The sequence below is a fragment of the Neopelma chrysocephalum genome, unplaced genomic scaffold (assembly GCF_003984885.1).
Source record: "Neopelma chrysocephalum unplaced genomic scaffold, ASM398488v2 Primary Assembly neopelma1_24, whole genome shotgun sequence".
Lineage (NCBI taxonomy): Eukaryota > Metazoa > Chordata > Aves > Passeriformes > Pipridae > Neopelma > Neopelma chrysocephalum.
Window position 1 is genome coordinate 40,990,003 of NW_020897693.1, and position 72,089 is coordinate 41,062,091.

General features: G+C 38.0%; 1 protein-coding gene across 2 annotated transcripts; it reads right to left on the bottom strand.

Annotated features, from left to right (window-relative positions):
* Positions 1 to 7,373: 7,373 nt before the first annotated feature.
* Positions 7,374 to 52,509, bottom strand: PPP4R3A (protein phosphatase 4 regulatory subunit 3A). Of its 2 annotated transcripts, XM_027673536.1 has the most exons (15): positions 51,693 to 52,509; positions 43,234 to 43,289; positions 33,817 to 33,915; positions 30,122 to 30,739; positions 21,203 to 21,280; positions 21,003 to 21,119; positions 20,428 to 20,544; positions 18,967 to 19,098; positions 18,758 to 18,860; positions 17,738 to 17,896; positions 16,316 to 16,485; positions 13,493 to 13,635; positions 11,243 to 11,433; positions 10,519 to 10,745; positions 7,393 to 8,251 (listed from the first exon to the last, which is right to left on the bottom strand). In XM_027673536.1, exons 1-15 carry the CDS (start codon positions 51,832 to 51,834, stop codon positions 8,138 to 8,140), a joined length of 2,466 nt encoding a protein of 821 aa, XP_027529337.1. In that variant the 5' UTR covers positions 51,835 to 52,509; the 3' UTR covers positions 7,393 to 8,137. The 2 variants fall into 2 exon arrangements, with proteins under 2 accessions (XP_027529342.1, XP_027529337.1); XM_027673541.1 differs by lacking the exons at positions 43,234 to 43,289; positions 51,693 to 52,509 and adding an exon at positions 35,392 to 35,452 and having other exon boundaries at positions 7,374 to 8,251.
* Positions 52,510 to 72,089: the final 19,580 nt, after the last annotated feature.

Here is a 72,089-nt window from a genome sequence, read left to right on the forward strand (position 1 = left end):
TTCTCTAATTGCCAGATATGGCTCTGGAAAAGGACAAGCAAGCTGACACTCACTTTGATTTTTGGAACAGTTAACTGTAAGGACTCCCCAGAGATGGCAGTGAACTACAAATTCAGGTATTATGGAGATGCTTTGCTGTTCTGCTGAGCAGTTTTATGCTTTCAGTTATAATATGCTGAATGTGGCATCTCTTATCTTGGGTGTCTTTTGATATTCTGGGTTTTAATAGGCTGCCATCACAGCGTCTGTAGCTGGCTGTTTTCAGACAAGAGACTTTCCAAGGGCACTTTGGCAACCACCTGGCTTTCTTTGGCTAGTTTTAATACATCACCAGTAGCAAGCATATCCTCTCCATACAGAAAAAGGAGTTTATTTTCCAAAGTCTATAGAAATTTGTCACTACACTCGCAGTACTCTAATTATAGACCACCTTTATTCCTGAAATAATTGATCCCTTAAAGAGGATCCATATATTTAGGCATGTATTTAATTTGTTTTTCTTTAAAACAATGTAATTAGCAGCAATGCTGAGTTTAAGTAATGCTTCACTGTGACGGTAATTTGCAAGATGAATGAGATTTGTAAAAGTCCATTGAGGCTTGTGGCACACTGAAAATTGGAGTAATTCTAGTAATCTCATTAAGGATGATATAATCCAAATAAACACACAGAGAAATCACTGTAGAATTTCTGCTGTTGTTCTGATGTTTATGAGAAGGATCAAGAGATCTCGCAGTCTTTTACAGTATTGCCAGCACATAATTGCCCAGTGATATAAAGGTGGTTTGTCTTTTGATGGAGATGCTGGAACTTGCCTGCTGTTCTCAGGTCTAGTGTGCAAACTTGATGGTTATTCCGAACTTTGTTAGTGACACTGCAAAAAGGTGTATCCTGTTCTTGGCTATCAAAAGAAGATATGGCTGCAGGTATCAAAATGACCCAGCTCTTGCAGCTGTATAGCCAAAGACTGGTACCTTGCATGTCCCTTACGTTACTGCCATGCAAGTGTTCTCCCCCCCACCTGGACCTCTTTGAGTCTGTCTCAAAAGGCAGCAGAGCAATACATTTATTAGGTGTCAAAAATAAGGATACATGGTCAGTGACAGACAGAATTTGGCCCAAGCTGCACTCGGGGATGAGGGACTGAAGTGTGTACCCCATAAAGCCATCAAGCATCTTATCCAGCACCTAGTGCTGCCAGGTAATGAGGCAGGAATGTGTTTTTCCCTGGGGTTACAATCAAACATCCTTACATTAGCAATAGGCTGCAAAAGACATCTCATGGCTCCAAACAAGCTGTATGACTACCACAGCCATTGCCTTCGGGTATCACATCACACACACAATGGAGCCACAATCACATATCTCTCCGTTAAAGAGTTGTCAATGTCATGCAAATGTAGCCTTCCTTAGTACAAAATTAACATGAATTAGATACCATTTAATCAGGAGAATTAAACGTACTAAGTGTGTGGAGTTCAGATCCTAGAGACTTGAGTCTAGCTTAGGCCACTGGTGTCAGGCACCTCAGGGACCTCTACAGGGAGGTCTTCTTTTGGATGTCCAAATATAGAGAACTCGTCTTATTCACCAAACTGGGCATGAGGAAAGTTCACAGGTCAGTGGTAGTTGGGTACTCACAAGGTTCCACCAGTTGTCCTGTTCATCACAGTGAACACTGAGGACTGTGCTTATTCTTACTCTGCTGTGTAGAACATCTGTATGGCACACATGGACAACTGCATCAAAAAATAAAATCCCACAGCACAACCGGTCTAACAAAACATGCATCTCCCCACATGCTCTAAAGATGAAATACTGCCTATATATTCAGACAAGATATAGCTTGCTATGTAAATACTAAGAAGAACTGAAAGATGCTTCATAAATGTAGTGGGTTGGCTTTTGGATTTTTTAGGCCTTCTTAGCAACAGGGGTCAGAAATCTAAGGAAGTATTCCATATCATCCTTTAGCATAACACAACATATAAAAAGGCGCAGATAAGAGAGCTCACTCTCTTCTCTCTTCTGGTGGCTGAAGGTAACAGGTCTCTCCACAAATGGTCTTTGCTTGTATAGGCCAAGGCCTGCCTGCTCTGACCTGCTGTTATCTCCGTTCTCTTCAGAAGGCGTGGGGAGTTGGCTGGTGCCTCGCACAGTTCTGCTGTCTCATTCAGGGAAGTATTTAATCCGTTTTTTTTTTTATTTATTCACTAGCTCTCTATTGAAGGGGTATATTTAGAAGATATTTGTTTTTAGGGTTTTTTTTATCCCTGTTTCCCCCTCCCTTTTCCCTTTTTCCCCCCCTTGGGAGCTCACTATCGTGTGTACAATATATTCAAATTATATATATAACTGTAAATATATGTAAATGTATATTTTTGATACAATTCCGTTGGTTTCGATTTCTCTCAGTTTCTATAGTTTTTTTTCCCTTTGCCTAAAGGGGGAGGGAGGGAAAAGGTTTTTGCTGTGTTTTGCAGACTTGGTGGGAAGCCATCTCTAACTTGCTCAATAAAGAGCACACACATATATATAAACTTTCAAGACAGACAAACACTTGTATTGCTCTATTATTAGCTTTGGTATCTAGTTCTTCTGCCCATGAAAAACAATTCCATGTTCCTTGTTTCTTACTGCAGGTAATCTAGACCTTGAAGGGGTAGAAGATTTTTTTCCATTTTGAGGCTAAACTCAAACCTGCTAAAAGCTGTGCTCTGTAGTTGGGTTTAATCAGCAGTTATTTTTTCAATAAAAATTACAGGTTCCAGCTCTCTCAGCTAATCTACAAAATCCAGACTGATGGCAGCAGAGGAAGCCATTTCTGTTTTGAGAGAATTGTGGAGGTGGGGGAAGCCATGTGGAAGAAAACAGCTTTTTTCAGGATAAGATGATCTAACTTAACACCATCTTCAGATGTGTAAAAGTAGAAGCAGATTGGAAATGTAGGGGTTTTTTAAGGTTTCTCCCAAATGTTCATTATTGTTAGTATACACTTCTGTTGTTACTATAGACTCCTGTGAATCAGTTCATCAAGGAGCTGCTTCCAGTTACCTCCACATCCTGAGTGACAATATGGATCAAATCCTTCAGAATGCACATCCCCAAATGAAGCTTCCTTTGGGGATCCTTGACCATTCAACACCAGTTGAGTGACAGATGAAGCTGTCACTGCTGTACTGTTTCTGGCCTCAGCAGGAGGATGGAAGACTGAACGGTCCAACCCAACAGTATCAACCTCCCACCTGAACACCACAGCTGTCAAAAGGCCACTCGGCATCAGCGAGTTTAAAATAAGCCTTAGCGAGGTAAGCACAATTTAAAATCAAAATTCCAAGATTTCAAGCACTGAAGTGGATATCTGAAACATGAGAGAAAAGACTAGCCTTGTCTAAATACTCAGGAGCATAGTGTGTGGGCTCCAGGATGCATGTACCTCCAGAAGGAATGCTAACCAACAGTGGTACATGCGGCCACAAACGCTTCTGAAGCCTTTCAGGTGGGCAGCCCACCTACAGTATCTTTACGCATGTAATTTAAAGTTGCTTAGAAGTGGAGTATCAAAATTAACACTATTCAGCCCAAATCATCCCATGTCTGTATTACAGATGTACATCTTGTGGGCATAATTCCACCCTGTACTGGATAATTTCCAGGTCTCCTGAACCATTAATGGTGTTCACATGGAGCCAGAGTCCTGAAACAGATACATCTCTGGGAGATTCAACAGTGACAGCAAGGTCACAGGTACAGATCTGAAATCACTGTAAATCAGTAGCTATTTCAGTCATTTGCCAGTAGCACTCTACCATTTTTGGGGTTTTTAAAAATATTATCCACTGGCTTATATATTATTTTTACACTGTTCATAAATACCATTGGCATACAGAAGACTGCATCTCCCACTTCCTTTTTTTAGATTGCCTTTTAATAATTTATATAAAAACCCCACAAGATTTACCTACTCCAATGAATGTGATTGCAACTAGAGCAGTATTAAATCAAGCTACAAGCTCACCAGGTAGCCAGCCCCCTATGAAAATCACAGAATAGTCACAGAATCATAAAGCCACCGAATATCCTGAGTTGGAAAGGATCCACAAGGACCAACTCCAGTTCCTGGCTCTGTACAGGACAACCCCAAAATATACTAAGTTATGCCTCCCTCACATGAATTAAGACTTTAAATTGTGGCTCTGATTGAAGGCAGGCATTACAGATCCTCCCACAGGAGGATTCGCCATATCTGCAGCATGCCCACGTGCCCTGCCTCCTTTCTGGACTGAACTGTTAGCTGTATATACTTTCATTTCTTCTGGACTCCAAAAAGAGAAAGTGGTGGAGAACATGCACATAGACAACTTATCGGAAGAACTTCAGTTGTGGCAAATTCTTGTGTTTGAATGTTCACCTGGTTTAACATGCAGGCTGCAGGTGAGCCCAAAGCAATAACCCATCTCATCTCCCACTTTCACAACTTACCTGGATCTCGATATCCTCGAGGCAGGGGAACTGCAGTACTACTGTAGCATCGACAGCACTGCTCCAGGATGTCTCTGCAGCTGTAAAATGGTTGATAGAGGTAAGGGTGAACTTCTGCAGCCACTCTACAGATGCCAGGAAATAACTTAGCAAGGCAACCAGGGCCTTTGTGCTGGGTTGAAAAGGTAGCTACTTGCCTTCAGCAGTATGAAAGCACAGCCTTATTAGTTCTCTAATTAAACAGTTTTGGAAATTTTCAGATGTAAAAACACAGCCAAACCCCATCTGAACAGTTCCATCCCTGGTACGTTAAAAAGGATTGGGTCTACTTGACACTTAATTCCGTGAGAACACGATGTCTCACCCGGGTGGGCTAAGAGAGATGGGTGAATAGCCTGATCTGTACAGAGAGTATGTTGTAGAGACAACTTACTGTTTAGATCCTCTTGCCCTCGAGACACGGGAGATCTGTTTTTCTGGTGATGTGCACTGTTAACCTGAATGCAGCCACACTCTGTATACAGTAGAAAAAAATCTGGAAATATTCCAGATCACCTGGAATTACTTCCATTAGTGTATGGCTTCCTCGGGGGACCAGGTACTCCGCATACATTTTGCCTGGTATTCCCAGTAAAGCTAGGCTCAAAGGCGGGAAGCGTACATCAGAGTAACCAGCATCAAGTCTTTCAGCCACTTAAGGAATACAGAGGCCGATGATTCAAGGACCTTGGACCTTGCCTGTACAACACTGAAGGGTTTACCCATACTTCAGGACACAATTAAAATGCAATTAAGACGACTGAGCCACGTGTAGTACAATATACATGCAGCTCTCTTGGGGTGCAGACAAATAATTTTAAAAAATCAGCCCAGAGAAAGATCTAGAATGAAACACTGTTTCCTAATGTAATTTTTTGCACCTCTTAACTCAAGCCCACTTTTGTAATTATCCATCACTTCTCACAATCTTAGTATTTCCCCCATCACCACCCCAAAATACATTTCAAGATTTTCAGGAATACAAAAGTGAACATTACTGGGCAAGAGCATACTCACCACTCACCTATTTTCTGACTACTCCCAACTTCCATGAATACAGTGTCAAAGTGTAGACATGTCCGATCAGGCCACAAGCATTAGATAACTGGGAAGACAACTAACCAACTAAATACAAGTCAGACAGCATTAAAAGACGTGCAGCTTAATGTTTTACCAGTCCTATAGAGCTTCATAAAAATATAAAAAGTTCAAAAATATTCCTACTTTCATTATAATTTTGACCAACTCAGTTACTTCAGGATAGTATTTCTTCTGTTAAATGCAATACTTCAAGTACTAAGAGTCCGAAATCCAAGATTCCTAAAAATATTATGAACATATTTGAATGTTTGGAAGACTGCAGGCATCAAACATCACAAGATCCAAGCTCTCCATTTCCGAAGGAACAGAAAAACATTAACAAAAAATGTCCTTTGACCACCTCAGAAGAAAGACTTCCTGAGATACAGTGTGGAGGACATGAAGATGACTATGGATAAATTTGGAGAGCTTTATGCTCAAGGAAAGTTTGGCAGCTTGGGATGGATTTAGGTTCTGGCTAATTAAGAAAACCTGCAAAATTACAGATTTCCTTGTTATGATGTCTGCTCTGATACTCAAGTTGCAAAAATCAGGTTTCAGACAGGTTGTTGAGACAGCCCAGGGACTCTCCCGCTGCAGCAGCAGGTTGTATCTAATCCTGCAGTGACCATGTGCACAACTCCTGGCCTCTGTGTAAAATCTACTGCTGAGAACTGCCCTGTCACAGACATTTCAAACACATCGCAAAAACTCAGCCTTAGAAAGTGATTACAAATAAACTTTTTGAGAAGACAGCTAATCATTTTTCCCCAAGGCACACTCTTATTTAAATCTGAGATGGCTGGGATGTATTCACAAAGTCTGAGCACAAAAGCTTTGGCTTTTGTAGTTGGCACAGAATCTCCCACACAATGTACAACGTTCAGAAACAAAGCGCTAATCTACTCTTGGGTATGATCGCCTGTGGTCCCACCTCAGATCTTCATTTCTCTTATTTCTATTTGTATATGATACGTTAATATATAATATTGTGATTGTTGCAACATTGGTGCTTTGAATGTCTGAAAGGAAACCAGCTCCTGAAAATATATGTAAGAAAGGGTCTCTTGTTTGCAAAGGAACTGAATAAACTCCCCTTCATGGGAAGCACTGCTGTGCAAAGCTATCTTCTGTAAAAGGAGTAAGGAAGCAGGATATAATGCCTAGTTTCAAATTAATAACTAATATTATTTAGATTTTCTGGAAGAGGGGAAAGAACATAGTCATTGAGTTAGACCCAAAGTTTAATTGCTGTTTTTCAACTGACTATTAGAAAAAATTTCAAAAGATGGTATCCTTGTAAAAAGTTTATTCTACAACCACCTTTCATTCACTAAAACTGGTATTCCAAAGGGAATCAGATATTTTTAAAAAATACCACTAATACCATTTTCCTTCAGCTTAAATTATTTCTTTTTTATTTTTCTAAGTCAAATGAGTCAATATATTGGTATTCCTAAATCATCCATCTTGCATTTTGATGAGTTAGTTACCATCATTGTTCTGAGTTATGAAATTTCAGAATCTCTTTGGAATACTAATTTCCTATTTATAGGTTTCAATTTTTTTATTTCATCCTATTTCCCTGATTCTTCTCTCAACAGTTGCTGATGTAAAATTTAATATAAAATATTTAGTCACAAAATAGTTATTGCTTTTATGCACATTGTGGTAAGATTTTTTTTCTCCAATAAAAACTATACCATCTTCCATTAAATCCTAAACATATTAAGAACTGTGATGCAGAACAAAATTACACAGTGTGAAACAGGTACCAGCACAACAGTGAGATTATATTACATCAAAAAATTTTAATGGTCCCAAATATATACTCAACAACTAAGCATACACTCAGGGGGGCAAAAAAAATTATGACACAAAAGTGACCACATCTAGAATTCCACTCAATCTTTAATCAAGAAGGGACAAACAAATCCCCCACCTCAAAAAAAATTTCTGCAGTTTAAAGGGCAAAGGGAACAGATTTAAAAAAAAAGAGGAAACTTTATATTCGGCCCTCCCCCGTAGAGGTTTTTAAAACCTGTTGTAGCTTGAGTAAAATGTTCAGAATGTACGATTTCAAAGGCAGGTCTCTTTTTTACAAAGAAACTGCTGGCATTCTTAACTAGTGAAGAATTATGGCAAAACCCGCCTTTTCTTCAGAAGTCTCATACATGGTCCAAGAAAGCATATTCTGATTGTAGCAACTGACCAGCCAATCCAGAGTTCCACTAACAAAACTCCTGCCCTGTTGGCTTTTTTTTTTGTTTTGTTTTGTTTTCCATTTCCTTCCCTGAGAAAAGGGCAACATGTGGTCCAAGCTGGAGAGCTCAAAGGCATAAGTCTTTCCCCTAAACGAAGTATTTCTCCTTCTTCTGCTCCTTTGAATTGGCACTTGATTGGCAGAAATCCATTTGTATAGGTTTATCTGTGTCACAGACAGTAATTCACAAAAGATTGCTGCTTTGCTGTGGGTTTGTTTTGTTTTTGGAAAAAATATCCTTCCCCAACTGGTAATGTTCTTCAGCAGTTGCCATTATGATGACTCAAGCTTTGCTTTCTTTGACAAAGGTAAAGTTTCCTCTTTATCTTCATCTTCATCATCCTCTTCATCATCATCAGGATAATCTACAAGCCCAACGAGGCCTCCCTACGAAGACAAACACAATTACTATAATTAAGAAAATGTTTGCACATCGATACTTCACATCTGTATTGGAACATGATGTCTGCACAGAATATTGCCATAAGCATTCTGGTTCAGGAGGTTTTGAATAAAACGAAGCAGAAGAAAAAGAAATCCTTCAGTATGAATGACATTATCTGAAAAATTTTAAATGAATAAATCCAAAATGGGGTTTTACCTATCCAACTGGAAGTATTTCCAGTTCAAATTAAAGTGAAGTCAAAAATCTACTTAGCTTTGCTAAGTGTCACTGCAGCTCCATCTGTGAAGACGTAAATTCTATTTTTACTTAGCACAGCTGACTGCAGTGAGTGATTTGGAAGCACTTCAGAAACAAATACAGAATATCCTTTGAATTTGAATTTTTGAGTTATGACACTTTTAGAACACAGTCTGTCTTCAAAAAAGTTAGTTTAAATGTGTAGTAACTTAAAGAGCTTTTTTGAGTAAGATAATGGAATGAGCTGTACAGGTTACAAAGCTTAAATAATGAAAATGTATCTAGCAACATTAAAACCTTCCCTGTATTTCAAATAACCACAAATTTTAAGATTAGGCAGCTCTGGACCCATGAAGAAGCAGCATAAACTTCTGAAACTTCCCCTAAGTATGCTGCAATTTCTGAAGCTTAACCAGCATTTAACTACAATGGCAGTTACTTATACTTTACTCAAAGGTCCTACTACTTATTCAGGTGCCTAATGATGGACATCCAAACCAGAAAATTTCAGTCAACTGTCTACCAAAATACAACTTGAAAAAACATTACACACATTCTGTACAGTCACATACAACACAACACTGAGGATACTACCCCTAAAACAGCAGCATCGGATAATTAACGAAAAACCCAATTTCAACACTTTTCTAGTTTGTGACTGCGGCACATTTTACTCTGAAAGAATGTACCTTATGCCTGAATCCACAAGTGGTTTTTCAGTGCTCTGCATACTCAGTGTAACCTCAACATTTTTCTTTTGCCACCACTATTTGACTTTTTGGAGCCAATACTGTATGCAATATGTTCCATACGTAAAGACTCCATTTCAGACTCAAGGAATTACACTGTCTGGGAGAGAACAAGCCTCTACTAAACTGAACTGATTTTCAAGCCAGTTACTTCCCTTTTAAAAAGTGCTTGACTAACTCTTGGGTTATGTAAGGAGTTTCCTCTACAGAGGGATTTAGAGGAAGTGTTCCTTTAGTTCTTCTGTCAGCAAAACTCTTCTAATTCAGGTGTTTTCAACAAAAGGCAATCCAAATACAAACTCTTAAGCCATGTTCAATTAGAAGAAAGAAAAAAACTTAACCCGCCATTTACCTTCGCTAGAAGTTAGGTGAACAAGCAGTATGGTGGCATTAAAAAACAAGGATGAATCAGAGTTATTCCAAGGCTATGTGACAAGTGGTATACGTACCTGACCTTTCAGAAATGCAAACATGTGTTATGAAAATAAATTTTCATTATTTGAACTACCCCGTATCAACACTATCCCATCTGGCCCCCTGTGCTGGGAAAACACCAGTCACTATTTCTCTGACTTGGTTTAAATAGTTTTAGCCAAAAATCTGATAAAATCCAACAGTGTCCTAAAATGTACTTCAAAATGCTAGTTTTGAATATTTACTGCAAGTTGTAATACTCTTTTAAAGGGGCTTTCTTCTATTACTACAAATATACTACTTCTATTACTATTCCAAACCAAAGCTATATGTTAGTTCAAATGGTAAAAAAGTCTCACAAGGATATTAAAAATTGTTTTGCCTTACAGTAACCATCCCCAATACAATTTCTTTCTTTCACAAATGCCAGTTATGTAATCTGAACAATATTAAAAACGGTGAGAGCAGAAATCTTCAATGGGTGTGGCAGGACACTGTAGAATCTAGCAAACTTTTGGCCATGTTTCCAAAATATTTCTGTATTTTTACCTGCCAAATATCCCTGTGCAATTTAATAAAAGTAAAGTGTTATCTGTATTTCACAGTGAATATCACTGCTAAGAGCAACCAGCGGTGTGCTTCCTGCTTGAAGAGTTTGTGCATTAAAAAATCTTTTATTTCTTCTATATATGGCAGATCTCGTTAAAAATGCTGAAGGCCAAACAATAAGTCCACACAAACCAGACAGTCCATTAGTGCTTAACGTGCCAGAATTCACACAAATGTGAGACAGATGCTAAAGAAAATTCCTACTCTGTAACAATGAAGTCAACCTAATTGAAAATTACCTTAGTTGTAATAGCTGCCATCTGAGATGTGCTTTTAGAAACTGATCCTGGTGAGCCAGGGGACCCTGGAGACCCAGGGGACCCAGGGGATCCAGGCAGATTACTTGCAGATGACTGGCTGGTAAGATTAGATTTTGTACCACTGGAAAAAGAAAGTTTGAAACTTGGGCTCTGGCGACCTGAAAGGTTAGTTTTCAGAAGAACTTCCTTTTCTTCACTCTCTTTCACTGGAGGGGGAAAAGGAAAAAAAAAATAGCAAAAGTAAAGCATATTACTGAATGAAACACTTAATTACAAATCACTTTACTGTGTGGAAACAGGTTTAATACTTTACGTACAACTCGGTAAAGTGAGTCATCATAGACTTTTTTTCCATACTACTGTACCTACATCTACCAGCTGTTGCCACTGGCCAGGAATGAACACTTTTGTTCTATGAATGATATCACCTAAACATTATGAAGAAAATTTTTAATTATAAACCTGAATAAAACACAGGAAAACTCAACTATCAGCAAAGATCACTGAAATGCTTTAAGAAATCAACAACAACATTTTGTATTGTTCTGCTTTTAAAGACAACAAAACTGTTTTAAAGGGGTATTCCACCAACTTGATGTCACAATTTCAAAATCTACAAGCTTCAGAATAAATACATGCAAATCCTTCACTGCAGTAGGACTAAAATAATACAAGTTATGGCATTCATCTTCTCATCACTTACATTTTTTTCTTTCCATGAATTTACTGATAGGGTCCATAATATCCTCATCATTTTTAGGTTTGTCAGAAGGGGGCACCACTGCCTCTCCATCTTCCATATCATCCTCATCAGTATTAAACCACATTTCCTCCTCATCCTCCAGCGTTCTTGCATCCCTTCTGTATCTGTGGTTTCTCAAAATGGAGCGCATGCTACAGAACAGTAAGTTTTAAAAGTTTAGGTTCAAAAATCAACTCATTAATAATAAAACTTCTGCTCCACAGTTACAGTGACACTGTACAGGTACATACATTGTAGAGCAATAAAAAACACCAGTAAATCATTCTGTAATGCAAACCTTTGTATTTTCAAAGCAAATATAATTAAAAACTTTTCTATATAAATCAAATACGGTACAACTCTGCTAACAGCACTTTCAGACTATCTGTGCAAAATTTCGTAGCTTATAAACAGTATTATAAGAAGTAATTTCGATAAATCTCACTGAAGTGTTGCATTCAGGCTTGGTTTGCCAGTTTGCACTGATAAAAAGTTGTAAAACAAAGAGTTTAGAAATTATAGACTTTTCCTCTGAAAATACTTTGTAACCTGTCAGTATTCAAGGTCCAACATTAGGAAATTGCAAGGTATTTAATAAGAATGCTAAATACACTTTTAAAAATAAATCTAGTTCTGAGTAAGTTGCTTGCCAGCATTATCATCTGGATCTATACATCCTGCATCATTTTACACTGCATTTAACCTTGAGTTCTGCTAGTAGCGCAAAACTGTGACTTTAAGTGGAACTCTTCTGAATACTTTTATGGCCCATGCCAACAAAATGTCAGTCTCCTTCCTTAACCAATCTGTTCTTTGCTAAAACATGTAAATAGATTCTTGTTATTTTTTCATGTTAATATTTCTGGGGTTTGACTTAAGAAATTACATTGACTGTGACAGGACTTGTGCAGCCACTATATCCAATGTAGGAAGAAGGTAAAAACCGAGCTGGTTGAGCTCCAGACCTCTTGAAGCTCTATTTTCTGTTGGATAAACTCATGCAGCACAACTATACACAACCCCTTAGCTCAACTGAAGCCAAGAAAAGACTAATGTTTTACCTGCTATACTGGATAGAAATTACTGAATTACAGCTGGGTGTTCTTTCCAACAAATGCCTTAATGTAAGTAAGAAGCAGAGGCTTGAATTTCACAGCTGTTTAAGTGATAAGCTTAGCTGACACAAGCCAAAATAACAACATCTCACCTATAAAATATTAGTACTCAAAACTGCAGGTCCTACACATGCTCTTGGAAGTGCTTCAACATTTTAAAATAAATGCAGACTTATACTCTTTATTTTAATTGTACAAGTCTCAAATTTAAATACTGGTTAAGAAATCTTGTGGCAGGAAATAAAAGTCTGAGGTTTCAAGATGTCCTTGTAGGACTAATCAGGATTAATTTTTTAATGTTTTCTCAAACTAATTCAAGACAGTAGAACAAGAACAGGTCTTGCTAACAATTCTTAAGAGTAACTCATCTATTCACACAAGCAGTCTATCTTGTTTTAATGACACTAGACATAAGTCAAAAATAAATGGAGTAAGGAGGCCTAAACCTCCTATTTTTATACACGCCAGCCTTTTAACCTTGGGTTACTGTATATTAAGGAAAGGAACTTTTGCTCTGGCAAGCAACAGAAGGTGTGATTCAAGTGTTACATCAGATTGTTTTTTACTCCATCAGCAGCTCTAAAAGGGACAAAAAAGTGTTCTCTGAAAATTTCTCTGCATATTCTACTTCTCAGGCATTTTGGTAGAGCTTATCTGAATATCTACTCCCACAACTAACTAAAATAAAAGGAAATCTGATGTGTGAATTTTTTAAAGGAAAAAATCCACAGAATGATAATTCAAAACTGAGCAATCATTCAAATCAGCATTGAAAATCCGTTATTTAAACAAATGAACTTTGGATACTCGGTAGCTTCCAGCCTCATTAAAATAGTGTACATAAGTTTAGGATATGACCAATAAGCATTATGACTGGGAGTCCAGCAACTAATGTTAGCTGAAAGTTGATTTGATCAAAAGTCTGCAGCAATGCATTTGAAAATCCCACTTTTAGTCAAGTAAACTTGACAATGCTTGAGATGCAAGCAGGAGTCTAAATTATGTATATTTCCCACTATCAGAGAACAATCCACCAATATTCTGAAAAGGGAATTAATGCATTAATATACTATTAAGAGCATTGAGTGCATTTTACCTGTCAAGTTTTGGATTATCTTGTCTTTCCCTTTGTTGCTCAAATCGTAGTTTCAGTCCTTTGAATGTCTGCACATAATCTACATCTTCCAGTGCCTTCCAGTAATTTTCAATTACATGAGCTGTTAACGATTTTATATCTTCCTACAGGAATGAACAAATATAAAGTGACTTATTTTCATTCAAATGAATTTATTTAATACAATATAAAAAGTAACTGAAATGAGAAATTATTTTAAAATATGCCACTGTGTTAATTAGCTTATGTAAAAACTAGCATTAAGCATAAAACTGCAGTTAAAAATCTAGTGTCAAATATTTAATTAGTAAAACAGCATCAATTTTCTAGAAGTATCTTTTTCAAAACACATGACAGAACCCAAAACCTGATAACAAAACCATACCAAACCCAATTCTAAAACGCCTTTCCCATTGTAACTTATAAATATTTTTATATTGATAGATTAACAGGTACCTGTTGAATTAAAAACATGTTTATGAGATACAGGTTTGGCATTCATATTATTTCTTTCCTTGTCGCAAATAAATTAATTGTGTAAAAATAACTATTCAATGCATTTGTTTAGAACGAGAACAAGAAAGCTATTTTTCATCAGAACCTAACATCAAGTTTTTTTTCTTTGTGGCTATGCAGTATTGGTCAAGGTCCTTTACAAAAGCTTCCCAACCCTTCTGCTATTTCAGTTTAGCTTTGTAGTTGCCCAAAGCCACTCTACGCAGCTGAGACTAGCACAGGTCTGTACACTGCTGCAGGAAAACTGCTCCTGTGCAGTGTTTTGCTTTCTTAACCATGCACAGTCCTTGAAATACACTGCAGAATAAACATCTGAATTACCATCCACTAAGGGTTATGTGCTTAAAAGTAATCTTTTTGGTTATGTGCTTAAAAGTCCTCTCTTGTAAATAGTAATACACCAATAACAACAGAAACACGCTTTTTAAAAATTTGCTGTCTTTAGAAACAAACTTGGATGAAAAAAAATTGACAAAATTATTGACAGATACCAAGAAGTAGTCTGGGAATGCAACCTTGATATCTGTGTGAAAAGGTGGATAAGAAAAAAAATAGTTATTTATTTTCCCATGGTATGATCTGTAGAATCAGCACCCAATCTCATGGAGTATTGAAAGACCACACATGCTAGTATGACCCTGGCTGGACACCAGGTGTCCACCAAAGCTGCCCTATCACTCCACTCTTCAGCTGGGCAGGGGAGAGAAAATATAACAAAAGGCTCATGGTTTGAGATAAGGACAGGGAGAGATCATTCACCAGTTACTGTCAAGGGCAAAACAGATTTGAATTGGGGAAACTGACTAAATTTATTACCAATCAAATCAGAGTAGGACAATGCAAAAGAAACACAAATCTTAAAAATATCTTCCCCCACCCCTCCCTTCTTCCTGGGCTCAATTTTACTCATGATTTTCTCTACCTCCTCCCCCAAATGGTGCAGGGGGACAGGGAATGGGGTTCCAGTCAGTTCATCACAAGTTGTCTCTGCCACTCCTTCACTTCTTCCTCCTCAGGAGCAGGACTCCTCACACTCTCCCATGTGAGACAGTCCTTCACAAACTTCTCCAACATGAGTCCTTCCCATGGGTTACAGTTCTTCACAAACTGCTCTCATGTGGGTTCCTTCCATGGCATGCAGTCCTTCCCAAACAGGCTGCTCCACTGTGGGTCCCCCCATGGGTCACAAGTCCTGCCAGCAAACCTGCTCCAGTGTGGGCTCCTCTCTCCATGGGGCCACAGTCCTGCCAGGAGCCTGCTCCAGCGCAGGTTTCCCATGAGGTCACAGCCTCCTTTGGGCATCCACCTGCTCCAGTGTGGGGTCCGCCATGGGTTGCAGGGGAACATCCTACCTCCTCATGGTCTTCAAGGGAATTTCTGCTCCAGCCTTGGCCAGTGGCACATTAATCTTGGAGCCAGCTGGCATTAGCTCTACTAAACACAGGGGAAACTTCTAGCAGGTTCTCCAGATGCCACCCCTTTAGCTGCCGCCCATTAAAACCTTGCCACACAAATCCAATACAGCACAGCACAAATCGGGGTCACCTATATGGATTAACTTTTTTACAGCTTCAAAACCAGTTTTCAACCAACTCCGCCATGACTATCAGGTCATCTCAGCCTTACATTATCTTGAGTTCCAACTCAAAAAGGAAAGAGATGATCAGCACTGAAGATTTCAAGACGTGACAAGGCCTGGTGACTTACTCCTCCACAGCTGTCTGCACCCTAGTTTGGCCCCACTTACCACATTTACAGTCTGTACAGCATCTGTCAGAATCTAGATGCAAACAACAGGGAGGAAACAGTACTGTGCAGACAGCCAAACTGGCATGAATATTTAAGAGGCTCCCCATGGAAGGGACTTTGTAGCACTCCATTAATATAATGAAAAGACTGGTATCTCTTTTGTATATTTCCATATTCCATTGAATTGTCATTACAGAGCAGAGCTAAATTTGATGGGTTTGTAGCACTGGTTTCACATTACATTTCTGTCATACATAACAAGTCCATCCAATTTGCATGATGAAACTTGATTAGTGCTGCCTTTGCAAATCTGGGTACTGTGAGTACACTATCAAGTGAATTTAATTTTCAAGTAACGGTACTGTTTAAATGTAGGAAAGAACATGTACAAATATGTAACAGTGGTAGAAAAGAAGGTTCATATAAATACAGTATCATATGGTTCCATTATGATAGCATAATTTAGGGCAAAAGCAAAAAGAAATTGAATTACAAGACTAAACAATACAGTAATTATCTTCAGCATGTAACAGCACTCACCACTCTGATAAATTCGAACATCTCTATTATGGCAGAGTTCATCAGATTATAACGGGAACCATTATTTAGAAATGCTTTGACCACAGGTTCAAACAAAAAACTTTTCATTATATAACGGTTGTAGAATTCATCCTTTAGCCCAATTATCTTTCTCTTGAAACGAAGGGCACCTGAAACAGAAGCGTTGTCAAAAGAATTTTTAAATTTAAAAGAAAAAAATGCAAAAATTACTCAGCATTAGTTAGGGCAATTTACAACCTCGGTTTGTATACAGCCGTACATTACCAGAAACAAGTAATACATTCAGCTGTTCTCTGATTCTCTATAGTCTTGACGACACTGTTGAAGATTACTTATCTGTTTTAGCATAAAAAAATCCTCCATCATAATTGTACAAATGAAACTACCTCTGTTCACTGAAGAAATAATACAGTATTGTTTAACTATCTTATTACTAATATAAAGGTGTATTTTTGATTTTTAAATTACATATGGTAAAGGTAAAATATTTTCTCAGTAAAGAACTGAGAAATGTGCTTATCATTCCCATTATTCAAATGTAAGTTTGATTAGATTTAATTAGTTCTATTTGATTAGGATATAAACTATCTCATTTTAAAATTGGTAAATGACCTTTTCTTCACACACATAATAAGGCAAAGGCTTAATTTACAAACAGTTTGAAGCTCTTTCTGAAACTCCAAACCGTATCCAAGTGAGAGAATGTCCATGTATCACAAGAAAGTACAGTATGATCTCATTAAAAGGCAGCACATTTTGCTTAGCAACTAGGTGTACAGGAAAAAGATTATTAAAGATCTAAAATCAAACGCAGGTTATTCAGTTACAAATTTAAAAGCTACTTCTCACTGTATGGTACTGCTCAGTCAGCTAAGGCTTTGTTTAACTCTTATGTGCACAACAGAATTATGGAAAAAATCTCTTACTTGCCTTCAGAATTAAGTCACACTGCTTTGCCATTACTGAGCTGTGCATGGTCAAGAAACCATCAGAGTTTCAAGAGCAGCACACAGAATTTCTGTGCAGTTTAATGCAGTCAGGTAGCTGTATCTCTAATTAAGTACCTCTGATAACTTCTACTAAAAAATACCAAAGCTTACAGCACTTGTCTTAGTATATTCAGTACTGATATACCATCTTTTCAAATCACCTCTCCACTGAAATGAAAGAAAATAATTGTTTTTCTCAAGAAAAAATGTTATCAATAAATGCAAAATTATTTCCTAATACTAGCTGACATATCTATAAACTGGTATGAGAAATCTAGACTATAACAGTAGAATTTCCATATTCAATCACAACTTGTTACGATCTATGAACAGTTTTCTCCCAGCAGAATGAAGACACGTTAACACTTCACACTGACAAAATACTAGTTTATTCCTTAGCTTTCAGACTTACACAATGCCAGGAAAGCGTGCTTCGAGGCCATGAGAACGAGTACCCTCCGCAGGATATCTTTGTTAATGATGTAGTTCTTTATGTGATAGGTATGATGTTCTACGCAGAAAGTCAGCAATTCCAGTATTAATGCCAAGAGTTGGGCTGTTTGAAAATCATCTGGAATAGAAACGAAACCCAAATAATTAAACTTATCTGGAATACCGCCTTCAGAAGCTAACTTCAAATATCCAACTGCAGTCTGGTAAACATTTCCAAGTTCTTGTATATTCCCACAGACAGTTTATGGGACATGCTGCAGGATATGTTTAGTCTTTAAAACAGAAATTGAACAAGCTTGTTATGGATTATTTTCTACAAATACAGATATGGCAGAAAATCTCCTAAACTACAGAAATAACTACATTTTCTTAAATTGGTGTTTGAAGAGTACAGAACTGAACACTAACACAAGCAGTCAGGCTTATTTAACCAAATCTCATTATGATGTCCACATATCTATATCATAAAGTATCACCCCATATGCAGTACCTTGACTAAGTCTGAACCGAAGTTGTGATCTATGATGCCTCTTAACAAAACTACTATGCAAGAAATATCTCAGGCTCTTCTAATACTAGTAATAAAAACTGCTGCTAGTAGCCAGCACAAACAGTTGCTTCATCACTGATCTTTGTTTTCTTAGCCCAGTGTAGGAACAATACCCTCAAATTCAGCACACCTTCTTAGGGGAAATGTTGCAACATCTCTGGTAATCCCTGACCTTAAAAAACATTTACGCACGTGTACAAGTCTATGTCACTGAACTACCCCATGAGTCCCCAAAAACTATAAAAATACTTTAATTTTTGCTGAAGCCAAATTTGCAGCAAATGTTGTCACTTCATAAATCAGGTCTCTTGTTATGCTTATGTATTATTCAAATGACTAAATCATGAATCGACACTTTACTTTGAACTATGTAACACAATCTCAGACTCTCTTTAAGACAGAAAATGTCCTTTGACAGGTATTCATTACCTTTGCTAGGCTTGTCCTCTGTAGTATTGGCCAATAAAGGGGCTGTCAGAACATGCATACAATGTTTGTAGAAGAAACCCAAGAACTCTGTCTTTTCTGTTTTCTAAAGAATAAAAAAACCCCACATGTAAAACATATCATCAAATACTCTGAGAAACTCAAATATAATTTCATTTCAAGGTATTTATCATTTCAAGGTATTTACTTACATTGGCAGTGGCAAGCATATTTTCTGGATCAACTAAAGTACGAAGCAAACCCATGAGTAGCACTGCCCCTCCAAGTTCTGGATCTGTGTCACAAATCATGTGTTCTATAATGAGGTTAATGAGCAATATATCCTAACAGGGAAAAAAAAAAAGGACAAAGATCAATTCTAATGCTACTCCCTTTTCCCAAATCTGAAAGTACCTTCTGAAAGGGTTACTGCCTGGTTAAAAATGCGTTCTAGCAAAATTTTGTGAAGTGTGAACAACTACCAAACAAAAAAGCCCAAACTTAACAAAAACAAATTAACTTTACATACCACTGATACATACTGATCACTGGTTCAACAGTAAGAATGCAAGCAGTGAAGAGGAAACTTTTAAAGCAACTAAAAATGGTAATGAAATTAACAATCTAATTTCGAATTTAGTCTGAACCAAAACATCAAAAGATCAAAAGTACACAGGCACATCTTGAACAGTCTCAAAATTCAACTGATTTCTGGAAGCACTTTCAGAGTAAAGAAGTTTTAATTTGTATCCCCCTTTTAAAATACATACCAAAAGATTTATTTCCACAAACATACAACAGGAAATTTTATAATGCTACTGAACTTGATGAAATTATTTTCACCTACAAATAACCCCAACATGTATTTGCAGAAAACAAGAATAACACATGAAAATGAAGAATAACATTTACATTTCGGAATACCTAAACTGAAGTTGCTTGGTTACCACTCTTCCCCATGGAAGAAGAGAGGCATCAGACACAAGTGGCTGGAACCACTAGCAATATTCACTGTCCCCTTTCTTTCAGTACAGAAGCAGTAGCACCAGCAGCTTCCTGTTCTCTGGTATGTTTTTGGCAGTTATAAGAAAAAAACATTACCTATCTCCTCTGTGGAAAAGGCAGCATAATATTTTCACTCCACTGGATACCACTCTGGTATACCTTTCTTGCCACTAGTTGTGTGCTAACGTTTTGTATTAATCAGCTACAGAGGATCTTTGGAAAATCTGTCAACAACTGTTCTTAAACACTTAGGGCCATAATTCCTCTTTCAACATGTGTGATAATAAACTGAACACAGGTTTCTTATATGTAAAATAAAAACACATGTACATGCCAATATCAAGACTGAAATTTATATTTCACATTTTAAGGAGGACATTGTTCAAAACATTTTGTTTTGCTTGTATGACTGCTGATGTTAACCAGAATGGTGGTTTATGGTAACCTGTTTTACTTTACATACAATGCAACAAGTATCTGTGAACAGGTGAACACTCATGTCACCTGACTAACAGAACTTTTAAAAGCATTGTAGTTCAGTGTCCTGTTACCATCATGACTATATCCCATACTTCTTCAAAACCAGGGCTCATGTCATCATAGAGTCATAAATCTAAAACAGTAATTTCAAAAAACAATACACACATTTCTGGGGACTCTCTACTTACATCATCATTCTGCTGCGCTTCCTGCATGACAAACTCTCGTACCATGGATGGGTTGTATTCAACCAAATAAGAGAATATATCAGTGGCTGCACTTCGTACTTGTGCATCATCCATACCCTGGAACAGTCAAATAAAATCGTTTGTTTCCTTGAAAGGCTTAAATGCAACCAGAAAACATATAGCTTTAATTCCTACTCAAAAGTCATACCTAATTATTGCTAAAACTATATTCTAAAACTGAGTCAACTCACACTGCTTCCCTGTACATTTGACAACTGTCGGGCAAAATAAATTTTATGGTTTTGCTGCCCTTCTATTTTCTTACTTAACTGTACACCAAAAGATAGGAAAGCAAATAAGAAAACAAAACCAGAAGAATGCCAATGTAATATTGTAACTGCTTTTAAACTTCTACAGAAGTATTTTAAACATTCTGAAGCTCAAGCTAAGACAAGGCAAATGAAGCAAACACATCAGAGAACTACTTGCTGAAGGTCGTGCTGAAGTTACTTTTTAAAAAAACCTCACTGGAGACGAACAAAATTGTTATGACAAACAGAATTGAAATGACTTACCAATATGACTTCTAGTGCAGGCAGTATGCCCATATTTGATAAGGTTTTGAAAAATGCATCTCTGTTTTGAGGTTGCAGTGTTTGTGAGAATGCACAAAACTCTTTCAGAAAATTTACCTGAAAACCAGGAATATACCAGTCAGATACAGGTGTCCCTTTGTGGTAACTGTCCCTTTCATGTACATTTACAGATTTCTTACCAATTCCTGTCTTTTCTCCTCATCTGTGGCTTCATCTGTTAGTTGTGCAAACAAGTCTGTCAGAAATTTTTCATCTTCCTACAAAGGCAAAACAATACCATTTGTTTATTTGACAATATCAAAAGGCATCCAAGTATAACATAAAGTTCTAAACCATGCCTCCTGGAATTAAGAGAACATATGCTTGTATACTGTAGTTAATCATACCAGTATCAGCTTTCTAATTCAATTTTCAAACAAATTAGTATGAATCTTGGTTTTGAGTTTCAATCATGTTCAGCACCACTCCCCTCCCCAATAATTCACTCTTGGTTACAACATATGTTGTGTTGCCTTTGGCTGTCCTTTTTCTATTTTCTACTGCAACTCTCATCGTTTCGTCTATGACTTCCTCTTTGTCTTTCTTCCCCCTTGTCACATGCCTGTCCCCTTAAACCACACTATCCTTGCTTCAACTGTTTACATACATTTATAAACATGACCTCCTACACAGCCCTACACACACACACACACACACACTCTCTCACACACATATATATATATATATATATTTTTGGAATGTTATGAAATCTCTGCAGCAGAACAAAAGCAAGGACAGGATGATGGGGGGGCTGCAGGAAGGGGTGAGATTCTTTCTCCCACAATGTTGTGAAAAGGTTGAATTCTAGAAATTAAATTAAAACAACTGTTCCTACTATATACAGCTTTTATTGGGTGTTCTGGCTGGCAGCAATCAAAAACCATTCCATTATTTTCCATGCTGCTGTACCTTAGCAAAGCTACAAACAGCAGCAAACACATTAGAAATCTGTATTTTGATTGAAAGAAGCAGCAATACTTAGCTTTTCATAATCTTTACACTCCTAAGAACTAGGAGACTGTTAAAATAGAAATAAACCTTGTGCCATCCTTTCCCCAGTATTATACAGAATTAAGACAGCACCTGCTTGAGAAAGATACCTGTACATCAGATATGAAGAGATTTTTTCAGAAATCTGCCAGTGTTCTTTCTTGTGAAGTCAGTAACACCATGTGCAATATCCCTCCATCCCACAGCCACAGCGCAAGAAACCCAAGTTACTTTGCTTATGTTTGCACCATGTAAAGCAAAACCATGAAAGCACTTTAGATACATCCACAAAAATTCTCTTATGTTGTGAATACCTCGGTACCTCATCCAGGCTCCCCTTGAAACCCTGTTGAGCAAATGAATACCTCAGTTCTGACAGCATACCTTGCTAATGGTGCTATAACACTGCCACAACACAATCCAGGATTTCTACATGGCACTGCTCAACACAGATAAACCCAAAATAGGTTGGCACGAGCTACTGCCCTACAAGGCATTTCACCGCACTGTAAGGTAAACCCTAAATTTAGAATATGCCACATGTTTCTTCTTGTCTGATGCTGTGCTGTGCTCCTAACCTGACCCAACAGTCCTGTGACAATGAAAAATAAGGACTTCTGGACACAATTTCAGGTGCTATTTCTATGACTGCTTCAAAATCAAAACAAAAAAGAGACAAGAGAGGTCTCACTTGAAGTGTACCAAAATTCACTCTAGAGGATCAAGCACAGGAGATGTAAAGTTTGACTTTCAGATATCAACACTCAAACATGTTCTAAACAACTATTAAGGTGTTTGATTTCAAGAAACATAACTTTAGCTTGGATGAGAGAATACAAGGATATTGGACTACATGCTATCCAGCTGTTACATGGTTTTGTAACTTTTCTGTTCTAATATTTAACTCATTAGATATCACAACATAACTAACCCACAGCAGAGATACTGACATACTTATTTACTGAAATAAAAGAAAAACCCAACAAAAACCAAAATACCCCCCCTCAAGTTTTTTTGAAGAACATGCAGGTTATTCTCCATGATTAGCAGTGCATTTAAGAAAAGGCTACACAGTTTGATTTCATTTCTCTTTTTTCTGTTTTGATCAAGATGCAAAACTAATCCCAGCTATGAAAACTATGGAGAAGGTGCACACTTATCCCCAGTTGGAAACCGTAACTCCTATTTCCATTCTCAGAGTGAAATCAACTTTTCACCTCTTCCATAATACCTGAGAATAACGGCAAGTCAATATCACAGAAATATCTCAGAATGATCACAGGGGAAAAACGATGGAAACGTCAGCATTTAAATATGTAAGAGCCGTGATTAGACTGCTTCTGCATAAAAAAAAAAGTATACAATATTACCCAAAGTATGAAATTGGGATTTTAAAGTCAAAATGTGGAAGGAGAGGAGACCCTGCATTGTTGGTAACATGTGGGGTCTCATTTATGACCCACTGCAGTTACCAGAGACAGGGGTGGCTGGGGAAGCTGCACCTCCAGCACTACACAGCAGAGCAGGACAGGCAGGACCTGGCTGAGCAGGAAGGCATGGGCAGGACCCCAGCTCAGCTCTGGGACCGGATCCTGCCACGTCCCCAACCAGTTCAAGAGGTGGTTGTCTGCAGCAAAGGGCAACTCACTCACCCTGTTACTGGGCTTGGGACTTGTAGAGGGAACTTTAACACTGGCAAGTGACAAAGGTGTCAATGCTGACACTTAATGTTTCAAGAAGAATTTGCAGAAGTTTGGTCTGTAACGATTTTTCAGCATTCCAAACATATACTGCAATATAGTATTTTACAATTCTGCATTACATATAATTTTGAAGTATTCCCCAAATGCTTCAAAACCCTATTAAACACATTATACTTTGAAATTAATAAGATTATCTGAAAGATCTAGGACTCAGAAAAAACGTGATCTATTTAAAATCAGACAAATGAAGATGAATCTGAGTGGTTTGAAACATCCCACCCTTACATGGATAATATGCAGTAAATGGCAGTTATTCCGAGAAAATAAAAACAACTTGTTACTAACTTCACAGTTGTGGCTTAGCCCTGAAAAGCATTTAGCATTTATCTCATTCCAGATGCTTAATGAAAGGCAGACAGGTTGCTATTCATGAGAAAAAACTTAGTCCTCTCACATTTATAGAAAAATTGTGATTGCAATGAATATTCTAAATACAAGGTTGTCTCTCTCAAGCTGTAAAATTACTGTCAAGGGCAGCATATCTAAAGATACATTCCAGAACAACACTACCAGAATCTATGGAAATGCTCAGTCTGAGGGCAGAGTTCACATGTTTTAGAAGTCACAAAGCACCAACACTGAATGCTAGAATTACACAAATTTAGATGTTTTCTTTTTTCCCCAACTTATAGAAATCACCCAAAAATACACCTATGAAGTGAAAACAGTGCAAATGCACAATACTTTGCAGTATTTGGCCTCTTCATACAGACAAGTATGAGAACACATTTAGATGTATCTTAGAAGCTGTGAAGGTCATAACTGTTTTTCAAGAAAACAAAACTGCAAACAATAGTTTATGGGGTAATTGTACAATCTAGTTATTTTCCCCATGCACAGAAATTATTAAAAGTGCAACACTTAAACTGTGTACACCAGACGCCAAGTATATTCATTTATGCTTTTGTAAGATCTACGTAGATGCTTCTAGGATTTAATAAATTTCAAAACTTATGAAGATAAAATCAAGCCAGGCCAACTGCTCCCTCAATCATTCATGACTTTAAAAATACGAAAACCCACAGATAAAGTAGGGTCACAAAAAAAGACACTATTTACATTCGTGATTCAACTTTCAAAGCAGTTCTCCTCCTCCCAAAAGACACTTAAAAAAGGATTCTTCAAAACCAGGCCTCTCTTACATATAATTAACTTTCAGTTATCAGATACTTTGTGCCTGTGATTACAGATAAATGACAAAAAACATCCCTTTCTCAAAAAAAACCCAGCCAAGAAACTCAACAACACCTAAGCAGGGAAGAGAGCACACCTTCCATCGCATTTTCCACCTCCACATTCATTTTGGGCAGAAACAGTATTTTAGCCCAGAAAGTGAAATTTTCATAATATGTTACCAGTGAACAGATAATTACAGCTTCAAACATACATTCCTTCCCGCTACCAGACCAGAAGATGTCTTAGTTTAAAATCTCCTTTATATCAGACTGCCTTTCCACACAGGCCTTCATCGTGCGCTACTTCCACTTGAATCAACAAGCTGAAACAGTAGTGGGATCCACTCAATCACTTCTGCAGTTTTTGCACACGTGGAGAAACATTTTCTACAATGAAGAAGTTAATCCCAGATATCAAAAGCATGCACCACTTGCAAACATCTTTCACCAAGTCATTTACCCCAGGAAGTGGTATCTTTTTACACTTCATTGCAAGGTGTATTTTGCTGGAAGTTAATCTCCAGTTTTTCCTAAGTCAACTACTATAAAATAGTGGACTGGATTTGGGCAAAACCATCAACATGCAATGACACGATTCTTCCTCTAAAACAACTACAGATAATTACATTTACATCCATGAGTCTCAGTTAATAATAAGCAACTATTTGTAAAACTACTTTAAAAATTAAAATTCAGCTATTGTTATACATAAACCCAGTAAAATATACAGATGTACCTAAATGCCTACAAGTTTTTAGTTCTTAAAAAGGGAGATAGGGACTACCAGTAATATCACTTCTGTCTTTAAAAAATCTGATTTCCCAGTACAGTAATACCATGTGATCACTGCTCTACCAGGCACAAAAATTATTTTAACACGTCAAATCTTCCCCTTCTAATCTCAGCTTTCCTGAAAATAAAAGACACTGAAGTCTAAATGCACATACCCAAAAGTAATGCTAACAATATTCTGTATTCTGGAAGATAAAAAACATTGCAGGATCTTCTGGCAAAAAGAATATGCCAATGAGAAAGGGGGGAGAGAACAGAAGGAAACAGTGTTTGCTCACTCTATGGCGCAGTTTTGCAAGTTTTTGGTTTTTTAACAACTAGTTAATAATACAAAGGGAAAGAACTGGTGGTTTCCAGTGCGAACATTAGTATATATTTTTTAAATTGCAAAAGAGCGTCATATAAAGCAAGAAACACCACTTACCTGTCCCACCCCCACTCTCAAAACTTGGCGAACTCCATGTTTCAGCAAGGTTTCTTGGAGGCTATGACATCTCAAGACTAGAACAGGCTGGACCCCAAGCAGTAAGAGCATATTAGGAGGGGCTGAAATTGCAAAAAAATGTTATATACCTCTTTCGTATCTTACATACAGCAAATCACAAAACCTGTCATTGAGTATTTTCCACAGCAGTTAATTCTGCAGGCTGGAAATACTGCTTTCATGGCTCTACTATTCATCATGGAACAACAGTACTTAGTTTAGCAAGATGTTGACAAGCTCACTTAAAATGACAGATCTTACGAAATCATATCACAAATAAACTAACCTCCATTTGTCAAAAAAGCCCATCAGCATAAGCATTTTTGTAAATATTATGGGAAAGTCAACCTTCATGAAGGAGGCAGGAGGAATACGGTTCATAACGCTAAGTGCCAACGGTTACCTAGTCTCTATTTTTAGTTTTACCACAGAGGGGCAACAGCTATTTACCTACTAAAGAAAGCAAAATCATGGAAGCAGGTATTTTCCATGACTACAGAATTTGTTTTTCCTTAAACACGTCCAAAATCTTCCTGATAAAGCCAGAACTCAAATCAGCATGTTCTCATTTACAGAATTCACTAGTTATAACTGAAAAACTGACCTTAAAGGTCAATGACCTTTAATGACCCTAAATGGCCCATCTTGACAGCAAATGCCTTAAATAAAACACAGTGGTAGTTTTGAATAAAGTCACTCAGCCTGTCTAAAAGTATAAGACACAATCTATAGAGTCTTGTAGAAATTTCTAGTCACTTCTCTGAAACTAAGGTATGGCTGAGTTGAGAAGAGGGTACTACAAAATGCTACTCCGGTTAATACACAGCCTGACATGCAAAGGCCTCTTTAGAGCTCATTTTTTTCATGATGGATGTAACAGTTTTTCTTTTCCTTTTCTTCACAGCCAGCAAGAGAGAAAAGAACAGAATACACAACAACTCAGTTGTACGTGCAATAGTTGCAGTATGTCACAGGATATCAACTACTCAGGGAGTTTACTTTTATTCTGAGAAGTAAAATTTCCCAAAAGGAGATTTCTTTTGTCACATCCTCAATGGTCCAGGAGAGACAACCTAAAGTCAACAGCAGAGGCATTAACAACCCATATTATGCATCAACTAAGAACTTGAGACTCATCCACAGCTCCCAAGAAACTACCATGAAGCATTCTAGAGCCTTTTCAATTAATAATGACTTACAAAAGAAACCACTTAAGTACACATGTAGGGTTAGTGAGCACCAAGATCTCGTAAGATCTACAATAATGAATGCTAGGAATTCCAGAAAACTTTAAATCTTTCATGAAGTAATACCCCCCCACATACACGGAAGTATTATCATACAACCAGCTACAGAAATGCATGTTAAATCATACATAAATGGAAGAAAGACCTTAGGAATTAATTACAGAAGTAAAATCAACAAAAGCAGTCTTTTAATTTTGTTCTTAAAGTATTATTTATTCTGCTTAAAGAAATGAGAAGGAACAGTATCATACATTTTATATCCAGACTGTAGGAATGGGGAGTGAAATGAAACTTTAGAGTGCAGAGATTACAGAAAAGGGCAACCTGACATATTGCTCTACAAATAAACAAAAAATAAATGCCTGGTAAATAGGCTGAAACCTTGGTTTAGAGCTACACTGCAAGAACTTGAAAAATCATCAATCAAGCCTTTTAAACTCTTAAAAATGCAATGAACATATAATTTGTGATAGTCTCTTTTAATTCCCTCAAAATCAAAAATTGATCAACAATGTCAAATGATTTCCAACAGATTCTTATTTACAGATTCAGGGAGTTCCCACTCACTGCTGTAGTGCTGTACCGGTAAAGTACTAGGAAATGCAATTATAGCACAGGATGTATCATCTTTCTTGTGTGCTACCACTCTTGGCTCCTCAAAGCTGTAGAAAGCACTTGAACAATCTGAAATATTTATCTAACTCTGAAATGCAATGTTAATTCTTCTGGCTCCCACATACCTGGAGTACACATTATTTTCAACCACAAACAGCAACAGAAGTGAAGATAAGGTTCAGAAATCCGCTGTCACACAACAAATCACAACCAGCCCTGAGCGTCTATTTCACCTCTAAACTGCAACTAACAAGTCTGGCGCCCACACTAAACCTTGCTATTGGAACCAAAACTTACCCTGTATCTATTAACCTAACACAGGTTGTAAGAGACAGAATAAAGGAAACTCATCAGTCACTAGTCCTCAATAATCTTGGGATGTCTGGCAAACACACCCTTAACGATTTTGCCAGATCAGGTCCTCTTTTTCCTTGCCCAGCTTCCTTTTCAAAGTTCAAGATCCCTCAGAATCAGCCACTGTCACCAAGACTCCTGAGTAATTCTTCCCCTCCTCCTCCTCCAGCCAAAACGTATCATCCTTAGAAATTTGCTTTTAAAAATCCTTGCAAAGAAGACATTTTATGAGAGTATGACCACTAGTCATATTGGATACTCAAGTTGAGACCCCTTAACTCAATTTTTTTTGCATTCTCTGAGAGTCAGGCTTGTCAACTTTCTCAAATTAGCTGCTCCAAAATGATGAAGGCCTTCTGTTCCAGATAAGGAACCATGACTTTGTTCATCAAGGACACACATATCGACATGAATAGTTTGGTTCAGCTGAGCATAAGGTGGAGCCTAGTACTACTGAAGATGCCCCAGGTATTCCATCAGGCCTCCAGTGGCTGCTCCAATGCCTGATTCACAGGTCCACGAGGCACATGCCTCAGCAGCAAGGTCTGGGTGATGACTTGCACATCTGGCTGCTTATCAAACACTCCATATGTGGATATGACATATTAAGGCTCCAAGGGAGTGGATGGTGGATGAAAAGTTGTGAGGCCTGGTTTTGATAATTATTTTCTATATGAGCTTGCAAAAGGACTTTTCACTCTCCTTTGCTATACTTTCAATGAAATTATACAGGGTGCATCCTGAGAGTCAAACTGAAGAAAATTTGATTAAGGTAATCAGTAACATCTATCACTAAGTCCGTTTCTCCAGATCAGACAGCCCCTACAAAGGTAGTGGCTATTCATTCATTAAACACTAGGAGAATTAAGATAATTTAGATAATTAAGTTCTACAAACAAAAATATATGTGCTGAGTTAGCTGGAAGCTTTAGGAAGCTCCCCTGCTTCTAACACTGTTCGAGAAGTTCATGGGTTGGTGTAGAATACTAAAGACATGTTTGTAAGATATCTAAAGCAACATATAATCTCTTTACATTTGCAATAAGATACTTCAGGAAAAACTGGTAAGTCCAAGCAGCATTATTTAGGGACTTATTAAGATAAACTCAGAAAACATTCAAGCACCTAAGGCAGTGTTGTGTTCTTCACTTGTACTTTCCAAATAACTAACTTAATTTACTTCAAAAATAGAAACAGTTATATCTTGGTAGGAGATTGTATTGTGAAATTTAGGCAAAGTAATTTAATTTTTTATTCATGGTAACATGACCAAAAATATCCTTAAGTCTAGTGACTAAAAAGTCCCAAAATACAAGAACCCTTCAACCCTCAAAATTCCTAATAAAGTCAATGCTTCAAAATGCAAACAATACTATTCATTCCAAACAACCTTATTCAAGATTCTACACGTTTTCTCCATTTAAATCAGTTACAGAGAATCTAATCCAAAACCAGACATTTAAGAACACATTTTTAACAACTCAGTGCTCAAATCCACATCTTTTCTGTCATACTCCACAATCACTTCGAGAATCACAGAAGTGAAGTTTCCACCGAAGCACCTCAATTTTTCCAAGAATAATTATCCAACTTTCTGTGCCCAAGTGCAAATAAGAGACTATGAAATTTTGAAACTTACCTGTAACATACCAACTATTTCCACTTTATTAAAAAAGATGAAAGAATGAAGTGTTGATAGCATATTTTCCTCAAAAACTGAGGGAGTGGGTAGGACCATATCTTGAATATACTGTACTCTGTATGTCTGATGTATTTTTTGCTTCAGCTCTGGATCAGATATAGGTATCACTTCTTTAAATTTTGCTGTTTTAGTCAGAAATTCCCTGTGTTTCCGTGACTGTGATAAAGACGGATCATATTCTAGGCATCCAATTACGTCCATTATACATTCCTCGGAAAACATGACTTCAAAAAGTGCAGTTCTGTTCAAAAGGAAAATTCCCTTGATAATTTCATATAAGTGGTGTAGTCCTTCGATGTTCTCCAAGTCTTCGCACACATGAAAAATTTCTAAGAGCTTCTTTATATAACCCTCATTTTCCAGTGCAAGTGCGAGTTTTTCACGGCGTAATGGCGAAGGCAGTGAAGATGCCACAAGTTCTGCAATCTCTTCTAGTCGACTAAGTTCACAAGATGGCAATTCTAGACCTGGTGATGACATATCATCAAAACGTTCTTCCTCAGATTCATCAACAAGGTCCTGAGTAATATCAACAGAAGGGTCTTTGCCTTGAACCTACAAAATAAAATTTGTCAAAAAACTGGAGTTTAATTTTACTGCTGCTTGAATGCTTTTTTAAAAATATAATTTCAAGTATCACATGCTTTTTCTCTGTATGGGCAAAAGAGAAGTGCAAATCTAAGTTTGACATTGAGTATAGCTGGTTTGGAAAATAAAGAGATAATTAAAAGATTTTTTCAAACAGAAGGCTTTAAAAAATTATTTCTACGTTAGACATTTAATTTTATTTATTTTCTGAAAAAAGAAGAATGAAGAAAAAAGCTACATAAGTACTTCAAATAAAAACAGAAATTCATAATTACTAATATGGATGGCAACTTTTTAATACACTACTAAACTAAGCTATGTTTCCACTCTTTATTCTCTGCAGACAGATTTTTAAATGCAAACCAGTATTATATTATTGTAGTGACAGCTTTAAACATTTATCTATATGCTATTAACTGCTCTTGATGCTTTTGGAAGCTTTTGCTACCTCAAACAGAGGAGAGAGGCCAGTCTTGCTAATTTAATTGTTATTTTCAGTTCTGGAGACCTGCAAGTCAAAATCTGTTACCGTGCACTTTCTAAATACTCTACAGACACAGAATCCCCTCCTAAGAACAGAAAAGCCCAAACATTGACAAAAGAGTACTGGAAAACTGACTGTCAGAAAAACAAGGCACAGGACCTGCAAAAACCTCTCTAGAGATATGAGGAAATGTGGAAAGTACGAATTAGTGAAAAAAACTGACAGATGCTTGGGCACCAGAGCATATGATCTTTAATGACATCTTAATTTTAGCATCTGCTTGGAGTCTGATGTGTCAAATTCAGAAAGGCACTGCTGTGCAGAGCAGTAGAAGATAGTGTTCTTTTTCATCCTGAAAATCAGCAAAAAAACCCCCTGGGAGAAATAATACTTCATTTGTAACAGCACGCCTATACTTAGATTAAAATCCAAAACACTGTTAAAAACCACATATTGTTCTGCTTATACATCAGCAACCACTTTCACTATAAATGGTATCAAAGTTTTCCTTTTAGAAGAAGTTTTCATGATTGAGAAAGCTTAAGATCTATAAAGTACACTAGACACAAATACAATAGCGTGGCCTCAAAACAGGATGTAAAGACACTGGTTTCCTACAGAAATATTAGATCTTTACATGAGGGTGAGGAAGCTGGGCTTCTTATCTGGGTGTTTCCCAAGAACACAACTTCCCCTTCTCCCCATTTTGTTTCTGTCCCCAACTTTCAGTCCATTGACTGCTAAGGTTCCTGGAAATGTTTCTGTACTTATTTACAGAAGTTTTTTTCTCTACTTATTTATGTAAGTGGGAAACTATTGAAAAGACTCATTCCTAAAAAAAGGAATAATCTAGACACATGCCACTACAAAACCAGATTTTTTTTGCTTTACTTCTGAAATCAGTGAGAATGAATTCCAAAAGACAGTGAAGAAAGCTAGAGGTTTGTTAAGAACAGAAACGGCGCATAGAGAGCAATTTAGACTAATTTAGAGAAATCCCACATAATGTAGCAGAGAATTAAGAAAAGTTGTAATGTTTGGAATGGAAGAAAAAACCTAAATAAGAACTGACAAAGTGAACTAACAGCAGTGACTGATTAACCTCTTTTGGGTATTGGTCAATAGTTAATAATAAATAATGGCCAGTCTTCGCGAACGAAGATTTTGGGAAAGGTCTTTTACCTTTCCAGCCTGCGCAATGGATTTTTTTAGGAGAGACACAGCATGCGCTGAACTGAGCCCACCCTTTAATCCTAAGGTTCATCTGCCGGGGCCAAGCAAGCTTGGACAATGGCAGTGAGGTCCTCAGGACGTAGGTTTGTTTAGAGTGACCTTCTCATAGATGGATGGCCTCACAGGGCTAACGAGCTCCATCTGCCTGGGGGGACTGGGATTCGAACCTGGGTTGCAGCAGTGAGAGTCCGCCATGCTAACCACTAGGCCACCAGGGGTCCCCTCAATAGTTAATACCTGATCAAATATTATACACAAGCAATACTGATGCAGTGACTATACAGTCATCTGATCTCAGTGGTAAAACATATGTTAAAATATATACATGCTACATATAAATTGTTTGATTTCTTAAAGCTGTATCTTTAACGTGATAACACAGGGATAGAGCTATCTCCAACTTCAGCTATCACATCAATCTTTCATAGCCTGGAAACATTTACATGGAAGAAGTTCTGAGAGGCACTCAATATTCCCCTCACCTGAAACAGAAGAATGAGAATTGTAGAAAGAGAAATGTAAATAAGATAATAATAATAATGGCCCATCTTCGCGAACGAAGATTTGGGGAAAGGTCTTTTACCTTTCCAGCCTGCGCAATGGATTTTTTAGGTGAGACACAGCCTGCGCTGAACTGAGCCCACCCTTTAATCCTAAGGTTCATCTGCCGGGGCCAAGCAAGCTTGGACAATGGCAGTGAGGTCCTCAGGACGTAGGTTTGTTTAGAGTGTCCTTCTCATAGATGGATGGCCACACAGGGCTAACGACCTCCATCAGGCCAGGAGACCGGGGAATCGAACCCGTGGTCGCAGCAGTGAAAGTCCTGCACGCTAACCACTAGGCCACCAGGGGTTTGTTTTATTATTTATACAATAATACATTAGGGTATATATTTAATAAGAAATATTTTATAAATTCACAAAGAGCTCACATACATTCTTCTCTCTACAATAAAGCTTTGATAGGTAATCCTTCCCCTTTTGGCCAACTTGAAAAAAGTTAATTATGGCGTTAATTGTTATGAAACTTTTTCAGAGCTACACTTCCTTGGGCAATAATAGAGATAAAGAGTTATGTTAAGCAATAAAACCTGAAAATGCTCTAAAAGAATACCCAAAACATAGATTAAGTTTGTATTAAATTTCCGGAGGAAGGAGAAAGCGATCAAATTCAAAAATGCAAAATCTAGGACAGGTGGCTAAAACAATAGGGGCTAAAACAATACTATCTATTGTGTTCAGAGTCATCTCTTAGAACAGCCTAAAAAGTCTAAACACAAACATTAGGATGAATTAGGTTGTCTCAATCTTACATTTATCAAACTTACCTGACATATTTTTTCCCATATTTCATCACATCCTGCTTTTTCTTGAAAGCTAAGTGCCAAATCATAATTTTCAGCTTCAGACCACACAATCAAGGTATCCTTTAAAGAGAAGAGGAGTATTTTCAGGCAATGTATTTCAGTGTTTAAAGAGTAAAATTTTAAAATAAAAACAGGCTGAGACCTAATTCTGACAGGATAGTATTACAACACAAATGTAATCATCATATTTTTTAAAATGTTTATATGTTCTAAGATTCTTAGGATTAAAATGATTTCTGCATAAATCAGAACAAAGAAGTTTCAGAAAGATACTGAAGTCTTATTTCTAATTTCACGTGACCATAATACTGTAAATCTCAAAAAGGCTGATCCAGAATACAGACTTCTACCTCAATGCACCCTCTGATAAAATACAATAACAACAGCAACTGGTTTTGTGGCTTTTACGTTTGGGTTTTTTAAAAAAATGTTTCAATTGGATAACATAAAACTGCACTTCTTCTTTAGGATCAAAGTTACAATCTTTTTTTTTTCCATTTTTATAGGCCCCAGAAGACACTGCGCTAATGCACAGAACAGTTGCTTAAAAGGCAGCCCCAAGAGGGTTACAAGCTTTAAAGAACAGAAACCTGAATAAGTACATAGTTAACTGCCTGAGAGTACGCACACCTTTACACTGAGCCACACACAGGAGCTTTACTTATTCCAAACCACAATTCTGGAAGGAAGCTTTGCCCTAGATTTCGAGAAATTAGTTAAAGCTGTGCTTAGCTATATGTACTACCCAGACACTTCAGCTCTCATCTACAAGAGAGATAGTTCAAGAGTTTATCAGAGCCCTCATACTGCATGCAAACCCAATATACGAAAGTGGCAGCTGATGCTGCAAACAGCAGTGTCGCACACTGATAAGGCATTTGATGAAGTAGTTAACAGTCTGCTAAATAACTCTCAGAATAACTAAATAAAGAATACAAATAATAAATAAAATTAAAAGCAGAAAATAAAATCAGCATTATTTACACATCCTGAATCAAGTTTTATTTAAAGTCTTTTGTCTTCCTCTAACAGCTAAATTATAGCCACAGTAAATATATATAGCTCCATGAAACTGTGTTATGTCAGCTAAGTGCCAAACTGTGCTTTTACTCACTAGGACAAGGGACATGAGGATTTTTCTACTTGTATTTCAATGGGAACATAAAATAAAGAATTTTTATTTCATTAAGTATAGATTTTGCTTACAGTGATTATTCCTAAAGAAATTAATTTTAAATATTTGCAAAAGCACTGTAAGTTGCAAAGCATTTATAAAGTTTAATACAGTTTATTAATTAGACTTAATTTGCTTCAAATACTAAAATGAACACTGAGGAAAAAGAGAAATCTTAGACTTAGATTTTGTTATGCACTTACTAGAAAACTCCTTAAACTAAACTATAATCTAAATAGTACCATCAGCTAGATCCATTAGGATTATCAAGCAATACAATATAATCAATTTGCCATTACCAGAGCAGCTATACTGCTTCAGAGGCACTAATGGCTTTACCTTGTAAATGGCAAATAGTTTACCTTTTCCTTTTCCAAAGGGTTGAGGAAGAGGTGGTACACAGAAGAAAGGGATTTAGGAAGACCACCTCCAAAATACAAAAGGAAGAAAAAAAATCATAATTAACAGCTTATTCTCTACAAGGTCATGGTGCAAATACTCTGGTAATAACAGATTGACAGCACTTGGTACTGCTGGCTACTACAGAGCAAGAAAAATAACTTTACAAAAATCTAAAAAGTGAAGGTCAAAAACCCAAATTTTTTTGTTTACCATCTGTTAAAAACACTATGTATCTCACTGCAGTATTCATTGTAGGTATCAGGTTCAAATTCTAATACATTAATCTCTGCAATTAGTATTTATACTGCAGTAATTTTCAAGGGCATTGTCTCATTAGCTCCGCACTGTGTAGTGTTTATTTAATTAAAAAAACCAAAAAATACAATTAACCCTAACACTAAATTTTAAGTAGATCCTAGCAGAACTTGCAACTTTCCCATCTAATTTTTACTCCACTTAAGTCAAAGTGGTTAGATTTCTAAGCAAGCCATTTTCCAAAAGAAGATCAAAATGCATTTTCTTCTTGATAAAGAAAGTGACTAACAAACAGGGAAATGACTACTTTTAAAACCTACTTTTGAAAACTACAGTCACAGATGTACAGAAGTGTATTTGGCCATAATACAGCAATTGCTCTTGTTAAACAAGATCACCTACTGCTAAACATGAAGTTCACACCTCTACACATTCTGATTTTCTAAATTTACTACTTCTTTGGAAAACAAAACAAAAAACTGTTGAAAGAAATTATTTGAGCAACAGAGCAATGCTTTCGTTTACTAATATCAGAAAAGCATTTTCCAATTGCCAACATTAACAATTTTAAGTTATTAGTTATCGGTTGTGTTATCACAGAAGTGTTTCATATTATAGATTATTATCAGTTACTCAACAGAAATCTATCAGTTGCTACTCTCTGATCTTTGGGAAACAGTATTTGTTTGTACAACCTTTCTTGCCTGAAAGGTCTTTTAAAAAGAGAACATGAAACAGAGTGACAAAAGCACTTCACTCTGTTGCATAATACACAGTTCTGTCAAAGTTTAAATTCACTATTAAATGCAGACTATTATGAATGTAATTTCATTTTGTTAATCCTACAAAGCTTATAATCATCAAAAAGAAGAGCAGCACAAGACTTAGACACGTATGAAGAAATGACTAAAGGAATTCTAAATATAGAGATTAAAAAATGCATGAATAACAGTATTGTTTCTGCTTGTTTTAAGAATAAAATCTATGTGCTTGATCTAAAATCTCCTCAGTGTAATTTGAATTCACTAACTACTCTGGATCTCTCAGCTACGGAATAAGACTATATGTTGCTTTCAAATATCAAACATTACTTCTTTTAACTCCAGAAAGCAACCGAAATTTCTTAAGAATGGCTTCTCCATTTCAAGAGAAAACAGGAGCATGGATAGATATGCTTAGTAATAGTAGCTACTGGTTAGAGAGGTACGGAGATGAGTCTTGCATATTACACCTTGATGAACATAAAAATCTTCAATTTTATATGATTCATGGAAGTTCTGGCTCAATTTGATCAAAAACATGTCTTTTGTTTTTGCATTACATACCAAATGTTAGCCTCTACACAAGGAACTGGATGGTATCATTAAAACATGTAAAATTTGTTCTTATCTAGCTCATCATTAAACAATTTGAATGTGAAACTGCAGTATTAAATCACAGTTGTGTGAATTGTCATAAACATGGACAGATGTTTTATCATTGTAGGCTTTTATACTGAGCGCTCTGCAAGAATTCCAGCATTCTAGCTCCTCACTTTTTTCAAGATGCATCACAGTTCTTGGCAAGATCTTTTTTAAATAGGATGATAATCAGGAGCTATTTATGTGGAGTTCACGATCTTATCTCAAGCTTGAAAATCATTTGCTGCTTTGCAAGACAGTATTTTGACAGTAGTGCCAGTTGCATGTCATCATCATCTTAGCCCATACAAAATCTGCTGGTCTCCCCAAGAGCATTTATATAAATTTGTCTTCTTTCGTATTAGTGTTTACATTATGACTGCACAGATGAATTCAGGAATTTTTAACTGTAACCAGAAGTTTTAAGCATGGCCTCTTTTTAGGAGACCCGTGTATTTAACATTCCCATAAAGAGGTATTAATCATTTTTATCAATGGAGGGTAACTTTGTACACTCTAATCCTTATAAGGACACAGCCTGAGGCAACAATTCAGAATGCAATTGGAGATTTCTGTGCTGCTTCTCTCACTTCTGGCTGCATCAAGCCCACACGAAGCACATTCTGGTTAGTTAGAGGTTTTCAAGGAAGTACTACTGTGTGCTACAGTTTTATTTGAGACTTCATGCCTAGAGGAGCTAACCTTCAAACATACTACTGCAACAGTTCAAGCCAGGAGGCAGTGGCAATTGTACTTGAAAGAAATCTACCCTCTGACTTCTCATTTTTTGAAATTATTGCCAAAAGGCTTCTTACTTTCCCCAAGTGTAAAAAGTTGTTGAATACACACTATCAGTTTAAAGTCCTTGCCATAACAGTCACTAGAAGTCACACGTTTATTAGACATTAAATTAGTTTTATTTAACAATTAGAAAGCTGATAAGCAGGTGTGTTATACAGTATTCACATGATCTCCAAAGCAAGCCCTGGGATTTCATAGTGAAGAATTTCAGACCAACTAGTACTCAGGATTTCATTCTGCTGTAAAATTAAGATTTCTTTCCTAATGTGATAAAATTAACAAAACTGTTACTGTTTGACCATGAACTCTCACTGCTGTTCATTTCCAGGGAGAACACTAGTCTCCTGTGTAGCTCCAAAACTTTCTCTTGGCACACCTATAAGATTTAGGTTACACTCAAGAAGTAGTAACCCCCTACATTAGATAGGTCTTTCATAAATTCCTGCTTTCAGTCTTAAAAAGCAAATGAATCTTTTCCTACTAGCCCTCAAATGACTCAGGCCTATGACACTTTCCTGGCCCACACTGAAAGGTCAACACAGTAAGGCTGTTTCTCCTCCTCTTGGACTGCCTGATTGCTCGTTCCTTATCTAGGCACTTATATTGTTTACAGTCAGAGATTTTCCTGGACATGCAAAGCCACCTTTCAACATCTTGCTATGTAAATATTTACAATCAAAAGTACAATTTTATAAGCAGGCTTCTGTTTAAGAAATAAACTACTGGCACTACCCAGGTTTTTTAAGGTAAATATGTAGTTATTGTGGTAGGTCGTGGCAGAATCTTTGGGCTAAAGAAGCCACTCAAGTAATGTAATATAAAATTCTGCCTTTGGTTTTACACATTTCCTCACCTGGAACCTGGTTATCTAGATGTACTATCAACGTATCCCTAAAACTGGACTAACGTATCAAACGCATATTCAGACTGTGTTCTGCTAGCTTCCATGAAAGCTCAACAATCATACGTGACTTTTCAGTTAGTGATTTCACAGCTGCATTCCCATGAATCGCGAGGAATAAAATCAATTTATCAGTTCTGTAACAGAACCTTGACTCACTGGCCTAATGACCATACCAAGCAACAGCAGAAAAATCAGATTACACATGAAAACAGACACAAAGGAAAAGAAACATGTTAATTTAAAACAGATGAACTGGCCCAGCCCAAACCCAAGAGCAACCTTGTTTATCCCCTCAGCCCACAAAGCCACATATTTTTCCTTACTAAGTTGGCTATAATAGGCACAAATTTTATTGAAATAGTTTCACTGTTGGCTCGCTTGTCATGACAACAAAGGTAGGAAGTGCATCTTCTCTGAGCATTCTGCCAGTGCCTTTTTCGATCTTTTCAAAATTTGGCTCCTTTATTAATAAGCCTGCTCTCCATCATTCAAGGATGACCACCTTCAATCAAGTTACATAGCTATTAGATGGTACTCTTAATGAGTTTTAAGCTTTGTATTCTCATGAAGAACTGAAAAAGAGGCTGCAAAAGCAAGGGACATGACACTTCTAGTGCAGAGGCAAGACTGTAGCAGGAAGCTGTAAGCAACTCAAGTCTTCCTTGTTTCAGGCATAAAAAGGGATGCAATACATACTTCATCATAGGGTTACAAGATGTTCATGGATGTATTTCAAATACAGCTGAGGATATAAGTCTTTATTGTTCTATTGTTAAAGCATTGCTAAAGTATATTGAGAAGTGTATACCCGAGTTTTCTCCCTAGATAAATGCTATGTATATATTTTTTTCTCCTTTAGGGTTGCATAGGAAGAGGTGTGTTCTCCTTATATACTAGTGCAATTTGTTTTCTGAATAAGGATCACTTGCTTAAGAACAGCATCTGTCACTAGCATTCTGAAATGTCAATGCCTCCACAAAAATACCCCACAATTAAAATACCTTCTACCTTTACTAGGACATTAAGAAAACAATCAAAAATAGAAGAGGAAAACCAAGTATTCCATGTGTGACTCAACAATGCATTGTATAATTAAATTTCACTAACTAAACAAAATTTGCTTTTAAGCTGTGTCCTACTACTTACCCAGTAATTAAATCCAGTATATTCCATGGCAAAGTTATAGGACCATTATCTAACATTTTAAAATAAGAATACCAACACAACATATAGCTATAAACAAGAATACAAGTCAGGTGTCCAAGTGGCTGTACTGATGCACATTTTGGTTTTTCTGAAGAAGTTTTTGCCTACAAATAGTACCTTAACATAAGAAATATTAAGTCCTTTTTCTGAGCCACAGGACATTAGTTTCTCAAGTCGTTTTCTTTCTAGCTCGTTTTCCTCACATGAGTTCCTCTCTTCTACTTCTAGTAAAAGTAATGAGTTTGCCAGGAAGTACATGGTTCAGAGCATCCAGAAATTTCCACTATAGCAACTCTATATTGCAGAATCAGATACATAGACTTATCTTTCTTTTTAAACACACAGCAGAAAATGACTCTTCATTGTGACAAAGACTAATTTATCTGACTAGTGAAAGGGTAGTTAAAAGACTGTCTATGTGTTCCATGCTTTAAGGAATTATTTCAAACCTCCAGATGGCAGATAAGTCTGGGAAGACTGGAAACTAGACCATGCAAGCTGAAGTATCTCAGGTTGATGTATGATAAATGAGTCCCTGAGCAGGACTCAAGATTTCCCAAAGTACTCTTTCTCTCCTAAAGGAAAGGCAGACAGTTGTATTTACCACCATAAAGGGGCAGTCACTGCTTTCAATCCTAAACACCAAGAAATTTAAACCAGACAAAATTACACTAGAAGCTCAGGTTAAGAGGGTATAGCTTTTGTTGGTTTGGGGGTTTTTCTGTTTGGTTTGTTGTTTTGTTTTTTTGGTTAGGGTTTTTTGTTTGTTTTTAATTTCCATGGATGTTTTACACACCAAGGGAACAGAGTCAGCAAGGCAAACTTGTCCTCACGTCTTCACACTATTATTTTGATAAATAATTATCTAAGCTGTGCAGTTACTAAAATGCACATGTGTATACCACGAGATTGTGTAATTTGCAATATCAACAATTAATGAGACCATCTGTTTCACACTGGCACTAATAGTGCAGCATAGGTAGAAGGTTCTTTCACCAGTGGAAGAACTTCACTGTTTATCACAAAGGTATCTATAAGGCTTTTGTTGAAAGATCCAAAGCAACTGGCACAGCAAGTTTCTGCAAGTTACCACACATTGTCTCTCCTTCCTTGCAATCCCACATTTCAGTTGGTCCAATAAAAGATGGTTTGGGCTGACATGAGGCTTGTAAAAAGAAACAAAGTCAGAACTCATCCACTTATTCCATTAGATATCTGAAGTGCCCCACAAGCCACGTGCTGAGTATGTTACAGTAAAAACAGACATGCTGCTAAGTACCCCTTAAAATGGAATGGAGGTTCACCCTCACAACAAAATTCTGAGACAAAAGCCTGGTAAGACCATAACACCAGACAGTTACTTTGAAGTTTTAAGTCTTACATTCTTGAAATTTTGTAAGCGCAACTAACAACTGCAGGCAAACTCAAAAGCAAGTCTTCTGTCTCAGGCTGCAACCTCACCAGTACATGAGGCAAAATAAGTGGCCTCCTGCAGTTAGAAAGAAAGATCTCATGAACTCTTCAATCTCAGTTCCACACATGGATCTGTGTAAGGTGGCTTGAAACTTCTGCCAACAGAGAGTTACCAGTTTTTGAAGAGAGATTTGAAGTACCAAATTGATTTTCATGTGGTTTACTGAGTTTAGGTAGTTCAGAGTTCTAGAAGCAGAGCTGAAAAAAAGCTACTCCTCCTTTCAGCTGCTAAGCTCCAAGCTTAGCTCATATGGACTCAGGTTTAAACTCTGAACTTGCATTTTACTCAGGGAATGGATAAGTAGACCTCACGTGAAAAATAACAGGCTACAAAGCAGATTTAATATACACACCAAGAAACATTTGGCATTTCTAAGGCTCAGAGTGGAGTCCTACATTCAATCTATATTAGAGACTGCTTTTCTTAAATAATATGAACAATCCACCTGCAATTATAAATTTCTGTCTATGCAACATTTGAAAACTTTAAGAACAGCACTCTTCCTTCTTCAGCACAGAAAATGTAGGGCTGTTCTAACAGGACAGATTCATATTTAACATTTTCATTTCTCTAACCATGTTTTCACACAATGGCCAGTATTGATTTGTGCAGTGCTAGATCACAACACGTCTGACAGCAGAGTAGCAAATGCTGTTACACTGACAGGTATGTGTGGTGGTTTGCATCAATCTCACAATTTTCTGCCGACTTGAAGTAGGTTTTGTGTCTGATCTGGCATAAAGCCTATTGATACAAAGCTCACCCCTCAATGCTCTTTGAACAGATTTAAGCCAGCAAAGCAAGTTTACACTAGATCAGCACTTTATGCCATAGAGGTGTGAAATATTCAGTGTCACTTAAGGAGTCCTAGAGCTCAAGTTACTGCATCATAGAACCATGACCTCAAGGTAGTCAGGATTATAGCTAAATCTTAGTCTGTTTAGCATTTTTGCTGGAATTGATTCTTCAAACCCACATTGGCCTTATCAGTTGTTCAGTACAGGCTGTTTGCCTGGTGCGTGCTGAATTATATCAAGAGACAGATACAGGTTAAATTTTTCAAGAAAGGATATTTTTAGCCCATACTGATTGTCCCCATTCAGTTCAACATACAATCCTACAAACAGCTGCAGCCACAAAACCATTGGGACTGCCAGTGAGCAAAACAACAGTATGTTTATGCCTGCAATAAACTGTTAAAGCAGAGTGTTTTAATACATTAACTGTACTTGACAAGATTTTAGCAAGTCTGAGCTGACCAGCTTTTTATTTATACAGGATGCTTTGAAGCAGTATTAACCCATATCCACCTTCCAAGTAAAAGACAAACACACGTTAACATGCAAATAGCTTTAAAGCCTTCTAGTCTTCTTGTGAATAAAACTACATTGGAAGTTGTAGCATCTGAAGCATAAAAACGAAAAACAGCCAGATGACATTAAGTTTCAGATACTATAAACCTCAGGAACTTCAGCTACTTCGTGATTTTCACAATTATGTTTTACCTGTCTCTGCCAGAGCAATTTCTGATGCAAAACAGAGTGCAGATTATCCATATAACTTCACAAAAAACCACAGAGAAATAACAAATGGATCACGAAATGCACAAAAATGGTGCAAACTACTTTGCCTCCTATTTTTGGTACAAGAACATAAAATACTATTTGCAATAGAGGAAAAAAAAATTACTGTATTGCAAGACTGTTGATTGTATTGTTAAAGAACCTGCCTTTAAGCAAGAGGAAAAGAAAAGTATGTTTACCTGTTGCTTCTGGTACGCAGTGTTCGGATTAATTTTGGACTCCAAAAGAAGAGAGCCTAGAAAATAAGAAGTTCCGCTTATTTACATGTGTACTAAAATTTTAATCTCCACATGAATTTTCTGATCGTTCTTTCCCTGAGCAGGATATTAACACCTTTCCTCCCAACAATAAGCCTGTTAACCCCTATTTTTGAGCTTTATATTTCATCTGTCCCTCAAAGATATTGTTCACATAGTTCAGAACAATTAAGAGTGCTCTGAGGACTGAATTTTAAACCTCTTTCTTATTCTGAGTAATGACTTCCACGAAAAAATTTATAGAGATTATAAAGTCTGCAAAAAGTCAGTACACCAAAAACATCACAACTGCTTTCCACAGAATACCTGTGGTTGTTCCATGTGAAATTTGTAATCATCTGGTATTTGTTTGTAAAGGTTAGCTAAAACACTTTTTTTCCCCGGGAAACTTATCTAGAAACTAATGCTTAGAGTGGCAATCACTGTGACTGCCAATACCAAAAAACTTCACACATGATAAATTTAGGAACAATGGTTTCACAGCAGCTTATACTGATCTAAGACATAGAAGAGCAATTCCATTCTCAGGTCTCTGTCTTTTTTCCCTTCCTTTTACATAAGCGTTGGCATTAACATGTCAATTTGGATGATCTGAAGGGGTGATCTAAGTGAAAACAACCCTTAAAACGCTTTTTTTCTTGGTCCAATCACTTCTCCCATCCATCTTGCTGCTCAGCTGCACTAACCCTTCACACGACTTAAACTTATGTATCTGCAGAGCTGCACTGAGCATACATGAAGAAATATTGATAAGTTAACTTGCATAGTCAACCTTATAATTAAAACATAAGGCTGCAAGTACCCCTTTTAAGTGGCACTTCTCCATTCACTTACCTATTTAAATTTATTCCTTAAGAAGGGTCCAAACTTAAAGTGTCAACTTCTCAGTTTCATCGCTATAGTTCTAAGGTAATCATAATACTAGAATATTTGCCACTTATACTCACAAAAGCTACAGTAGAGAAAAACTAAAATGCTTCTACCACCTCAAATGAAAACCTAAGAACTTGAAGACAAGTGAACAAACCATTTGGATTTGAAAAACACACTTGGAAATTAAACCCGTACTTGCAAATGCCACAACAGAATCAACAAAGGCTGGCCAGTTTTCACTATCCGAGGAGTATATGAAATATAAAATCCACAGCAAGAAATATCCCAAACCAAAGTCTGCAAAAGAGGTATCACCATCCTCAATCTAATGGGTTACAGTTACAAAAAAACCCTCCACACTCCCTTGCTGAAGAACTGCTACTGACTAATAGAAGATCACAGAATCGTACAATGATTTGGATTGGAAGGGACCTTTCTTTAAAGGCCATCTAGTCCAATCCCCACTGCAATAAGCAGGGATACCTTCAAGTAGATCATGTTGCCCTGACCTTGAATGATTCCAGGGATGAGGCATCTACCACCCCTCTGGCCAACCTGTGCCAGTGTTTCACTAGCTCACAGCAAAGAATTTCTTTCTTTCATCTAGTCTAAATCTATTCTCTTTCAGTTTAAAACCATTACCTCTTGTCCTGTGTCTACAGGTCCTATTACAAAGTCTGTCCACATCTTTTTTAAAGCCCCCTTTAAACACTGAAGGGCTGTAATAAGATTTCCCCTGAACTTTCTCGAGGCTGAAAGACCCAAGCTCTCTCAGCCTTGCCTCACAGGAGAGGTGTTCCACCCTTCTGACCATTTTTGTGGCCCTCCTCTGGACCCAGTCTTTCCTGTGCTGCAGACTCCACAGCTGGACACAGCACTCCAGGTGGGGTCTCAGCAGAGGGAAGTAGAGGGGCAGAATCCCCTGCCTTGACCTGCTGCCCACGCTGCTTTTGACGCAGCCCAGGACACGACTGGCTGTGAGCGCACATGGGCAGCTCATGGACAGCCTCCCACTCACCAGCACCCCCAAGTCCTTCTCGGCAGGGCTGCTCTTAATCTGTTCATCTCCCACCTGGACTGATACCATGGGTTGCCCTGACCCAAGTGCAGCACCTTGCACCTCATGAGGTTCACACAGGCCCACTTCCCGAGCTTGTCCAGATCCCTCTAGATGGCATCCTGTCCCTCTAGCATGTCAACTGCACCATTTCAGCTTGGTGTCATCTGCAAAACTGCTCACGGTGCACTCAATCCCTCTGTCTGCTGCACTGATGAAGATGTTCAGTTGGGGGAAGTGAGGGAAGAGACTGAAGAACCAGATCACAGAACTTCACTTGCTGTAAGAGTGGTGTATCATTAAAGAATTACATAAATATCAGAATATTTTGTTGTCTGTAAGAAAGGTTATTACTTCATGAATTTAAAAGCTTTACCAAAATATTATTACATTCATTAGCTTCCCATGCATGTGATAATCAAGTAAAAATATTTTTTTTTATAATTAACTTACCAGTGAAGGCTGCTTGTTCCTCATTTCTAAGTCTTCTGTTCTACAAGAAGCAGCCTTCACTAACAAAGTTGGTTTGAGAAGCTATCACCTTGTCTCAAATACAAACTCAGATACTATCCAACAACAAAACTTAAATAAATACCCTTCAAGGGAAAACAAAGACAACAGAAAAGCTCTCACCTCAAATCCAAATATACTACCCTTTCTTTTTTTGAGAGTTTTTCCAGTTTTCTAACTGCATCTAACCTTACTTACCTGTAAGTAAGCAGCTTACTTACTTAAGTGTAACAGCATAACTAAAGAAAAAAGTAATCAAAACCACAGAGCGGGACAGAGAAGGAAAACATTTAAGATGAGCTTTACTGATGAAATCCAATAAACTGCTCATACTTTGGCCATAGTCTCAAGCTTTGAACTTCGGATTTGCCTAATGAACATCTAAAACCAGCATAACCCTTTTCCGTTATGATCATCAGCTACAGATAGTATTTCACTTCAGTCTTGCCTTCAAAGTCCAGCTTCTACTCCATGAAGTTTCAGAATATTATTTTGTGCTATTAACTTGGCTAACTACCTTCTACAAAGTCCTTCCTGTCTAGAAAGATTTAATACCAGCAAGTATGAATTAGAATCTTCAAAGAATCAAATGTAATTGATAATTTCAACACTGCATTTTAACTGCTGAACACAGACCTACAGACAAAGAAATCCCGAAATTAGCAGAGTATCATACATAACTTGAATGCCATGTTTGACAAAATACTATTTAAAAAAAATTTGAACACAATTGAATGCAGACATTTAATTTTTCGAGCCAGAAGCAGACATTAGAGAATAACTTCTTTACTAGACTTGTCACCAAAGAGCATTTCTTCTTCTCTACTAAACCTGACACTTGTGGGAAAGCCAAATCAAGCCTTATAAGGCTTGACTTGCTTCTCATTACCACATGATTCAACTTTATTCCTCACCATTCCAGACAACAGAAAAATACTAATCCGAAGATAGACACATACTGAAAGATAAACTGTGCTCTATAACTAATAACTGCTCCAAATCCCTCCTTCTGGAGAATACAATGCTCCATTTGTGCAATATGTTCCACAAAAAGGGTTCAACAACTCCAAATCAGTGACTACTCCACTAGTTGTTTCAGTGAGTGTATTTTCATACAGTAAGTTTTACAGGATCAGGCCCCTTCCTGGTATGAGGCAGCCTTAGGTCTCTGTTACCTGCATCTGGAAACCAGGCAGCAGTAACAGATGTCTGAAACAGAGATATATTCTTTAGCAAAAAGGTTACAGAAATCAAACATACCGCAAATAAACTTCTTTTCCATTCAAAGTCATTATGAGTATTGATTCCTAAATACAGTCTCAGATGTCTTTGTCATAAGCAATTACTTTCTATGTACGCATTTTTCTCTATATTTTGTAGGCACTGTCATAGAATCTGTTAAGACTATCCAGTCTACTTTATACAAAAAAATACACCAAGAAAATTCATCTTCATTGACCCAATGACTCTATTCAAAATTAGGTAAGACCTGAAAACCCACCCTAAAGCAAGCTATGTTTTTAATAAACACTCCAAAATTATGCAGATCTAGTTATTTTTCTAAATTATAGCCTTGAATGAATTTATAAACGTAACTGCAAGACATTGGTGCTAGAAAGTAACATCTGAAACCACCCATAAATAAGAAAACTGATTTGCAGAATTCTGTTATCTGCCACTGTAATGCAATACAGCACAGCTAGGAGGAGGTTTGTTAGTATAAAAACACCATTCTGTGCTGTGGAAGGAATGTGTGTATAAGGAAAGACTTGCTTAAAAGAGATTACATACAGATATTCCATCTATTTTCAACTATATTTAGGGAACACCAAATATCCCAATCCTATAGTCTTAAACTGAAAATCTGCAGCCTTGTTTACATATGTGCATATGGAGGAGACCAGTTGATCTGGAACACTGCTCCTGTCCCATCAAACTGTTATGTGGATTCTTCCTCAAAAAAAGAAAAAAAAAAAGAAAAGAAAAAAAAATAGTGCTGCTCATTACCCCTCACTGGTATAAACATGTTTACATTTAAATGAAAATTTCAATTCAAGAGCTGTTTTTTGCAAGATGCACACACAAGTTTAAGTTCTGCAATCAGTTCTGCTGCAACTTAATCACAGAAACTAACCCACAGAAACTCAGAAAACAGCTCAAATGGAGGTCCAAGAACATGCTCTCCTCAGTCTAACACATTTCTGAGCGGTCAAACTCAAATATTAAGGGGATAACCAGGAGAAAAGAAAAAAAAACAAACCACCAGAATAATACATCCTCCTCCCTGCTTTTTTCAGTTTGATCTAAGATAAGTACTGTGTTGCTTTCCTAAAAATAAGTAAATGAAATTAATCCATTAAGCTTCAGCAAGGTAAAACAAACTTAAGACAAATTTTGTCTAAGCTTCTGCTAGTAGTACAGAGTTACTGATGCCTACACTAAAGAAACAGCCAGGATGGGTGTCTGCCCTGCGGCAGAAGTGATTAACATACAGACTTCAGAAGCAGCAGACTACAACTTCTGAATGAAAATGGTGAAACAGTTCCTAAGATAGCTGGCAAATATGGCCTCCAATGGAGGGGTTCACTTTGGCTCGTCAGAAAGTTTAGGTACAGGACAAGTAAGTTTTAATTAAACGTTTAAGCCTTCAAATTAACCCAAAGTAGTTGAACAGAAAAGTTTATTTCAGAGGTCACTTCAGTCATTTGGGCTCAGCACAAAAAAAGGCAATCTGAACCATGCAGTAAAAACCAAGAAGCAGATAGACATTTTAAGAATGAGGTAGGCCATAGTAGCCTAAAATACCATGTGAGAAATGGGTAAGAAATCAAAGGCTTTTGACTACACTGAGGAACTCACATGGAAGGAGACAATTTGTAAGAAAAGATTTCACAATTGCTCTACTGCAATTCAAGTAGAATACACTGCAACTAGGAATCATACTGAGAAACTTTTCAGGGTTTTAAATAAAAAGTTAGCAGTTAATAAAGTGGAAAAGTTACATTTTCCTGCTTCAAAGCATAATATAACCAATCCGAAAGCAGTTTTTGGTATTTCTGTTCTAAAATTGATTACTCCAAATTGCCTGCAATGCCACTTACAATTTAGTGCCTGGAAAACATTAGACATCTCAGAGAGCAACACAAATCACTCATCTACTTTAATTCTTTTAAGATGGTGTTAAAAAACACCACCAACACAAGTTAAAAAACCACTTCTATATGTTAAAAAACCCTTTTATTCAGTTCTTATTCCTTCAACTCCAGAAGACAGCTTACCTTAGACCTGGCATACAGTTTGTATTTCCCTTACCCAAACACCATGATGCCATAAAATCTCAACCACTTGTAAAGCAGCCTATTACACCAAGTCATGGCTGCAAAATCCAAAGATTGACCCATGAGCTAGCTCACTCGGTCAGCCAAACAAATCTCTGCTAATTCTGTTGTTGCTCTGTGCACCAGCCAAACTGGCCCTTCAACAGGAGTAGGAATTTCCCATACACAGAAGGAACTACTGCTCACATCCCCACGACCTCCCCTACTCAAGAAAGGGAGCCTTCACCTTCATGATGATCCCGAGGTATTCTGTCAGCTTCCTGCAGTAAGTCAGTAAGAACATGCCAGTGTGCACAGGGTGAAGCTCAGCTCAAAGGCTAGGAAAAGCTGGTTTAGAAATGCAGGAAGGAAGAAGTTTCATTGTGGAAGGAGGAGGAGCTGACAAAGAAAGACAATACCAGAACGCAATGGAAACATGGAGGCGAATGGTGTATAGGCCAGGTTCCTACTACCGGTATGTCTTCGATAACTGGGAAAAAGTGAAAAATAACAGTCAACTACTTTGTTTAGTTAAAAAAGCATGCAAGGGAACACATAAATGGCACAGTATCTAAAACATAAGTCTGGAGTTACCTTTTTCAAAATCACTTGCTCATGTAAAAATGACTGTCTTCAAAATTAGCCCACAAACAGACTGGGAGTAAATAAAATACAAATCAAATTTTATGAGGTGTTTACACAAGCAAGTTAGAAAAACTAGCCTATTAATAGAGTGCACATTTACCCAGGACTGATACTACCTACTATATTAAGAACTTAAGCTCTGTATATTATTCAATACTTAGAAATACATGTTATGTGGTTTTAGAGAGGTCTAATGTGTGTATCCTACCAAATACACATCTGTGTATTAGGTGCAATTAGCAAGTCTGAGACAGTCCTGCTTTGATTAAGAGTATCTCAGCTATAAAAACACAAAACAATGACTTCATTTTGGGGTTTATATCAATTTGTATCTTGCTTCTTAGAGATGTTCATTTACAAAAATAAGCTAGTAACAATGGTTCAATTCAAGATCTAATCAGTCTTAAGCATATATATTCCACTAAAAGTTAATAAAGGGATTTTAGTTTGCATGGGCTATTTCTTCACAAGCAGGTTATGAACTGCAGGTTTTTTACTTTCTTTTCTAAAAAAGAATGAAAAAAAATATCAAGATATTATTAATGTATAGGAGACATGATAGTTTTTAAACATGACCCCATCAGCCATGTAGGCAGCCAGGACAGTATCTACAACAAAATATGGTGTAAAAATTAGCTTAAAAACTTAGTGATAAGTTTTATAATTCCTTCCCTCATGTTGAAATTAAACTAAGTCTATTTCTGTTTTGGATGTTTTCTCTCACACTATGAAGCTGCTCAAACTTTAAAGCATGTTCCTCACTGTAAAATAAATAAAATCAAGTACCAGTTTAACTTTTTAAAGTATAATCAAGAAACTACAAGACCCTGAGATTCGTGCTTATCAGAAGCTCAATTATCAAAATCCTGCTCAGATGACTGATTCCTCCATATCAGTTTATGATCTTTGCTGTAGAGATTATTGTTCAATTTGTCAGAACTTTCTGAAATAGTAAAAATTATTCTCAAGTTGCTTTTCATCCTAATTCTTACAATGAAAAAGCCTAAAAAACAAAATTACAAGGTCTGTTGACAGTCACAATCTACAACTAGATCTACAAGTCACTAAATACAGTAGCTACACAGCTGAAAAAGTAATAAGTCATGCACTGACAAACTTTAATAGCATAATGGTACAAGCTTGATATTGCAAAGTGTACATTTTAAAATCTACTCTGATCATAGCAGTCGTGACCTCACTTAACCAATAATGAAGACTAGTCCAAACATGTAGCTACATGTAGACACTACTACTCAACTTACACTATCGACATATGTTGCCAGAAAATGTGAAGGAAGTTGATAATGCATCATTTTAAATTTATTTACAGGAAGACCTAGAACTGCTGAAGGACTGAGAGCTCCCATTCCATTAAAAAAAGAAAAAAAAAAGGCATCTGAAAATGCTGTTCTGTCCACTATATTGTCTTTACTACCGTAACAACTGTACTTTGATAACTGTTGATAGCTTTTAGACTGTCTTACATAATTCTAAAACCTACCAAAGAAAAAGGGGGGGATAAGAAGGGTGTTAATCATCCAAGGACCGTTCAAAAACATGTAATACAAACCAAGACCTAAGTTTTGAACAACAACTTTCACGAGGGGATCGTTTCCAGAAACATCCACAAAAGAATATATCACAATGATCAGTTTTGAAACCGGAGTACATTGGGCATCTAATAATAGATCACTAGGCAGCCAAACCCATACAAGATTTACAACAAGACCTGAATGCATTTTGCAAGCAACACTGTGTATTCAGTATGAACTAAGTGCCTACCATGTTCGCACTTGATGGTACCCGTCTATTTTTTTCACTTGGCCTAACACAAATGAACGCTGGTTAGTGCCTACTTGCTTTTAGAAATAACTTCTGAATTACCCAGCAAAACATTAAGGCAACAGACCCAAAGCTACACCCAGTCCCTTTACTGGGCAGGACGAGGAAAGACTGTACCTTCAGCCATACACACTTACCATCACTCTCTGCCCTGACTAGCAGGGACATGCCCTTGAGCCTCTCCACGTAGCAAGAGGACACATGCCCTGTGCCTCGATCATCCCACTGGCGGTCCTCATTTAGCGTGTAAACCTTCACCCTCCGCCGGGTGTCCGTCATCCTGCCGCCTGCCACACCGCAGCCACCACTCTGGCTCACAGCCGCTGGAGCAGCGGAAGGCTGGTCGGGGGCCAGGACCCCTCTGCGGAGGGGAGCGGGAAAGAAGGGAGCAGCCCCACACGGGCACGCCAAGCAAGCTCTTCTTACTTCTCTTCAGTGCCCGAACGGGATCCTCATTATCGAGGAGAACAGAGGATTGGGGTGCGCAAGGGAAGAGGGGGAACAAGGGGTGAAGATGCGAAAGGGGAGCTGCTCCTCCAGGCACAGTCAGGCGCTGCACAAAAGGCGAGTAAGCCTACGCAGGGCAGAGCCGCAGAGAGAAGGGAGGCTCTTTGCAGGGCGAAGGGCAGGCAGGAGAGGCGGTGAAGACGAGATCTTGGAGAAGTGGATCCACGAGAGTGGAAGCAGCGGCGGACAGCAGCCGGCGGGCAGTGACAGGGGCAGGCGGCCCTGGAGGCCGGGGCCCTGCTGAGGAAAGCAGACGGGGGCCTGGCGAGGCCGGAGGGAAGCAGAGGAGGGGAGGCAGGCGGGAGAGGGGCCGCTCGCCCCGGCCCGGAGCCTGGCTCTATTGTGCAGCAGCTGCCCAGGCCCGAAGCCCCTCGCTCGCCGTCCGTCAGCGCGGGGCTCCGCGGAGCCGCCCTCCTTCCCGCCGGCCCTGCCCGCGGCCTGCGGACACTGCCCGGCCCGCAGCGGGGTAAACGACCGGCCGGGCTCAGCGCCCCGTCTCCCCCATGGGCCCCGGTCGCAGGCGGCTGTTTCACTCCCAGCTCGACTCCGCCGCCATGTTCTTCTTCCTCCTCCTCCTCCTCCTCCTCTCAGTGCTGCGGCGGCTCAGTCCCGACTCCCCAGCGCGCCCTGCGACGTGGCCGCGCTTCCAGACGCTCGGCGGCCCGGCCGGCCGGCAGACAGACGCTGTGCCCTGCGGAGGGAGGGACGAGCGACAGCGGCTGGTGCGGCCCGTCCGGCCCGGCTCCCTCCGGCCCCGGCTCCGCCTCAGTCACTGCGCGGCCGCCATCTTGGTTTCACCTCTCACTGGAGGCGCGGGGTCTCCCAGCCAGCGGCGGCACGGGCCGCCCGCCGGCAGTTAAAGGGCCAGCGGCCCCGCGCGGCTCTGCGCGGGCGGGACGCGTGTGGGGCACCGGCCGCGCCGTCTCCGCGGGCCCGGGCAGAGGCGCCGCCTGAGCCCAGCTTTTCCTTTTTTTTTTTTTTCCTTAATTTTTATTCTGAGTGAATCCCAAGGTTAAACAGATTTTGGTTGAGCGTGTGTTGGATCTTCACAGTCGGAGATGGGATCAAACAATTGCAATAATAGACATAAGCTGTCGAGGCTCTGCTTCTGCCACTGCTGCCAACATCTGAGCATATGTTTGACAGACTTCCCTAAAATGTGCAAAAACACTGGTACATTTGGGACCCCACAGACACCACTGCAGGAGAGAGTCCATTTCACAGTGCATTGAGATACACAGTGGCTATGAGAGCTCACTGCAATATATACTCCGTTAGATCCACTTACTTTTATTTTATGCTTTCAAATAAGTACTGTTACTTGTTTATCAAAGTGAGTTGTACTGAGGCTGGTTTGAGCCAAAACCACAGACTACAAACTTTCACCACAGAATTAATTACATGTCACGAGGAAGCTTCCAGTGAAGCCCTGTTTTCCTTTCTCCATCTTCTATTTTGCTTGCCCCATGAGGAAGGCAGTGTTTGACTACAGAATTGATATTCAGTTTCCTGGACAGGTTCCCCAAAAAAGTGGTCACAGCCCCAAGCCTGACAGAGTTCAAGAAGCATTTGGACAATGCTCTCAGGCACATGGTGAGATTCTTGCAATGTCCTGTGCAGGGCCAGAAATTGGACTCGATGATCCTTGTGGGTCCCTTCCAACTCAAGAATATTCTGTGATTCTGTGTTTCCTGATATGCCTGGACAAAGCCATTTTGTCTTTGCCTTTGTGCCTGGCATTGATGCCCAAGGGCTGTTTAAGAATACAAGAGCCTTCAGGAATGTTGTTTGGGTGCCCATGATGTAGCTGAAGGTATGTTATTCTCGTTTTTCTCAGGATGGTGTTCTTGGCTAAAGCAGTGAAAGGTTTGAAGAGATTCAGATGTCTGAGAACTGTGGATTGTGGCCTGGATGAAGGGAAGCCACCACACAGCATGCGCACAGAAAGGCACTCATCACCTTCGTTTTCCGCCCTGCGCAGCCCCCAAGGGGGATGTGCCTGGGGAAGTGCTGTGGCAGAATTTCTCTTAGGCTGTTCTGGAGATGGATTTCTGTGACTTCAGAAAATATTGATGTCACTTAGACAAAACCCTGTAGAGCCGCTATACTCACATAGGATTTACAAATTGTACCCTCTTGTGGCCATCAGATTAAGTATAGACCACACTGCTCACTGCAGTTTTGATTATTTTTTTGGTGCATTGAAAACAAGAAGTTCAATCAGATTTCCGTTTGCATGGTTTGCTTTATGAAAATTTTAGGTTCAGCTTCTTTTAATGGGCCTTGTGTTCTTTTGATATCAGCCTGAACAATGCTCACCCTGATAATAGTGGCCACTTGTCAGGTATTCTCCCAATTCTCATTGTATTTGGAAAGGGGTTTTATTTTTTCAAACGTTTCCACCCCAGCGGTTCCAGAAGAAAGGCTGGGCATCGAGAGCAACTTCCCGTACTGGAAAGCAGTTGTGAAAGAAAAAACCACTCTGTTTATTCTTCTTGGAGTTATGAGTTAGAAAGCAAAAGTATGTCAGGTCAATTCCTTCTCTCCATTTCTAGAGGTTTGACAGTTTGTGTCCATAAGGAAATATCTTCAGGCACCATGAGAGACCATTATTAACTGAGTTAAAAGGTTAGGCTCCCTTAGTCCCTGTAAATAATACAGGATCTTGCTCTGATAGAGCTTTTGGCCCACCAGGAATTGAGTAATAAGTGAGGAAATGGAATATTGAATACAGTTTTAAACTTTTCATATTCATAGGAAAGGAACTGCATATGGATCAACATAATAGAAATAAGCCTAAACTGGTTTTACCAGAGAGAGACACTTTCTTGCATAGCAGTCAAGACTAAAGAACAAGATGACTTTTTCTTTCAGTATCTAATTATAATTTGGGGATAGAAAATTGCATTGTTATTACAAACTTCAGATCACACATATAGGTACACATATGTACTAAGGCATTATTAGAGTTCCTAAAACTCCTAGCTAATTATTTTCTGACAAAAAAAATCATATTAGGGAAACTAATGACTTCAGACTTTGTTATGGTGAAGATTATTGCTAGAATAAAACTCTGTGCTTGCCTGCGTGTATAGATATGGCTATATTCAGTATATGCAAACAAGGTTACAATCCATAGTACATACACACATATGGACATTGGCTATGTCTCCTTGTTCCCAAGGCACGTGTTGTAACTTGTGCCCCAAAAAGCTGTGGAAAATGAATTACTGAGTGAAAAGAAAAAATTACATAGAAAAATTATCAAAGCAGAGGGAGTCTATAAAGAAGAAAATGTCTAAAAAGAAGTCAGGGTATTGTGATCAAGAAAGAGGGGAGATTCAGAAAATTACGCTTCTAGTTTAGTGGGGAAGCAAACACAGCAGTTTGAAATAAATACATACAATAGAAAAAAGGCAAACCTAGCAATCATTACAAGTTATGAAGCACAGAAAAATGGATAAGAATGCCAAGAAATATGCATGGTTGATAGTTTTAGGAACAGCTCAAGTTTTCTAAATCTTAACTCTTTTATAGGCCTATTATGTCTAGATTTTAAAAAATCTTGATATTGATACAGAAAAAATAGAACTGTTTAATAAATAAATTTGTTCTGTACTTGAAAGAATATGTGATGTATTTGTATCATAAGATGATGATGAAATGCTTTTCTGGTCATTATTAAAAAGAATATTAAACAACTTTTCTTAGAGAGAAATACTTTTAAAAGTATGCAGGTCCTAAAAGAACTTGCATTTGAGAGTCCTGAACAGGTTTGCATGTCTGATCTCAGGAAGCATGAGACCTTATTAATTTTTAATAAAGCTTAAATTATTGCAGAAATTTCTGCAAGACATGAAGACTGACTGTAAGTATTCAAATTGGACAAGTGAGATCACAGGTAATAGTAGACTGACTTATCTGACATCAGTCACAGTCAATAAATGCTGATACAAAATGCAATAAGGAATTATAAGATGGACATAAAGCAGTAGCAGGTGATGTGGCTTTAGGGAAAAACGTTTAATTTCTTGCTAAATTACAAAATTGCTTTTAAGGGTAATGATGCAGATATAATATACTTGGATAGTTCTCAGGTGTTTTTCTGGAAAGTCAGTGTTGTATTCTATAAAGAAAGCTCACACTGCATGGGTCAGATATGAGGTGACTGGCATAGCTCAAAAGGAGTTATCGATCAGAGGAGATGATTCTGGATGATTGTGCAGAAATGGAGAGTAGGACTGATCCTATTTAGGATTTGTTGTAACACTGACTTTAGAAAGTCAATGTGAAATCTCTGTGAATGAAAGCTGTTTATGATTCAGAGAGCCTGGAAGAATGGCAAGAAATGGCCGAGGACAGAGGAGTCAGAAACAGACAGGTTCACCTACTGAAGATGCTGATGTAGAAGGAATGGCTTAGCCTGGGATAGCTGGAGAGGTTACTGACAGCTGCTTCTGGCTTATTCCAGCTTTACAATTGTCTATGAGCTTATAAGGACTTCCCAGTCATCACTGCATTTTCAAGGCAAGCAATGACACTGCTGCTTAAAATTCTGAGTTCAAAACAGTGTAGATTCAAGACCCAATGGATGAGCAGCTCAGGCACCCAGGGTGGAGACACCATGGTCAGACAGGAGTGGTTGTGCTCTGACTTACACCTCCTAAATGGGACCCTTCAGATACAGCCAAATACAGGGTCACATCTATAGGAATAAATAGTAAGGCAGGTCTGAAAGAAGCTAGGCTGCATAGTAAACAAGCAACCCAACACAAACTTCTTATGTAGGTCTGTGTCTATAAGATCTAATACCTTTTGGGTATATTGTAAAGTAGCATGCTGTGGAAGAATGTAACATCAGAAATAAAAGTAGCTTTAATGCCACATTCTAGAATTCTGATGTCCTCACTGTTAACAGATTATAAGAAATTGAAAAGGTCAGAGAGGACTGCTCTGAAGAACTTTATTTTTTTGCAGATCCATTTGTTGCCCTTCAACCTCTTGGATTTCTGCAGCGTGCACTCTTTTGCAGCCATACCCTATGAATCATGTCTCAGATGCTGCTGTTCAGCTTTCACATCCTGCCACAGATCCCCGAGAAGCAGTTAGCCCTGTTCTTGTACCTGAACCACAAACATGAACCTGTGTAGGTCAGCAGTTGAAAGCCTATGACTCTTCCTCCTACATAATGTGCATATGAATCCCCTCAACAGAAATGTCATCTCTTTCAACCCATATTGTCATCTTAATTTTCACAGTACTAAAAGACCCTTGTCTTCCAAGCAGAGCTTGTTTTTAAGAGTACTGTGCAACTGCACAGTCACACAAAGGCTGTATTTGTTTTGAATTCCTGTATACCTCTCTGGAAATGCTACACTTTATCTAAATATATAGGCCTCATTATCAAAAGACTGAAGAATTTCAAAGCACTGCTGAAGCTATTGGATGCAGGGAACACGTCTGGGTCATTTATTCATCCAACAGTGAAAATTCCCCTCTTTCTAAGAGGGGAACTCCAAGATGCATGAATTATGCTAGCTGTCCCTATGCAGTGCATATTTCAATTTTTACATTCATTATTGTGCATGTTGACTGTATTTGTAAACTTTCTAGTGGGAATTATTACTTTTTTTCCCTTTTCTATGGCAGGCTTCCTATTCCTAACTTTCACTCTCATGTATTTCTGTAGCAAGATTTTCAGTGCTTTATCTGTAACTCAGTCTTCAACAGGCTTCTCTTAGACCCACACGGTTGATGGTCTTTTGAGAAAGTGATGGATAAAGAGGCAGAAAGTATGAGATCCACATCATAAGCATGTTTCCAAGAGGCTTTGAAAGTCCACCAGAAGCCCATAAGGAAAAAACTACCTCCATTTTTCTAATATATCTCTACCTAATCAGCTAAAAAATTACTAACTGCTGTAATACTCTCATTAAATTAGATTCCTCATTACCTTAGGCACATCCTGAGGTGAGTGTGGGAACTGTTAAAGCTGTTTCCAGTTTGTGTAACTAAGAACTACCTAGGTAGATTTGGATTGAAAAGGGAGAGACGGCAAAAGGGATGAAAGGACATTGTCAGAGCTAGAACAAGACTGCAGCACATGGACTCAGACAGGTGGACACTCATTCATACAAACTCAGCAGGTCTCAGCATGTTGATACTTTAATTATAGCAGTCATCTGGGATGACCTGTGTAAATTTAGGATCAGGTTCCTGGACAAAAGCTAGTGAAAGTAATGATACTTTTGTGCATAATAAAGTCCAATAAATATAAAAATATGTCAGAAACCTGAAAGAAGTCCTGGAAAAAAAAGGATGAAGATGAGTTTTTTGAAGGAAGTAATTTAGAATCAGCCATTGTACTGACAGCAGCTCAAATATAAGCTTGTTTTTTCAATTTTAAAAGTTATGAGTCACTTCAGTGTTCATGACAATGATGACCTTAAGGATGCAAATAATTCAAGCCTTGCACAGAGCAGGAATGATAGGGGTGCAAGTTGCAACTCGGTAATATGAACAGCAGGCAGATTGGGAGCACATCCAACTACTAGAGAGATTACTTTACTAATTATCTAAGTTGGTTCTAGTATCTTCCATTTTGCATATGAAGCCAACAAAGCAGAGATGGGAACCTGACACCAGGCTCTGTAGTCTGTGGATGAGCTCTGCCATAACAGAGGCCGGGCATTTGGGGAGGGAAATGCACACTGTCCTCACGTTGCATCCCTTCTCTAGCTTATTATTAATGTCCTCTACAATATGAGGACTGAGGAGCAAGGAGTCCAGCAAGTAGGTGGAATGGTCAAAACATGGAAAAGTGGTCTTTTTTCCTAGCTGGTTGAAGAAAGTGACGGAATGCTCTGCTGCAAGGCCACATGTATGCTGAAGTCCAGCTTACCAGTACAATGTACTAATCTAGTACCAGGCTGTCTTGCAGAGAGCACCGGGAGCCTTAAGACAGAGACCTTCTGTGACTAATGGGCAAAGGCATTAGTGGTGTGTGGGGACTACCAGCAGATGTGCAGGGGGAAGAAGGCTGGGAACGGCTGTGTGCCAGTAAGGTCTGCAGCAGGGAGGTGCAAAGGGGGTCTGGCAGATTTCACGCCCCGCTGTGTTGAAGGGTGGGGTGACTGCAGTTACACAGCTCTGCTGTGCACTGGCTGCTGTAGGACAGTGGGACTAAATACACAGGGCTAATGAACAGTCCAAAATAAATACAACTAAGGGCACACTTGGGCACTGCTACCAAAGACAGTGCAAGTGAGCACCATTTCATTAATCATCACTGCAGCTTGTCACTGTATAGACATTAGTTGCTTATTATATTATATTAAATTATTATATAATAATTATTAGAATAATAGTTATTAATATTCACTAACAATTGTCTAAACTAATCAACATGCAGGATTTGTGATATTTATGGCTTTCATTAGTAACAGAACCTAGCAAAATAATCATGATAGAATGTATTATCTATAAGAATATATCTCGATTCTAGATGTTTATTTATGTTTAATACTGACTAAAACAGTACAGTGAGAAGAGACTTCTTTAAATTTTCTGAAAGCTGCATAAAAAATTGTGTAAACATATACGGTCTGGAGATTTCAAAAACAATTTGGGAATGATAATTCATTCTAAAGGAGAATTTGCATAGGTAGAAATAAAAATTTCAGAATATTAGCAATATATTATCAGACTGGAGTATTTTTTCCTCAATAGTATTTTATTTAATTTTATCTTTTATACTTATATAATGTTCCTGGTGCTTCATTGATGCCCGTAAAATTTAAAAAAAAAGACAAAAACTTAAAAAATATTATCAATTTTTTATTTTCTCCAGATGTGTTAAATGCACCTAATGTAGTTTTTGGTTTCACAGACAGAGAGGGAAAAAGAATTAGCTAATTTCTTTTTTTTTATTCTAAATTTTCCCATCACAGATTTCTGTGAGACACTGAGCACTGTCTCCCGTGAGGTGACAGATTACATTTGCCACTGACAGAGGTATTTGGGACTTTTTGGAATCCTGTCTCTAGTACAATATCCAAGGATCAGTAGAACAAGCTGCTAGCTGTGAGAGATTGTTCAAATATATAAGGTGAAGCTTCATGAGAAGGAGAATAAAACCCCAGGATGTCATGCAGGGTCCATACCTGAGTCATCATTCATACAGCTCAATCTGATCGAGCATCATCAGTGCTGGACAGTCTTGAGACCCATTACAAAAGAAGCCCAAATTCCTTGCAGGTGGTACTTTATATATGTATGTATAATAGTAGGTGTTGTTCATACTGATTGAAACACTTCAGTAGCCAGGGACTTGTATCTTTGGGTCATCAGCTGGCTCAGGATGCTGTGAAAGCTCTCTGGGGTCATGCTCTAGGGAGTGCAGTACCAGAGGGTCAGCTGAATAAACAACCTAACCCCTCACTCATTTGGTGTACGTAGCATATAAACAGGAGCAGAAGGTGTCAGATTCATTCTTCACATTCTTGCAGCAGTCCATAGAAAATTTGTAGGCCTGATTTTTTTCCTCACTTCCATTTTTGCCTGTTAGAATTTTGGGGTTTTCTGATTTTTATTAGCCTCCATGGGTATTTCAGGTTCACTGATGTCAAGACATTCTCTAGTATTTCAGATATGTGGTAACGTAGCCATTCAATTTATTGTGTATATAGGGACAACAGAACTGCCAGCTGCCAATTGGCATTTGTTGAGGTCCCCTGGACTGGAGACACAGCCATCCTTGAGCCTTGATCACCTAAAGATCTTACAGTGCTTTGCAGCCAGGAAGTATTCTAGGGCAACTAGAGATAAAGGAAAACAAGACTAATTCCAGTCAGTAAAGCTGCAGCCTTGATCCCTTCCTGCTTTCCTCTGTGCTTCTCACTTCTCATAATCCCAAATCATTGGGATTATGATTTATACTTTCCTGTTACCTTTTATATAGCACATGGACGAGCACTAAATCCATTCCCTGACCTTCTCACCTAGGAAACCATGGATCCAATCACACTCATCTCCCTCCCTTACTCATGCGGCTGCCCTCTTTTATATCTTTACTGCATTCCTCCTGATTGCTTTCAGCACACCCAAATGAGTTGTGCTTAGGGTATGTTCTCACCTGCCATCCTGCTCATAGCCATCACCAGTTTGAAATATCTGCTGTGCCATGTCCCCTGCTATAGGACTAATCTCTGTGCTTGCAAGGTCCTGCACAACTTGGTTCCCTACTCAAGCTAAATACATTCTCAGTGTTTTTTCCCTATACTTCTTCCTGTCTTATTCTGCCTTGAAAACCTTCCTCTATCAATCAGCATGTATCACCTCTCGTTCATCCCATGTGTAGTGCTCTTTCTTCTTCACATTGCAAACGCTGTTCTCAGTTTTCCCAGGAAATGACTTTTTGGTGATTCCGGCACGCAGCCTTGTCGTTTAGTTCAGTATAGGCTCTTTGTAGGCATGAGGAGTGGCAAGAGGAAAAAGATACCTGATAATATTGGAAAATAACTGTATAGAGAATTCACTGTAGCCACAAACTATGGTGGAAGGCATGGACACAAGAAAAGTAACAGTATGGGGGGAAATCAGAAATATGAGTTTAATATGAGATACAAGATTTGTTAATCAGTTGCATTTTAAACACAGGACATATTATGCAGTTTGATAATAGTGTAAATTCAAACCATGCATTTCACAAAATCAAACAAAAACTTGTTAGCAAAACAAGTCTTCAGCCATTTAAAAAGGAGATGCTTATGCAATGACAATTAAATGGCATTTTTCTAGTAGTTGTACACTGAATGGTGTCATAATTGGGAACTGTGCTGTTTCTTGCCTCTAGCTATCTCAGTTCAGATCTTTCATAACAGAAGAACTTAGGGATCCTGAGGGATTTTTTTCCCCCAAAGCACTGTACTGAAAATAAAATCCCTAGGAGGTCATGGGGTTATATGGAAAGTAGCACTTTAATTTATTCATCCTAAATAGCAAAAGGCATATTTTAGCATACATTAAAAATAGACTCATTTTATGCACTTTTTCAACCAGTGTCTGATTTTACTGTTGATTTATTTCTGCACAGTGTATTCTCCCTATAGAAATTCATAGGCTATTGTTGACAACTTCTTCAGAAATGTACACATAAGAATAGACAAATTCCTGTTCTTTTGCAAAAATGAACACACAAGGTAGGAAGTTTTTCCCTTTCTATACCAATTCCTAGGCACCACCTAATGGCTGCTTAGCTTTCTTACCAGCAGTTCCTTGAGGAGAGGAAAACCATTTTCCTCTTTTGTATCTTTCTGTAGCCACAGTTGAGCAGTCACTGGAACTGGAGAAATGTTATTAATTGATTTCCCACATATGCTCCCCCTCTTCTGTGTTATAACAGATACATGAGGTTTCTGGGATAATCACAGCTATCGTAGATTTACGCTGTAGGTAGTTGTGTTGTGAAAATAAATTAGTATCCCCAAAGCAATGGTAGCCATTTTAAAGAATGAAGTAAATACCATGTTTGCACTGGCAGATATATCTGCATTGCAGAGTTTGCTCCTCCTGTCTAATAACCTAGTGCAAGGGTATAAAGGGACTAGTTGGAATTTGTTTATCTCGGAGCCACTAATTTCAAAACTGGCTTTTTCCCTCTCTAATGCTCCTATGGTAATGATCAGAAGACCATTTCATTGATTCCTCTTTCTGTTAGGCCTTATGGTAGAATGTGCTTAGTGAGGGGTCTTTGAAGAGTTTATAGTTCTATATTTAATGTAGCATAGCCTGATGTTGTTAGTTTTCACTGTATGTGGCAATGCCATACTTGTACCATTGTACCTGGGGGAAGCAGTTGTCAATTATGAATTGGTAAAACTGATAACAGAAATGATGTGAACAAGTATGGTACAAGCAGATCACTGCCACACATGATTGGAGCTGATGTTATTTATGGGCTTGCATATTTTTAGCTATTGGCAATGCCTGCCACAGTGGAGAGGGGTGGTAGATACAAACGGAAAGAATACTTTGAAAAGGATGTTATTTTTATACTGAACTTCTCATATTGCTCAACTGATGTTGCCTCAACATGACACTGAACACAGTTAGAGAAAAGTGTCGGTCACAAGACTGTAGGAACTGCCACACTGGTCAGACCAAAGGTCCATCTGTTTCAGTGTTCTGTACAGTTAAGTGACACGTAAAATAAAGTGTTTCCGTTTGTTTCAAATTACTGTTGTTACTATTGTACAGCTTTTGCACTTCTGAGAAACAATGGATCACCATAATTATACCACTGATTTTATGCTCTATCCACTTTAATCATCTCTTTTCCATGAAGAAATACACTTTTCAGTTTCTCTTGAGTAAAAGCCATTCATTGTTTCTGATCACTACTGCTTAACTTACCTGTATCTTATCCAGTGCTACTACATTGGTCTTGGAGCTCAATAACCAAAAGTTCACGTATTTGAGATTCAAGATTGGGACAATAACATCGTGATGTTTTCCTGTTTTGTTCTCTATTCACTTCATAGGGAAATAATTGGATTGTTCAGTTTGTCTTTTCTTGTCACAGGGCATGGTGCTGCTTCTTCAAATAACTCCCAAATCCTTTCCTGAGCAGTAACAGCTAAGAGCACTCTGTTTTGTATTTTTCTTTCAAACGTTTGTTTGAATTTGCTAAGCATGCATTATATGAGAGGTTTTACCATCTAGCTGCTCAGCATTTGGTAAAACTTTCTTCAAATCCTTTCTGTTTTTATGACTTTGGTGCACAACTTTTTATCTTTGCAAACCTTCCTGCTTCAGTATACACTTTTTTGTTGTCATTTGTGAATAGCTTGTACAGCAGGATCTGGAGATCTCTAGATCCAGTGGAACCCCACTATCTATTTTCTTTATGATTTGTGGAAAAAGATAATTTCTTTGGATCTCTCATCCAGTTCCTTGTCCATGGATTATCTTTGCTCCCATTCCATGAGTCTTAGCTTCTTTGAAAGCTTTTAGTAAGATACCTTTCTCAAAGAAGCATTTTACAAATCCAAATACACAAAAATCACTGGCTTAACCTCATGATTGCTACATTGTCTACGCAAATTACTTTCTCAAACTTAATTTTGATTGTTCCTTCGTATTTTAATTTAGTCAAATTTCTACTAGTTCTATTTTACAATCATTTCAATTAGTTTGCCACCCAAGAAAGTCAGATCTTAGGTATTTTAGTTCCTCAGATAACCCCTGAAGTAGTTTTTAAAAACTAGTGACATGTCTATCATCTTCTGTTCTCTTGACTGATTGAAATGTTGGGTTAAACACCACAGTTTTCAAGTGAGGAATTTAATGTTTAAAATTCTTCAGTGACCTTTCCATGCCTTGGCAGTTATTTACTATTTCTTTAACTGATTTGTTTACAACCTTTTCTTATGTCAAGTCAGTGTAAGAGAGTTCTTAGATTATTTTCCAGTTCTTGAAATGTCCCATTACCCATCTAAGGTTTTCCTGCTGTATCAAGGTCGTTCCATTCCATCAGAATTCGTTCTTACAAGATTAATGTCACCCAATACCTATAGTTTGATCTCCTTCAATCCTTCTGAACTACATCTCATAAGATACTAGTAATTAAATGCACATCTCTCTATATTCAAACTGAGAAAGACTGGAAAGAAACCGAGTGTTCAGAGAATTATATGAATAATAACAAAGAAACAAGATTGAACCAAAAACAGAAGAAGGAAGTTTCCTTTACCTTAAGTTTCATATATAATAACATTTTTTTAACAATGTTCGTTATGTAGAGGAATGCTTTGTTGATGTATATTCATGTACTGTTCAAGGACTGAAAAAAGATGACCAGGAAATTTTGGTTAAAATTTACATAATTATTTTTTATACTACATAATCAAATAATTACTTTTTTGGACTCAGTCTTAACCTAACTCTCCAATTTACCAAAACTATTCAGAATAAAATAATGCTTATTTGAATAACCATTCAGAATAAAAGAATGGTGGAAGCACAGCTATTGATCAGAATTAATTTTCTTCCTTTAATGGCTTGTAATGGATGCGCTTTGTAAATATAATGACTTCGCTACAAACAGAGTATTCCCATGTGTCACTATCCATTTAATCCCAGTCCTCTTTTGCACTCACTTCCAGTAGTGATGGATTGCCAATAACAAGGTTTATTAAACACATTTGAAGCATTAGATAAGCTGTGAAATTGAGCAAGAAAGCAAAGATATGTATTTAGTACTCTGTTCTCTGTAGTTTAAGAAAATCCCAAGGAAAGAAAAAAAAAACCAATTCAAACTCTAGAACTTACTTCCATTCAAAGCTGTGTGAATGGAATGTGGAAACTTTCTTCATCATAACTCTGTGCATACGTTCTCCACAACACCAGAAATTGCTTCTTTGCCAGTTTGGCTGACTGGCTAAGAAGTCCTTTATTGTACTGTAGCCAAGGACAATGAAAGTAACTGTGGAAGCATATTTAACTTTATTTTTTTTTGTCTGTAGCCTTTCCATCATCACCTATTTCATGCTTTAAAATCTTACAAAGTGTAGATTTGAAAGTTTCCTTTCTGACTTCAACTGCTCTGAGCTTTCCAGCCCTTGGGTTTAATTCTTTCTTACAAGTCAGCTCCCTCCCTCTTTTTGTTGTTTCTTTTCTAACACCCACCCACCCATCCACCCACACACCCCACACCCACACCACACACATTTCTTTTTAAGTTTATCCATTCTAGTGCATGAAAGAAAATACATGCAAGTGTAAAGGAAGTTCTCACAGCTGGTTTTCTTTGCTTTGATCTCAGTAAGAATTTGAGTACTAAAAATAGGATTTATCTGAGTTTCAAGCACCAAAGGCTGAGTCTGAGGCCAGAGTTTGCCTCTCTGGCCTTCAAATATTCAGCGTTCATAGAATCACAGAATAACTGAAGTTGGAAGGAACTTCTGAAGACTGCCTGGTCTAAATCCCCTGCATAAAACAGAATTCACTAGAAAGGGTTGCTCTGGATCTTGTCTGGTCAGGTTTTGAATATCTCCAAGGATGGAGAGTCCCCAAGTGGTATTTAAGCATCCTCACAGTACATTTTTTTTTTATATGTTTAAATGGAATTTCCTATGTTTCTTTTTTGTGACCATTGCCTTTGTCATTGTGTTCTTTCAACACTCCTCTGAGTATTACCAGCCTGGTCTGGCCCATGCAAGTAACCTCCCAGCTCCTACATAAATTAATAGGGATCCAAATGTAAGTGGAGTGGCACATTAATTTCCTAAGGAGATCTGTTGGGTTGGCACATTGAGTCAGTTAAAAGGAATTTTAGGTGTCCCTCTTCAGTTTTAAAATGTGTGTGTAGCTACTTTAGTTTTCCAAAGCCAGCTGTTGCTGGGCATGCTGGCTGTTGGCAGTACACTCTACTAGTCAGAGCGCTCACCCAGAAAATACAAGCCCTTCCTTCAACTTTTTCCACGGCCTTAGTCCAAACCTTTTCTCAAGAGAGCATTCTGACTATTAGCTTATAAAGCTGGGTGAGGACATTGCTGTCTCCATCTTTCCTAACGCAGAAATACTTGCTGTTGGCCACGCACACAGGGAAATGAAGCCAGAAATACATCATGCATGAGGGAGCATGGTGATTCAACCTGTAGCACGGCAGGGGGAAGAGAGTGTCCTGTGTTCCTGGCTGATGGCTGGAACTGGTTTTGATTTCTTACCCCAGTGACTAATAACAATAGTCTCAAGATCAGAGACCAGAGTTCAACAATTAAGCTGCAAAGTCATTTTGCAGTGAGTGAGAACCCAGAATGAAGGGCTTATATGCAGGGATAGACTCATTAGGTAGCTATGGGAGGGAACAATTCCAGCCACAGTTCCAGTCTCAGCATTCAGAGCGAGGCTGTCAGTACAGTTGCAGAGTACACAAGCATCAGTGGCAACAGCATAGTTGCTTGTTTTTCCATTAAGAGGCAGAAAGGTGAAACAGGTACCACTGAAACTAATAACCAGGCCTGAAACTATTAAACTGATTATCAAGATTTTAGCAGTCCTGAAGAGTATGCTTACTATATAGACATCTTGATAGGTCACCTACTCCCATCACAATCAGCTATAAATCCTGGAGTTACTCTGTGATATCAGCAGGGTGCTTGCTTAGTGTCAAGAATACCTTGAACTCATTCCTGCCTCCCCAGATAAGTTTAGTGTAGCTCACATCATATCAGATGCACGGGATAAGATTTTGTCTCCTCTGAGAGTTGGGATTTTCAAATGTGCCTTGGGGATCTAAGAGCATAAATCTCACAAATTTCCCAAAGGTACCTGGATTCATACATGCTATAATCTTTAGGAAATATATCTTTGAAGTATTTTGTCCTCCTAATTTAGAATGTTAAGTTCTAGTATCTAGACACTGTTTTCCTTAGTGATTTGAACACCACTAACACAAATACCATATGCTTGTCTTTTCAACAAATGGTCAGTCAGGGGAAACTCCAACATCAGTTAGTGAAGACCAGTTACTGCAGAATTACCCTCCTTGAGTCTGGGTGAGAGATGTTTATCTTAGTGATCACAACAATCTCTTCCTAAACAACTTTACCATACAAACTTCTACCAGTAGAAATAACTTGCATTACAAGACAAATCTCACCACAATCCACAATTTTTTCCACAAAATTAAAATAACTGTCAAATCACACACATTGTTTTGTTAGATTAAGATTCTGTTTATGTACTGATCTCTGTTATTTACATTCTCTTTGCTTCTATTCTATTAATTTGACTTATTCAGTGATCTGCTAAGGACCAGCTATTTAAAAAGTTGTGTCTGTGAATCAGGGGCAGTAACTATGAGCATGGCATGGCTGCAGTCATGTGGAGCTCTGCAGTGAGCACTTTGCATGTGAATCACTCTCTTTTGTACACTTTTGTTATTAATATTGTCGCTGGATACTTATATCTAATAAATTCAAGAAGATTCTACAAGACTAAAGGGCTTCATGTCTGTATAGTTATTTACAGATTAGAAACCCTAGGGCTCAACACAAAGCAGAAACTATGGCAAAATTCCCATTGATTTCCATAATATTTTATACACAATTTGCATCTTCCTGAAGCATCAGTACACACCTCTTCCAATGGAATTTACGTATGTACATTTAACTTGATAGGTTTCTTTGCATTTTAGAGGAGCAGTGACCCAAATGGATTTGGATTCTCACAGACCTGTCGCCACCCAAAAATAATGACGTTTTCTTCTCCTTCATGGCGAAATACAGTACCAAAAGATTCTATTAAAATCAGCAGCTCTTGGACTGGTGAATCACTGTTATGTCATAGAAAGTGACTTCTAGAGAGTTCCCTCCTTACATGGGCTAATTATTTTTCTTCAAGTGAAGAGATTAATTAAAAGGCAGCTAAATTAAAGCTATACTTTCCTGATATATTTAGCACACTACAAGTGGAAAGGGAGAAAGGACAGTCTGCTTGTCAAGATCCAACCCATACAATGACAATACAGGAGATATTTGATTACAGCCATCTGCATTCTGTACCAAATGAACAAGGAATATATGGTACATGACTGACAAGCATGCTGTGTCCTTCGATGACCTCTCAGCAAGTGATGAAGCATGACTGCTCATGCTTAGCACAGTCACATACTACACTTTCCTAGTTTGCGTGTTGGTGTCACTGTCATACTTTGCCTGAAGCCTGTTGCTCTTCAACTAGGTGAGCTTGATTCTGCCAACACCACGACTAATAAAGCACAGTACTACTGCTTTCTACAAATCTTGTCTCTTTATCAAGTATTCTAACCTGGAAGTTCACTCAGAACTTACCAACAGGAAGTATTAATGTTTCTGTAGAGAGCATGGTTACAGTAAAATAGCATTAACAAAGTGGGTGTGAAGACTGGTTAAGGCAGGAGCTTTTTCATGTAGCTGTCATGCTGCGCTTCATGGCAAAAGTAGGTTTAAATTCCTCACCTGCCTTAGGGAAGAAAATGCTTCCCTTATCTCTCATGAAGGTGACTGAATGAAGGTGACTGCACACATACATTTGCTTTTATAATATTTTCATCTTCAAGATGTAATAACTGAAAAGAATTGCCTCTATCACTAGATAACCACACCTGTTAAATAAATAGTCACTAGTGAATTACTCTGTATACTTAGAGGCAGAGCTACTGCAGAGACTGTTCATTAGTTAATTAATATTTTCTGAAAAGAGTACCTGTGTATTCCATTAAGGATAAAAATATCATTTATTTTGGTAATTGCCTGTAAACTACTGTGCATAGACCAAACTGAATGAACACAGAACCTTGTTTATATAAAAACCTCTTCCTGTTGATTCAAGATTTCCCTGTAACAAAAAATAATTTACAGATAGCTTCCTCAGTAGTCTCTACAAAAGCCTAAAATGAAGGATTTCCTCACTAAAGATCAATTTCTGCCGATGGTACTGATGCTGAATAACTATTACTTTAGAAAGTTTCACAATTTAAATGAGACCACTGACAATCATGGTACAAACCCTACAAAAACAGTGAGATTAGTAACTGAAAATGCATGACATTAATAATTTTGAGCTCAGTTTCTCTGAAATCAGAAAGAACTTTGCCAAAACAGTTATAACAACAGATTTGGACCACTTATATCTTTATTTTACTACTTAAGGAAAAAAAAGAAAAAATATTAACTTAAATTCAACTTTCTTTGTATACATTTCCATAAACATAAAGGAAATTGCGTGTGAAAAAGTATTCCATGTGGCAAAAATCTGGTGTTTGCAAATACAAACAGTGGAAATTTGCGGTTCTGATGCAGTTTGTGACCTCCTATATCGCTAACAGCAACCGTGGACTGGTACTGAAGAGAAATAACACATTAAGTATCAATAACCAATGGATAATAGCTATGCAGTTATACGGACTACTAAGAAATTCAGAGTAGACTGGCTGCAGCAGCCGGTCTGTGCACCAGGCGGAGCTGCGGAGCCGCCGGCCCGGCCGGGCGGGGCGGGCGCGGGCTCCGAAATCATCATCCTGTGGAAAATAAAAAGGAAGAACACAGGAGAGCGATTGTACCTCCTTGGACGTAAAAATAAATCTACACATCACACAAATCAACTCTCAATAACAGGCAGGCAAAACGAATGGTTCATTGTATTTGGATAGCTAGAGCACTTAAAGCTCGACTGATCTCGAGGCAAGAAAGATGGAATCTGGTCAGTACTCTGAAAGGCCTCCAAAGAAATAGCACATGGATTATTCTCCTAGTCAGGAAACTGAAATGTCTGAACATAAACAAACAGCAGCAGCACCACCCCCCACTGGAGATCTACTTATTCTGCTTACACAGAAGATCAAAGCTTTGTTCATTCTGTTTAAAAACATCCCTTTGCATTCTTACAAGTAACACAGCAGTCAAATTCAAGTGGCTGCAACTAAATTCAGGCTTACAGTTCAAAGTTGCATTTTTGTAATATCTTGGCCTACCCTAAAATGTGTCTGCATTAAGGTGTTAGGCAGTTGAGCTGTTTTGTCCCAAAGAGTTCAAATACTTTCAAACAAATATTCACTCATGTAAAGATATTTGCAAACATGAAGGCTGCAAACAGATTACATTTCCAGGTTCCTTTATCATTTCAAAGTCATGGAGTCTCACTTTAGAGAACAAGGGAAAGAAAGGAATTAAGAAGGATAAAAATAGCACATAATAAAGACAGTACAAATTGTAATTACAGTAAAAGAGATTTTCTGGTGTCCTTATAGTTTTTCTTGATCTTTTTTCTATTTTGTTTCTTTATTGTTTTTGTTTATTTTATCATGTGGTCACAAAGTAACATTGGCATAGGTATTGGTTACAGTAATGGAATGTTATCCTTATCGTGGATCTGATCTTGCTCTTCCAGTGCACAAATATATAGCTATTGAGAATATTTCACTGATTTTAATTTTTTGAGGAAACATCCAATAGCTGTCCATCATACAGTCATGAGTTTTGCTGCTAAACGTGAACAGCCAGTTTAGAGAACTAGAGTCAGTCAGGTACTTCATGTTAAATCTTTTAATTCCAAAAGGATGCCACTGCCATGAAAGTTGCCTTAAAAACGGGCTTGGGAGCACTGTTCATTATTAAGAAAGTTGAATACAGAATCTACTAGTAAGAATCATGGAACGGTGTATAAATTTGCCAAACCAGCTATTTGGAGTGAAATTTTCCTTGCAAGTTTTCTATCTCAGGCTGACATTTCAAAAATTTGGAAAATAATACCTTAAGTCTCATCTGTCTCTAAGGATCTGTAAAACAAACAAACAAACAAACAAATAAATAAATAAATGTAGTGACTTAGTGAAAAACTCTTGTGGCACCATGTTTTCCATAAAGACATTTGGCAGGCAGACTATGTTTGCTTGAAGGACCCTCTTTTTACAGGCCCACGAGAATCCAAAAAATTCTAGCCTTTCCGAAATTACATCATTTCATATACTCAGAAAATAATTCTTCAATTTCAACGGTTAAAAATCACTGAAGAACCTGTAATCCCTCACAATGTTGGCTCAGACACGCAGTGCGCTCTGCTGCACGGACAATATAGACTGGCCTGCGTCCTCCACTGCCTTCACTGGCACAGGCAGCACGGAAGGCAGAACTAGGGTTTGTTGTGGAAAAGGCATTAGAGCGCAGTGGAGAGCAGGACCAGAACTCTCTGTTAATTTTGTTCTTGCAGATCTGTTACTGTGCCTGTGATAGTTTAGGAACACAACCAGGCTATTTTTATGGAAAGCATATATTTTATTAGCAAGAAATAATTCAGTTGAAGAAAAAAGACTTTGGGGATCACAAGCCCTTCTTGACATGACTTTATTATGTCTGTTTCAAAATTTTGCCCAAATGAAGGTCGCTAATACTCATGCATACCCAGTATGAGGATTTGCAACATATTATTTCCCAAGTTACAAATGTAATTGCCTTTTCTGTACATAGAATGATCACTTCTATACACAG

Coding starts and splice junctions, on each gene's coding strand:
- PPP4R3A (XM_027673536.1), bottom strand. CDS start 51,834: ATGACGGACACCCGGCGGAGGGTGAAGGTTTACACGCTAAATGAGGAC. Junction 43,290..51,692: donor AGTCAGGGCAGAGAGTGATG/GTAAGTGTGTAT, acceptor CTTATTTTCTAG/GCTCTCTTCTTTTGGAGTCC. Junction 20,545..21,002: donor CTGCACTAGAAGTCATATTG/GTAAGTCATTTC, acceptor TGACTGTTCCAG/GGTATGGATGATGCACAAGT.